This window comes from Xenopus tropicalis, chromosome 1 (genome assembly GCF_000004195.4).
Source record: "Xenopus tropicalis strain Nigerian chromosome 1, UCB_Xtro_10.0, whole genome shotgun sequence".
In the NCBI taxonomy this organism is placed as follows: Eukaryota; Metazoa; Chordata; class Amphibia; order Anura; family Pipidae; genus Xenopus; species Xenopus tropicalis.
In genome coordinates, this window is record NC_030677.2 from 104,666,297 (window position 1) to 104,720,794 (window position 54,498).

A 54,498-nucleotide genomic window follows, 5' to 3' on the forward strand; every position below is an offset into this window, starting at 1 on the left:
TCTTTACCAAGAAAAGCCAGAAAGCAGGCAGAAACTGGTCAGATGTATATGCTAAGCAAATAAAAATAAAAGTATGACTGCCACATGCATTACAAGAGGCATGATTTGTGATTTGGTTTTAATACTGGAACAGGTTCATCAAAGATTCATCACTATTTTCCAGTGTGGTTAGTATCAAGTGACTGTTTAAAAAATTTGACGAATGCCTAAAGGAAAATTTTTAACTGTCATATCTGTGAAACAAGGTGGCTCTTACCGTCACATGCAAGAAAATGACAGCCAGTTCAACTGGTTACTGGCAGAAAAAAAAGCCAAAAGATCACCTCTAAGAAGAAAATATTTTCTCTCCTTACAGCTGAGGTGACTTAAGTTTCTTCTCATGTGGTTTCAAAAAAAAAAAATTAAAATGAGACTGAAGGCTATTAAGGGGTAAAATGAAACCTTTCAGTCATCATAAAAATTTCAATATCGAATATGAATGGAAGAATGGAAGAGACACTTACTCCTTCTCTACCTCCCAACCCGCTCCTTCCATCTTCTCTCCTGTAACAATTATGGAAGAAAACATTAGAACATTTGTAGAAATAAACTATATTTGTATATTTTCTCAGGCCTCAATTTTTTTTTTTTAAAGGTTTATTTTTTTTTTAAATTTTACAGCAATAAAGCAAAATTTAAATGTTCTGCTAAAAACTAGATACCTAAGACCAGAGGCAGATGTGGCAGCTTCCAATTTTTTTTTTATTTATCCTGTTGTATATGTTAATAGTGGAAAAAGTTAAAATTGCAAAGAGGGGCACTTTTTATATTTTCATTCAATGAGAGCCCTTTCCTCATCAATCATGTAAAACAAACATTACAGTGAAAATATGTAATCCTAAAATTTTTTTATTTTTATAATTATAGTTCAGTATAAATGTAACCCCTCCCCCATTCACATTAACATGTTTAACAGTTCTACTTCAGCTTTTATTAATAACTCTTGGGAGCACATTGTAACAAGCCTTTTTTTCTCCATTATTTCATGACTGTAATATGCTTGTGAAGTGCAGAGTTGTAATTGAAAAAGAAAAAAAGCCCCATTTGTCAGTAAAAGGGTAAAATGACAGCTACCACTGACCTGTCTAAGTGCAAATGATCTGGATACCGCCCACGATCTCTGTCAAAATCATGAAAGCGGTCTTGCCAACCAAAATCTCTGTATCGGTCATCCAAAGCCATTCTCTTCGATTCAGACCAGTAGGATTCATCTCTCCTGTGGGAAAAACAAGGAACATGCAAAGGTAAAATTAAGTCATAAATGAAAAAATATCTACGTTACTAAACACAAACGTTAATCACTTAAACTTGTTATACACTTATTTAATTTTACATGCAGTACCTTCCATCAAAATCATATGGCCTTCTTACTCCTGGCCTACGGTCTTGTTCATAGCGTAAGCGATCTTGCTGACGACGGAGCTCCTCCCTTTCTCTCTGAATGCGTTCCTGCTCTATTCGTCTCTCTTCTTCTATACGCATTCGCTCTCTTTCAAGTCTCTCACGCTCCATTCGTTCTCGGTCAAGACGTTCTCTTTCAAACTCAAGTCTGGCGCGCTCCCTTCGTAATCTCTCCCGTTCTTCTCTTTCGCGTATCATAAGAACTCGCTCACGTGCTCTTCGGTCTCGTTCCCTATTTAATAGAAATTAAGTTCTTGATGTGCCAGCTTATATGCCATATACAATTGTTTGTACCCATGAAAGGTGAAAAACATCAATTTGAATTTACAGAAATATCCAAAGATGGCTGAGACAAAGTTACACAATTTAGCTCTGAATAAAACCATAAGTTTAACAAACCCCTGTAGAAAAAGTGCCCTATTTAGATAGATTTAGAATCTACCTTTGTCTCTCCATTTCTCTGATCTCTCGTTCTCTTTGCCTCTGCCGCTCACGTTCTCTTTGTTCTTTAATTTTATCAAAGGAGAGAATCTCTCTCTTTTCTTTGCTCTCAGACTTGCGCTCCTGACTTTTAGAGCTCTGAAAGAAAAACCCAGAAAATTTATAAAAAGCCACCAAAGCATGCGTTATTAAACAGAGCATTTAAGCTGACAATTTATTTAATCGAGATTGATATTATTACAAAATCTTTGATAGATAAAACAGTATAAATAAATTATAGACCAGCTGGGCAAGGATTTTGCTGGCACTGCAGTGGCAGTTTTACTTCAGCCTGTGCCCATCAACATGTAACCAGTAGGAGCAATCAGCAGTCAACCAGTCTGTTTTTAAGGTTAGCCTCAAATTATGGGGTTTAATCTTCCAAACAGGGTTAAAATTAAGAAAAAAAAAATAGATTGAAAATCGCAATAGCTTACCCTTTCTTTTGAATCAGATGAGGTTTTTACACTTATAACTGGCTCTCCTTTTGATTTATCCATTACGACAGTTCTTTCAGTTCCTCTGCTGCCTAAAAATCGATTAAAATACTTAATATATTTGCCTGTATTAATATGCAGATATAAAGATTAAAGTACAGGTATAGAACCTGTTATCTGGAAACCCTTTATTCAGAAAGTTCAGAATTATGGGAAACCCATTTCCCATAGACTCCATTTTAAAGAAACAGTACTAATTCATAAAAATGATTTCCCTTTTCTACGTAATACCCCAGGCCCCAAGCAATCTGGATAACAGATCTCATACTGGTACCAGGCTGCAGAACTAGAACCAGTGAAACAAGTTGTGATGCATATTGACAGTGAGCTACAAAAGGTCTTTTTGCCTCCTGCTACTTGAAGCCTTCTGAATATCACTGGCCAATCTGATGCTTTTGTAGGGACAGAACCTCCATATTCAGCAACTGTTTACCCCTTCTAACAGCCAGCAACCTCTGTTCTGCACACATACTTTTACTATGCTAACTAAAGTTATGTCACCATATAACAGTAATGATCCATGCGAGTTCTGGGCTATTGAAAAGTTAAAATAAAGGGTGAACAGAAATACTCAAACCAAGTGAGACAAGGTTCTGGACCAGTTCTTATGAAGAATTCACTAGTTTCTTTGCTGCCATGTAATGTAAATCCTAATTAATATTTATCTGCCTTTTATCTAACATATATAAACTGTATACTGCCCCCTAAGATCAGGCAACTGACAGTGCACGCTGTGAATAAGCAGAAAAGAAAATGGGGCACATTGCTTGCAGGCACAGAGTTTCACTGTTAAATGCTCTAGTGTAGCACTGGCCTGGTATGTACAGAAATGTAAAACATGGGGTATAGCAACTTTTAGCCTAGTTTTATTTATTTTTATTTTTTTTTTAAGACGAGCCTTAACAAAATCTTACAGTTCAAAAGTATGGAATAGGTTAAATAAACACTTTATTTATAACATTACCAGATTTGCTGCTTCTTGACCGATCTGATGTTCCAGATTTGTTCTCCTCCTTTTCTTTTTCCTTATCATCTGCAGGCTTTTCATCATCTTTTTTGTCAGATTCTTCATCTTCTTTCTTGGTGGGAGAAGTTCTATATACAAATAGTTAAGTTATACTTTGCTATCTTTCTAAGTTAAAGGACAAGGAAAGGCTAAGTCACTTGGGGGTGCCAAAATGTTAGGCACCCTCAAGTGACTTGAATCGCTTACCTTGTACCCCGGGCACCTGTCGAGAACACTTTCTCCTTCCTATCCATTTGCTAGCCAATTGTCCCAGACAAACGCATGTGCAGTAGAGTGAAAAGCCGACTTCTCTGTTAAAGTTCGGCTTTTCAGCAATCTCCCATTAACCCTGTTAGGCCGTATTAACCTATTCAAAATGATTCTCCTCCCCAAATTTACATATTTATTCCGCCAAGCACCGGTTATGATACCACGTAGCTTTTTCCATAAACTTAAAACCTTACTATCTACAATGTATTGGGCCTCAACCCCCCCCCCAGAACAGCCCTAACAACCACTACAACATCCCTCCGACTCAGGCGGGCTGGCCGCTCCCAACATGTTTCTTTATTATATCTAAACTAAACTTGTAAATGCCTGGTAGTGGGGCTCCCCAACCCTGGATAATGCAGCCACTATACTGGAAGCTCAACTAGTCAATTCACTAGAAACACTCAAAAACCTACTCTATCGGGGCATTAGTAACAATGTAACACTTCCTCCCCTAATGAGAGCTACTGTAAAAACCTGGAAAACAGCACTGGTATACTTCCCTAGAAAGGAAAGTTGGTGTTCCAAAAATACACCTCTCTGGCACAACCCTCACCTCCCCCACCTATTAATAATCCCTGATCCAAACATCTGGGCCAAACACCAAATAAAATACCTAGGAGAAATCATAGAACAAGGTGAAATACCCACCTTTGACACCCTTAAAGGGAAATTTAACCTACCCAACAAAATGTACTTTAGATTTCTACAATTGCGCCATGCTCTGCAAGCCCAATTTGGGAAAAACAAAATAGACACTACCCCCAGAAGAATTGAAGAAATGGTCCTAGAACCAAATCTACTTAAACCAGTATCTCAATTCTACTCACTGCTTAATAAACCCGAAAAACCCATACTTCCCAAACTCTATGAAAAATGGAAAAGAGACATCCCCCACCTAACACCCGAAATGTGGACAGAGACCTTAGAAACCTATAACTCAACCCTAATTAACTCCAAAGATAAAATGATCCAGTTTAGATTCCTACACAGAACCTACCTCACCCCTCACAGACTCCACCTAATCAACCCTGAAATTCCTGACATTTGCCCAAAATGCTCTCAATCCCCAGCCGACTATATACACATGATGTGGGCCTGCCCTACAATTAAAAGGTTTTGGACCAAAATAACTGAAGAAACTAGCCGCCTATTGGCACTCATAAAACCTTTAGAGATACCCCTACTACTACTAAACCAAGTGGAAGACATAACCCCGGCCCCAGCTGAAAGAACATTACTATGTTTTCTCTTTATACAAGCCAAAAGACTAATAACCCTCAAATGGAAATCAGAACACCCACCAAAAAAAAACAAAAAAAAACAATGGATAGACCTCATTAACAGCTCAGTCCCCCTATACCACTTGACATACCTTAGCAGAGGATGCCCCCAAAAGTTCCACAAAGTGTGGACCCCATGGATAACTGAACATCTACCTGCATTATTACCATAAAGGAGAGTCAGCCCGCCTCCCTTAACCCTACACCCACCCCCCCCACCCTTCCCCCCCCCCCCCCTCGGAAACAACAGTAAACAATATAAGTTGGGAAACAGTTTATTAACATAAATATAAGTTAACGGCAAAATACAGCTGTCTACACATCCACCTATGTTTAGGCTGTAAATGCCTTGTTTGAATTATTGTAAAGAAACTCAATGCCTGTACCAAATGCTACATAAGTAAGTCATTGTTCAGACTGCCTGTACCAAGAACCGTAACATGCTATTTTATTTATTTCCACTCTTTCCTATCCCCTCTCTCTTCTTCCTTTTCTTTCTTTATGTTAAATAAAACTCAATAAAAACAACTTTTTTTTTTAAAAAAAAAGTTCGGCTTTTCACTCTACTGCGCATGCGATCAATCAGGAAGGAGGAAGCGATCGCTGCTACCCCGGGCTGGTGCTGTTCTCTCTGTACAGGGGCACAAGCCCGGGGTAACCGTTTAAAGTCACTTGGGGGTGCCTAACATTTTGGCACCCCCAAGTGACTTTGCCTTTCCTTCTCCTTTAAAAAAGAGAAGCAATTTACCAAAACTTGCTGCCAAGTCAGGAATTCAAAAATAACTACCTGGTTTGAGGGCATTGAATGCAACATCCATGGGGTTGGTGAGCAACATGTTGCTCACGAGCCACTGGTTGGGGGGTGGATCACTGAGCCAAGGCCTAGAAAACCTTTTAAACTATTCACTTAGGAAATCAAAGGTTTATGTCAGACCCAGCATTTCTCCACAGAATATAATGGAAGCTGCCTGTAGCAGACAATTTTCATTACATTCAATGTGAAGCAACAATGTTTCTCTGCCAAGAAAAAATACGATCAAACTGGACGAATAGTTCTCTTTTAAAAAAACATGTTTAGTGTCACTTATTTTACATATACAGGTCAGAGATGTTCAACTGGACCTATGGGGACAGATATAACCATTGGGATTTTTCAGATACTCGCCAAAAGGCTGTAATGGTTGCTGGGAAAATATACCTAACTCCCGAACATTATGTAATTTCAAATGATATAAGATAAGATAAGATACAAAGAAAGAAGTGGGAAGCAATCATGGCCATTTCTACAAAAAGTAGTTGGACATCAAATGAAATTGGCTTGCCAACATCAGTTATGCAAATCAGTGACTATTGAAAACATATTCCAAGGACTCTAACCAGTGATAAGTCAAATCTATCAACAATACTTACTTCTCTGATTTATCAGTTGAATGACGTCTATCACTGCTTGTGGACTTCTCTCTTTTTGGCTCCATCTCCTTCTTGTCAGAAGGTTTCTTTCCAGCTGGTTCATTTTTTGCCTAGCAAACATATATACAGATTTAAAGAACTGCAATTAACTATATGAAGACTTTTGATTTAAATATGAAGAAAGTACTGATACACTTACTTTCTCCACCGATATCATTCTTCCATGTAGCTCTGTCCTGTGAAGATGACTAATGCACTTTGTTGCATCCTCAGAAGAGGACATTGTAACAAATCCATAACAACGTGCTCCAGGACTACGGGCATTTGTTACCACCTTTGCACCAACCACCTTAAAAAGAATTTGAAAAACTCAAACCATAACACCTGAAAATGTAACTATGCTTGAATTTTATATTAAAACCTGCAAGCCACTGATACAACCAGTCTAGCTCCATTTCAGTGGAATGCTATTTTATCCTTCCATTAGTTTTCACTAAATTCTCCGTCAACTGGCATCATACAGAATCATTGAAACATTTTTAAGACATGAAATTTGGATGGGATAAAATAAAACTAGGTAGTAAACAGTAACTAAGTAGTACAGACTTAACATATGTAATATTTAATAAATATTTTTGAAGTATTTAAAATTGGCCTAATAGCTTCAGTTAATTGGCATACTCCAGGGTTTTCTCTCCTTCCAATGTATTAAGAGAGCAGTACATTTTAGCCATGCAAGGCTTACTGAATGTGAAAATACATTAATGTTTAATTGCAATTTGATCAATATAAGTAATTACGTACATTCTGGCTTAAAATATCCAGTAATTCCAAAGTGACCTTTACAAAGGCTGTTAGGAACAATGGTTGCCCTTTGGTTCTGACAGAATAAACAGTGTAGCAGATATCAGTTTTTCTCTAGGTAAGTTGCCTTCTGCTACATTGTATCAGGAGTCAGATTCATAAGAAAGAAAGGAGTAAATAATGTTTTCAAATTAATGTAATTAAACAGTTTCAGTTATACTAATGTATACTGGAAAGTTGCTTAGAAACACAATTTCTTTCTTTGAGCAAAAAGCAGTTTTTTATTGGAGGGTCCATTCAAATTAAATGACCAAGTTTATAAATTATGTCAACAAATAGACCGTCTTCCTACATGCATTCTACCCAGTAGGACAGTCCTGCCCCAGGTACGTAACACAGTAAAAGGTCACAATATATAGATACAAAAGTTAAAAAGACTCTGCTTTAAAGAACAAGGAACTCCCCAAATCCAACTACATCGAACAATTGTCTACACATACCTATTTAAAAAAAAAAAAACTTTCTACTCAAAAAAAAAAGCTTTAATTCACATATCTGCTTTTTTAAAATTCTTATTGCTCTTACACTTTTGTGGGGGAAGGTGGTTTTAATTGTTTTCTGAGTGTCCTTTTGGATGTGTAAAATTCATATCAGGGCTTTTGTTCTTAAAGCAGGATAGCCTGTTTTAAAAATTGTGGTAAAAGATGTATTTGCTCTTATTTAGTAACATAAGTGTTAAATTGTATAAATGCAGTTACCAATAGAAACCAATCAGCAATTTGTTTTGTTTAATGTATTACAAGTTGGACAATAAAATGTCAGACTGGTTTCCACTGGCAACTGATGCACTTAAAAGAACAGTTCAGTATTAAAAAAATGGGCTAATGGCTAGGCTGAAAAATCTTTCTAATATAGACCGTCAAAAGTGTAATCTATAGTGATTGGATGTAATTGCGGATGTAATAGCCAGAATATTTCAGCTCTCTAACCTCTTAGTCAGTGACTTGAGGGGGCAACAAATTACATAAATGTTCCCTCAATTTGCTTTAAGTTCTGGATATTACGTTATCCATTTATAGATTACATCTTTGGCTAACTATATATTTTTTCTTATTTTGTGCAGCCTATTTATTTAGTTCAATTTTTACACTGAACAAGGTCTTTAAGTTAGCACATCAGCCCCTGTTTCTTTTGTCTTGTAATAACCTGTGTCCCAATGAGTTGTTATATTATACTAGTATCCCACAGTACTTAGAGACATGAATAAAACAGAGCATAAACCATTAAGAGAATGTTATAAGGTGTTTTTTTTGTCCTAATAAATATATTGAAACTGTCTCAATTAACAAAATGACTGGGACATATGGCATATTGGTTGAAGAGATATCAAATCACACAACCATTAAACAAAGCAATTCTAACTTCTTTGCATTAGTAATAGCTGGATTTTAATTAAGCTAAATTTTACCATATTTTATGGTAGCATGATAAAATCAAATAATAAGCTCTTTTTATCTTACCTTTCCATATTTGCTGAAGAGGTTCTTCAAATCTGTTGCTCTTGTGGTGGAGGAAAGGCCACTAACCCATAGATTTCTTCCAGAATTAGCATCAATTTGCCCTGGAACAACAAAGTCTGGCATTACAGACACTTATTTATAACCAAGTAAAATTCAAGACAAGACAACAATTGAAGATCAATGTAATATATGAAATCATCAGTATGGGTAATGCTTGATATGTTAAAAAGCACAAAAAGAATAATAAGGGCAACGGCACACGACAAGCTATCTTTTGCAGTTCGGTTCACTATCCTGCATATCTACATGCAGGTTCCAGAGGTAGAGGAGACGAACGGTGAACTGAGCTGCTCAAGACTGCTTTTCTAACTAAAGTATCTTGCAAATATGCTTATTTTTAGGTGGAGAAGCAGAAAATGCAATATGTATTTTTTGCCTCTACACCCCCTTTAATTTTGCCAGGTTTCAATTAGCAAATAGATATTCTGAGTATGGAATAGCCACTCATGTTTCCTATCAACCAATGCCCTTTCACTCATGCAAATAAGAGGCATTTGTCCTTACAGTAATGCAACTGTGAGACCAAGTATTTAGAGAACAAGACACTTAAAGGCCATTAAAGGTCTCTACTAGAATTGCCAGCTAACTTATATAAAAATAAACTTGGCCTCCCATCTCACTTATTAGAGAATCAACTTTAAATTAAGTCTGAATTCCTACAACTAACTTAGCTGACTAATGAAGTCCACAGAAAGATATGTAAATGCAGCACAAAATATTTGCACTGTGTGGACCAGCTGGTTACAAAAAAATATGAACCTCTGCATCTGTAACCAAAATTAAAATTCATATGTTGCAAATGGTATTTAAAGGGTTAACACACCCGGGCTCTATGTGCTATTATCCCGTCACAAGTTGGCTCTCTTATGTAACAGGGCTGGTATCATTTTGGAACTATAAAGGCAGTGCTGACAGTAAAACATTATCTTGTGCAAAAAGGCTATAGTACAGTGTTAGTTTTACTATTTAATAGCAACAGCCTAAGTACCAGATTACTGCAGTAAGTGAAAAACAACCCCTAGGCAATACTGCACTTTTTAGTCACCAATGCTTAGTAGAGAAAAAAAAATCATTATGTGCCATAGCAAATGTAGTAGGGAAAAGGTGGAAAGAGAATACACCATACCTTTGTCATCGTTTGAAATATTTTTCTCAATTTCGTCTTCAACAGAGCTAAAGAAAAACAAATATTAGTCAGTAAAGCATACAATGTGCATACTTATGAGGATATACCTACCAGTATGTCTTGCAGTTTGAGCCCGACTGGCAACACTCTAAGCACCAGATAGATACAAAGTATTACTGTGTCTTAAACTAAAACAACTACACTTTAGGATCTTTAAAAAATTCAGAGGAAAAAAAAAAATTCTAATGAGAATACATTTAAGATGGGTAATTGAAGATAAAAAAAAAAAACTGAAAGCATCTTTAAATGCCTATTTGTAAAAAAAAAATAAAAATAAAAATTAAAGATAGATCTGGTCTAGAACTGAAAAAATGACAAACCTCATCTTCTGATCATCCTCATTTGCAGAGGACTCTTTAGGGGCAGATGCTTCTTCCTCTCCGCATTCTTCATTTTTCTTTGGATCTTCAGTATCTTTTGCTTCATCAGCAGGTTTTTCCTCTGAATCCAAGTCTTTGTCAAGATTTTGTTGTGCTTGGCTACTCTGATCATTTGCTTTGTCTAAATCTACCATATCAATGTCCGCATTTTCCTTGCTTGTGTTTTGTTCATTAGATTCCCTGTCATCTGAATCTAAAGTTTTAATTTCTTCTGTTTCGCCCTCTTGATTTGACTCTCCATCTAAATCTAACGTGCTGTCAGCTGATTCAACAGTTACAAAAACATCTTCCTCTTTGCTCTTCTCTTTTTCCAATGAACCTTCATCCTTAACGGACTCCTCTACTTCTGGAGCATCTTCCTTAAGTGGCTCAGACTCATCATTTTCCCCCAATATGATGTGTACGCTCTCATTTTCTATAGAATTAATAGGAATAGAACGGCACAAGATTTAATGACCAGGGAAAAAAGCAATCACAATTGCGGAAGTGGCATTGCTGCCAAACTAATCTGAGATATTTACAGAGATTGGAAAATCCTACTTTGTGCACAAAGAGCCTACTTTTTTTAGTCTAAATACACTGACTGCAGCTTCAACTTCATAAATGTTCCCAGAAAATACCCCTTACTGCCTAAATAGCATGAGTCTTCAGTTTCTTCTACTCCAGTCACAAGATGATCTTCAAGTAAAGCCTTCTTTAGGTCCATGAAACTTTAATGCAATTTCTGCTCCAAAATTCTGAGAAATCCATTTAACAAAGCAGTCTGTTGTTGTGAATGTAAGTTCTCTTTGATAGGTCCATGAATGAAGTGCCATTGAAAGAATGTTCCAAAGTGAAACAATGTCCTTCAAGAATTATCATAGGTCTTCTGTGGTATCATTTTGCTTTCACTGTGGTGGTGTTCCTTCCCATCTTTCCTTAATCTAACTATTGCTACCAAAATAAAGCACATCCTTTGATCACCAGATATATGCAAATCTTATCACTTTAGAAACAATTTTGTAAAATTTCATATATCTGGTGATCTTTTTCCAATCTCTGTGGGTCATGCTTCAACAGAATTGCGCGCACATAAAAGAAAAACAAAAGAAAAATTAGGGAAAAAAAAAAAGACAACTGTAAGTTATAAGGGCAACCATATTACTACACTGTAAGGCAGTACCTTGCTCTGTGCCGGGGTCTTCATTTTCCTACAAAACAAAATATATTGTTGAAAGCATTGTCATCAAGCTTTTACCAAAAAACACCTGTTTGTTTGTATAAACTTGTATAAACTAAGTCTGCTGCTTTCATACATTTATACAATTTACAGAGGTGTCCCCCATGGGAAGCAATAGAACTTCTACTGATCTATATAGAATTATAGAAACTTTCTGTTGTGCTGAAAAGTAACAGTTTACTGTGTCAGGCAGGTATGGACAACTAGATGCCCTCCAAAATGTTGCTGAATAACACCACCCAATATACTGTCAAGAGCAACTGCTTGTTGCAGCACACCACAAGCTGCAGGTTTCACAATTACTAATGAATAAATAATGAATCCCGGTACATTGTATGCTGGAAACAAAAAAAAAACCCCTCTATACCAGAAGTTCATCTGTACAGGTTAAACAGTGTTCTTCTTAGACAAATCAAAACAGTCAGTTCTATTTTTGTCTTCAAAATACTGTAATCAGGTATACGAACAATACAAAGTTGTAATTAGAGACTGCAGTAAACTACATTAACCTGCACACAAAAAACTCCCATGTGTTAAAATTCCTTCTGCGCGAGTTAGATGATGCCCTCCAGAAAAAGGCTGTTTACATTTTTTGAAAAAAAAAAACAAATACAGCGATAAGATGTAAGAGGGGTGTAAACTTCTAATACCAAGCTATACATTTCTCACTCTCTTTGAAAGCAGGTTTTAAAGAAGTCTGCTTCAAAAGTTTTATAAAGCACTCAAGAGGTTTAGTTGAAATTGTTTTGACTAAAATGAGTACTATACCTTAATTTCTATCTAAAGGAACCAAAATGATGAATTCATATTTAATGGACAGTTGGTTCCATATTTTCCTTGTTGTTGAGGTATTTATCAGATTTTTACAGCACTATGCCACCTTTCCAGTGTTTGATTACAGGGTAGTATCAGCAAGTTTCTGTAGGCGCTCTCTATTAGATAACAGCCAGATTGCTGATATAGCCTTAGTAGTAGTGTTTTTTTTATGGGATAGCCCATATGAATTTATACTTTGACAACCTGAGAAGTGCAACTGGAAAGCTTTATTGAAGGTCTGGTGACAATTTAAGTGGAAAATTACAAATTAGCAAGCCAGTGAAATGTTGACCCCTAGATTTTTGATTGTTAACTTACAATCTCTGCCCCTTCAGCACATACTGATATGCCATGTATGTATGTATGTATGTGTATATATATTTATTAGAAAAACCCATAAAAATCCAGATGATAAAAATCAAACTCTCTCGGATATCCAGCTCTTCATCTGTATCATTTGGCTTGTCACTGATTTGTTAGCAATAGCAAAAATTACCTGGTTATCCCCAGAATCATCTTCCAACCCATTATCTTCTCCTTCTTCTATTTTACGCACTGCATTAAAGTGAAGAAAAAAAAAATGTAAGCCTTCGTAACACATTTGAAGTGCACTAATACAGGTATAGGACTTGTTATCCAGACGGAAAGACCCCTTATTCAGGTATTCCGGATAAGGGGTCTTTCCGTAATTTGGATCTCCATACCTTAAGTCGACTAAAAAAAAAATCAATAAAACATTCATTAAACCCAATAGGACTGTTTTGCATCCAATACAAATTATTTTTATCTTAGTTGGGATCAATTACAAGGTACTGTTTTAATATTACAGAGAAAAAAAGGAAATCAGTTTTAAAATTCTGAACTATTTGATTAAAATGGAGTCTATGGGAGACAGGTTTTCCATAATTTGGCGCTTTCTGGATAAGGGATCCCATACCTGTATAACAAACTGATGTAAAGACATGATGCACACACAAAAAAAAGTATGAAGCTATAATGCCTGCATATTAAATTTGAGTTGCAAAGAATTAATATTTACATATTAAGTTAACACATATTTAGTTAAAAGAGGTAGTATATACCCCTCCTTTTTTAATGCTGACTCAATTAATAGGGTTTGCGTCGAACATACTTTGCGCCTGTTTAATCACAAAAAACTATGGTTTTTGTTATTTCTTGCACTAAACAGTTAAATTGAATCTATTCTATGTTTAGTCCTTGCACGGTAGAAGAATACCACTGCATAAAACACCCTTTTGCGCAATCCAGGGGAGGGTGCAGGTTGTGTACTGGTTAACTACTTATCTACCTTGCAAGGACTTGGAGTCGCTTCGATCTCTCTGTTTCACGCAAGAAAAAACATGATTAAAGGAACAGTGACACCCAAAAAATTAAAGTGTATAAAAATAATTAATATATTATGTACTATTGCTCTGCACTGGTAAAAGTTGTGTATTTGCTTCATAAACACTACTGCAGTTTATATAAATACCCTGCTGTGTAGCCATGGGGGCAGCCATTTAAATTGAAAAAAAGGAGAAAAGGCACAGGTTACTAAGCAGATAACAGATAAGTAGCATAGATTCCCATTGTATTCTACACAGTTTATCTGTTATCTTATGTAACCTGTGCCTTTTCTCCTTTTTTCAATTTAAATGGCTGCCCCCATGGCTACACAACAGCTATTTCTATTAACTACAGTAGTCTTTCTGAAGCAAACACACAACTTTTACCAGTGCAGGGCAACAGTACATTATATTTTAATTATTTTAAAACATTTTTATTTTTTACTGTTACTGTTCCTTTAAAGGGGACCGATTACCCAAACATAAAAAGCTGTATATAAATTATAATAAATAAAACAAACCCAAATGACTTTTCTATTACCATACCCATTATAAAGGCATCTGATTTTTCCCCTCCCCCCTAACCATTTAATTGTGTAGCCAGTACCTGGGCATGTGCATCAGGTCCCCCCCAACAAGACAAGATTTTGGCATGATGCAAAGCTTGCTTTAAGTGCCCACAAAATGGCACCTGCCTGCTTGCTGAGATTGTAAATTCCAGGACTGAATAAAGCAAGATTTAAATAATTTATATAGTGTAAGTAAAGTTTATTTTACTTGACAAACAATAGAAAACAATATGTAATTACTTCTTGGGGCAACAGGTCCCCTTTAAAAACAGGCTCAAAAAGTATGTTCAGCACAAGCCCTATTCAGAGAACTCATGTTGAACATGGGGTTTTCAACGATTTTCAAAGATGGCACTTTAAAGAACGGGACTGTATGTAGTAACAGATGCAGACAAGCAAAGCATTCACCAAGGGCACAGAAGCATCAGATTTTCTAAACAGATTGCAGTTAATATGTGATACTAGATTTGTAATATAAAACCGGTCATGGCGCCTTATTAATTGGGGGAGAGTTATACACACCTCTACCACTACGTTTTGGAGTCTTTTTGCTTGGTGTGTCTGATGATACTGGTATTTCATCTGGATTTCCTCCTTCATCTTCAATAGCCTGTGAAAAGAGTATATTGAAGCTTTACTTTCTAACAAACAAAACCCACAGAGTTCAAGAAAAATATTTTCAAGTAATGAGAATAAGAAATAAATAAGGAAATATTTCACATTTTAAAGGATATCTTACAAATGTGGAATAATCCACAGGAGTATTACCTGGTATTTCTATAAAATGTTAATGGTTCTTTTTATGGTTTTTGAATTATTTAATTTGTAGTTCGACAACTTTCCAGCATGGAGTGTGATTTTCCCACGCACTATTAGTCTGTACTTCAGCCACACCCTCAATCAAGCATATAGATCTGATCAAATGCATGTTATGGGATTGATCATTACAACACAGAATGTACCACTGCGAATTTGTGAGGGATAATGATACAAGCCCTATCATTGATAGAAAAGTATCAGTCTCACTTTAATCTTTCATAATATCACAGTATGAGCAAGCAGACAGTTAAAACATCTTCTAATGTTACACAACTCTAATTTATTGCCATTTTTGTGCTGATATCCACCCTGTGTGCGCACTGACAGGTAAATGCAACGCCACATGGCAAATTTTCTTACACTGTTGGAGAAAATGGCAAGTAAAAGTAGCTGCATATGGGTGTATACGGATTTGCTTTTCTGGAACAGTAGTTGGATGGCTATTAAGAGAACTAAAGCCTAATAAGAGAAAAGGGCTCCAATTCTGAATTTTATATACTTAACTTACTATACCAGTCCAGATGTTTATTAGCCTATAACAGTAATGATCAAGATTTTTTTTTTTAGAGTTGTTCACTGGAGCTTTCCATCTTATGATTTTACCTTGTTCGGCTAAATGAGTGTCAGTGACACTGCACATGCTCAGTGTACGTAGGCCTGCTGTTGAGAAGCTTAGCTTAAAAGTCTTCAAGAATTATGAAACAGAAAACAAGGTTCAACTCTGATGGACCTTAAGCCAGATAACTGACAGCAGCACAAAGAATGTGCAGTGGATCAGCAGAAAAGACGATGCTGAGCTATTAAGGCACATTTGGGGGCACAGACACTAACTGCTGTGGGCTGGTGCAGAAAGGCAGAAAATATTTTGCAGCAATTCTAGCCTTTGTTGGGTTCTTTTAAACACAGGTTATGAGGAAAAGGAAGAACGGGCTTAAATCAAATAATTAATTGCACAGGAGAAACTTTAAATGAGGGCAAAAGCAAAAATAATTTCCTAGTAGCACAAAAATACTGGCACAACAGGACTAAAGGTGCCCCTACACCTTCAGATCCACTCGCTTGGTGATGCCGCCAAGCGAGTGGAACTTCTCCCCATGTCCCGCACCTACGGGTGGGCGATATCGGGCGAATCCAGGCTAATTCGGTCGTTTGGCCCTGGGGCCAAACGATCGAATTAGAACAACAGGTATAGGAGAAGTCAGATCAGGGACCACATCAAAGAGCCGATGCGGTCCCCGATTCGATTTAATTTTTTAACCATGCCCGTTCAATATCTGGCCAATTTCAGGAAGCAGGGGAACATTATGCTGACCAATTCAAAGAGAAACTGCACACATTAACATACTGAGTAAAACAAGGGTACTGTTGGTAAGACACTGGTGTGCAGACCATGCATGGCATATTTACAGCTGGGCCCAAGTAACTACAGATAAAGTGGCCCTGTGTGTGACTGCTGTGGGGAAAGGGGGGTCGTTTCAATAAAAGAATTTGAAGAAAAATAATTTTCACAATTCCTAACAATAAGGTTTTGCTGTAAGAAATTCAATCATGGGCCAAACATGTTTTATTATTATTCATTTCATTTTGTTCAATTTAACAATGGGGTACAAATGATTGTCTGGCAGGAGCCCTGGAATATTCCAACACCGCGGGCAGAATGGACTCACCCACGCAGATTTGCACAGATTAGAATTCCCCGAACCAACTGCACGCAACTCACCTTGCGAAGCCTCTCCATCAGCACACTCTTATTCCCACCGGTGTCCACATTTCTCTTCTTAAGCTCGGCCTTTAGATCGATCACTCGCAGTTCGCTTAGCTTCTTCATCTCTGGTTCCGAACCTGGGGACAAGCCTGAGTCCCCGGGAGACTGACTGTCTGCCATGTTATCTCGTAGCAGACAGAAAAACTAGGCAAAAAATGAATGCTAAAGGAAAGAAAGATTCACTAGCAGCAGCGGTACAACCACCGCCTTACAATTGCATAAATAAAATGGCCGATACCCACTGCCCGCTTCCGATACGCATGCGTGAGACGGAACCAATCGCTTTACTGAAAACCTGCGCCTGCGTGCTTTGGGCTGGATCTAGTATGATTAGCGCGCTTGCTCTTTGTTTGCTGGGAAATGGTGTCTCGGCAGATTTTGTTTCTTGAAAGAATGTTTTACTGTTAGTTGATTTTAAGGAAAACCGCGCTTGGCTATAAACATATATGATGAAGTAAAGGACCTTATGGTTTTAGGCTTATCTCCCCCTCCCGCCTGTTACTCCATTGCTTGATAACAATGTAATTTAAAAAAAATAAGATATACTGAAAGGCTGGTATTTAATTTTTCCAGAAATGTGGCAAACTTTTATGGTTTTAGAGACATATTTCTCAATTCTGCATAGTTAATTGCTGGTATCTCTGAGCCAAGCCCACTTAGAGACCATCTTTTAGTCAGGGCTCTTCACATGGGTAAATCTGGGCCTCATTGAATTTATGCGCCTTCCGGACTCTTCCTTCACCCTGCGCCTTTTTCTGTGTTTGGGGGGTGGCCACATGCTAGTGCAAAGAGTGCAGTTGCCTTAGAAGTCCTGAGTTTCCCATTAAATGAATGGAATAACTGAATTTAGGGGCCTGTTTATTATGCCGTGTAAAACTTAATTCACCAAAAAAAAAATTGTAAAATAAATGGTGAATTTCACTTTCGAATTGGCACATTTTAAAGGAGAAGGAAAGGCTAATAAAGAGTTGCTCTCAAGCTACAGGCATACCTTCAGTTCTCTCAATAGTGCCCTTAAAAGAGAAGGAAAGGCTAGTAAAGAGTTAATCTCAAGCTGCAGGCATACCTTCAGTTCTCTCAATAGTGCCCTTAAAGGAGAGGAAAGGCTAGTAAAGAGTTAATCTCAAGCTGCAGGCATACCTTCAGTTGTCTCAATCGTGCCCTTAAAGCAGTGGCGTAGCGTGGGCTTTCGTCGCCTGGGGCCGACCGGAAATTTGCCGCCCCTCTATTTAGTTATTCTTAAAAAAAATAGACAAAATAAAAAAAGCAGCATTACATTTTTTTATTGATTAAAAATTTACTTTTCGTATTTTTTTAATAGAAAAATCTTTTATACAATTGTCAATATCAATATGTATGTCATGTTCAATTGCCAGAATAGCTAAATTTGTTAGCCTTAACGTGGACATAGTTGATCTGAGATAATTTTTGATTAATTTGAGCTTAGAGAAGCTTCTCTCGCAACTAGCATTACTGATGGCAGATGTTAAAAAAATTCTCAACATTATGACAATGTTTGGTAAACCATCTTCAAGTTTGGACTCAATAATATATTTTAATAAACTCAGAGAGCCAGACCTAATGAGTTCTTCTTTTTTACAGTCTGAGTCTGTTGCAGCTACAAAAGCTTGTAGACGTACGCGCTCAAGTAGAAATTCTTCTTTATTAATGTCTTGAGGTGCTTGGTCTAAGTTAAGCTCGTCCCTGCTCAATATCACTTCAGGTCTTAAAAAATCGTATTTTTGCGCTAGATTTTGCAACTGTTGGAATCTTTCTCGAATTTCAGCAGATACTCTGTCTATTGAAGAAAAAAATGTTCGCTTCAAGTCATCTTCGTACGATAACTGAATATCTTTACTTCCGTCACCAAATATATGCTTCCTCCTGATTCGCCTTGGGGGTTCCAAAGAAATTTCAAGCTCTTCACATAATCTTTTAGTGTATTTGAAAGCGTCATTCACGAATTCCTCTCGTTTTGCTTCTAATACGGCCTGTAAAGCACGTATTTTTTGAGCACATTGATGGATATTTAGTCCCTCTGTTTGCAAATAATTTTGAGCATCATTGACTTCACACAGTATCGGTTGCCAGAAGCCTAAGTAACATAAAAAGGAATGCGATTGCATAGCGACTAATAAACTTCCTGCATCTGTGCGTGTATTAAAGCTTTCACTCGTTTCTGTCAGTTTTTCCAGTGCAGTTATAGTTTCTTTGTAATGGTGTCTAATATAATTTACAGCATCGCCTCTAGCGCTCCAACGTGTGTCCTGTATCCTCTTCAAACTTTTTCCTGTGGATTCAAGAAGAACTTCCCATCGGTGCGTTGATGTAGAAAAAAAAGAGTAGCAGCGTTCTAGTGTACCAAAGAAAGTAACCAAATTTACCTCAACTGAAGCTGCATGTACGCAAACTAGATTTAGCGAATGGTTTGAGCAAGGAACAAATTCGGCATTAGGATTGATATCTTTGATCCGCTGTTGGACACCTGTGTGGCATCCAGCCATGGTGACAGCATTATTGTAAGCTTGCCCTCTACAGTTCATAATGTCGAGACCATCAGCCTTAAGTTTGCTTACTATCATATCACTTATACCTTCCGCAGTTTTGTTTTTCGTTTCAATGAAATCTATAAAAGATTCCTCTACTCTTACTTCGTGGTTTTCAATCATCACATATCTCACTACTTGGCTTGTTTGATCTTTGTGGGAAGTATCTGGGGTGCTGTCAAAAATAATGGAATAATATTTAGCCTTTTGGATACGAGCTATAATTTTTTGGTGAACTTTGTTTCCTAAAATTTCTATAAACTCATTTTGAATTTGAGGTGACATATAAGTGAGAGAACTGTTTTGGCCCATTTTTATCCTTACTAAATGCTCTCTGAGAACAGGGTCGTACTTTGCCAGAAGATGTACCAATTCTAAAAAGTTGCCTCTATTAGTGCTGGTATCATCTTCCCGGTGACCACGCAACGCCAAATTTAGTTTTGCCAGAAATTGTATAATATCGAACATTCTTGTCAGAACTTCATGCCACTTCTTAGTTTCTTTTGCTAATACTTCTTGTTGTTTCTTATCAATTGTTTGTCCTTTCCGAAGTCTCTTTTCTAACTCCTTCCATTTGCAAAAGTTTTCGTTATGTTGAGTACTTAGTTCATGATTGGCAACCTTGGGATTCAATTTCCACCAAGTATTAAATCCGTCGGTGGAGTAAAATTTCGGCGTGTTAGATGAATTCGCGTTTTGGAATAAACGGCAACAGAAACAAAACAATGAAGCTTTCGAAGGAGAATATGCCAACCAAGAGGGCAAAACTTTTTCACCGTTTGGCAATGTCCGGTAAAACCAATCTCTAGTCAGCCTTCTTCGTGTTGTTGATTTTGTAAAGTCCATGTCTGACTGAACAATGCGTGTTACTGTCGACTTTTCAGAGAAATCAGTATTTATATTTTGAACGACTTCAGGGCCTCTCTGTACCAACAGCAATCTTGTATTCGAATCTATACTTTCAGGCCATTTCCCAATATCGTTGAAATCAATATCTTCTTTTTCTTTCGGTGATGGAATTTTGGCAATCACAGAACTATTTGAATTTGTGGAGGAGTTCGTATTAATCAAAAGTTGTGAGTCATCTGTGCCGGTCTTTTCTTTTATTTGAGCTACTTCTTCGGTTGAAGAAGATTCTGGCAAAGCAGGCGTGCACTCCTCCGAAAGTTTCAGAAACTTCAGTATCGCTCCTTCATTTTTTTTGATATTCTCTACTTTTGCTTTCTTCTTATTCCGGTAATACGCTCCACTTTCTTTTACTCTTTTCATATTTGAGATGTGCTATAAAAGAGAAAAAAGCTTTCCTATTGAATCCTATTGAGTAGATAGTAAAACATTTACTAAAGCTACAGAAAACATTGGAAACAAATGCATAGCAGGGCAAGGGTATTACAGAAAGCAAGCCTTTGCGTACAGCTTGTTTAATTATTGTATTTATTATTGTATTTTAGTTCAAAATCAAATGCATACTTGCAGAGATTATACTGTACTATATTGTACGGACCTATCCTATACTAACTGTAGATATTAATATCACAATAGCCTTGGATACTATGCTTGTTCAAGAACTCATCCAGGCCCCTCTAATAGGCATTAACAGAATCTGCCATTACAACATCACTAGGAAGGGCATTCCCCAACCTCACTGCCCTCACCGTGAAAAACCCCCTACTGTACGTTGCTGCAAATGAAAGTTAATGGTGATGGTGGCGCGGTGAGAAATATCCGTATAAGTATTTATTTGGCACCAAGGCAATTCCACATAATGTAAATAATTCAAATAGCATTAGCAAATAGCACATCTCCTGCCCCCTTACTGAGTAAATCTACCAGCTAACACCTATCACTGCAGCCCAGCGTAAAAGAGGGAATAACACTGGTAGGAATAGAATGTACAAGCTGAAGGTACAAGGTTATATTTGCTTTGTATCTATAGGTTTTCATCTCTGCAGAAGTTGCCATGTAACCTCCAGTATAAGACCCCTCTGTTCAGCTATACCAGCAGAATGGAAACCTGACTTCATTTTCTTTAACCTTCTCATCTGTGCAGTTGGCACTTTTACTGTGTTTGGTATAGATTATAAAACCTCCTCCAAGTGATTGATTGAATTTGAAATGCGGTGCGCATGTCATAATTGTCAAAAGTGGATTCAGCTGTGCGTCCGTGGCTGCCCATGGTGGCAGGGCCGCCATCAGAAATCACGGGGCCCCTCCCATCAGTACAGGACACACAGACATAAAAAGTATTAGGGTCACCCTACCACAGTGCCCCCTAACACTATGCTGCCCAGGCCCCCCTAACGCTATTCTGGCCACGGTCCCCCCATACAACTGCCCTATAGACAGTACCCCCATACACAGTGCCCCCAATTGCCCCATACACAGTGCCCCCCACACACTTTGCCTCCAATTGCCCATAGAAAGTGCCCCAATTTCCCCATAGACAGTGCCTCCAATTGCCCCATACACAGTGTCCCCATAGACAGCCCCCTCCACACAATGCCCCCAATTGCCCTTAGACAGTGCCCCCAATAGGAAGTGCCCCCATACACAGTGCCCCAATTTCCCCATACACAGTTCCCCCATAGACAGTACCCCCCAAAGACCTTGCCCCCCCACAGAAAGTGCCCCCATACACAGTGCCCCAATTGCCCCATACACAGTGTCCCCATAGACAATACCCCCCAAAGACCTTGCCCCCCAATAGAAAGTGCCCTCATACACAGAGCCCCAATTGCCCCATACACAGTGCCCCCAATAGGAAGTGCCCCCATACACAATACCCCACAAAGACCTGGCCCCCCCCATGGAAAGTGCCCCAATTTCCCCATAGACAGTAGCCCCCACACTGTGCCCCCAATTTCCCCCATAGTACATACCCCCAACAGACCATCGGCGGCGGCTCCTTCTCTCTTACAGGCAACAGGCGCTTCTATAAGGTTGCGCCTCGTCGCTGACGTGTGACGTCATACGCACGGGCGCAACCTTATAAAAGCGCCTGTTGCCTGTAAGAGAGAAGGAGCCGCCGCCGCCCCTTCTGATACGCCGCCCGGGGCCATGGCCCCCTCGGCACCCCCCTCGCTACGCCACTGCCTTAAAGGAGAGGAAAGGCTAATAAAGAGTTAATCTCAAGCTGCAGGCATACCTTCAGTTCTCTCAATAGTGCCCTTAAGTCTCCCCATATTTCACCTGTTCAGGTGCGTCCGTGACAGACTGCAAATACACCTAGTTACAAGCCAATTTTTAAAAAAATTAATTTGGCAATTTGCTATGGGCAAGGGGGCTCTACACTATATTAGGGGCTACAGTAGTAGCCTTTCCTTGCTCTTTAAGTCTCCCCATATTTCACCTGTTCACAAGATCTGAAGCCAAACAGGAAGAAAAAACTCTGAGCTGGGTAAAGAGGATTCCCATAATGCATCGCTCCTGCTCAGACCCTACGACCAGGACACTGTAGGCGGCGCATGTGCATTGCTCTTTTTCAGTGACAGAAGCAGGCGCGCTCCCCTCCTCTCCCCTACCATGGCCCCTGTGAACGCGCACACAGACGCAGAGGACACAGAAGCACAGAAGGACCAGGCAATTGATGTGGCCAAGCCTGGCAATGTGTGAAGTTACCAGGAGCTCTTCCAGCCATCTTGGCCAAGGTCACATGTAGCGTAGATCCGTTTATCTCAGCCCTGCATTTTTCTGTCTGGCTAAAAGAAGAGGATCTGCTTTCCTACACTGCTGCCTGTGTGCCTGCACTGAAAACAACAGTATCCACCTTTCTACTTCCGTGTTTATGTGACAAAAAAATCACAAGATTTTAAGGATTCGGGTTCGATTCGGCCAAGAGCGTGGATTCGACCAAATCCTGCTGAAAAAGGCTGAAACTTGGTCAAATCCTGAACCGAATCCTTGATTTGGTGCATCCCAAATTAGTAATTAAAAAGTAATTAAATTAAAGTAAGAGGTGGGTGAATTGCAGTAAGGATATAGGCCGGTATGGGCTGCTTACATAAAGTAGAAGTTTTGATGAACTGAGGATATTGCACGGTAGGTTAAGTTTAGTATATTGTTCTAGGTAGGAGGAAGCTGCATTTTTGAATACCAGCATATATTAAATTTGGTAACACCTCTCAGCCATACCACTTTCTAATTAGGAACTAGTATTTTATAAGGCCTGTACAGAATAGTGACATCTCCCAGCCTAGTTCTTCTACAATTGTGGATCTATAAACAACATCACCACCACAACAAGATAGCTGAGTTATGCTTTTCACCAAGAGTTTCTTTCTTTATTCAGTTCTTATTAGTTGGCTCCATCTATCTTTGTATATTTTCTATGAGAGTAAATCATTACATTAATCCTGTTGATTTGAGAAACTGCTGCTTCGAGATTATCTTTGACCAGTCCCTATCCTTTTCTCATCATATTAATGTCATTGGCAAAACCTGCTGCATGTTCCTCTACAACAGGGCTGTCCAACCAGATGTGGCCCTCCAAAGGATTTTTATGGCCCCCCAGCCTGCTCATAGACTCCATAGGCATGACTGTATGACATCATCATTTTTGTTTAATTCAGCCCTCGAACTGCATGAGAAATAATCGGCTCACTACATGTAAATAGTTGGACAGCACTGTTCTATAATATTGCAAAGGTATACCCTTACTACTAAAACACTAATTCATGTCCTTATCCTATCCTGCTTGCTGCTCCTTACCTCTGGAATTCTGTCCCTGGAAAAATTCTCTCAACCCCTTTAAAAAGAAACTCAGATCCCTTTGGAGCACTAGAACATTAACTACCTAATCTTGGAACACAAAGGCCTTTGCCAAATAGTTGTGCACTTTGCCCTCCATATTTTGTGCCTGCATAGTATCCACTCACTTAGAATGTAAGCTCTACAGGACTGAGACTTCCTTCCTACTGTGTCTCCTGTGACATGACATGGGGACACCTAAAAGATGCTATACTTTTTATCATTTAAGCCAGGGGAAATATACCTCAATTAACAAGTTTCCTTTCCCAGAAAACCCTACATTAACTCATGTGGAGTTTCCTGTATAATTGCTTGAGCTGAAAGTAGTCTTGCCACGGGTTAGGCTGGTGACATACTGGCTGAGGGCAACCCTAGCCAAAAGTCTCAAGCAAACATAAATCTGCCTGTTTGTACTTTTCTATATTGTAACATTGTACAGCACTGTGTATGTTAGTAGCTCTTTATAAAGTTATAAATACATACTATAGGTCATATACTCAGGGGTGATTCTGTCCTTTCTGCTGCCTGAGGCGAAAGCATGGCAATGCGCCCCCCTCATGCCACACCCCTTGCCACATGACACACCCCCTTGTGACACGCCCCCTTTACACCATGTCTTTCTCATACAGGATATGTAAATTACCCTTAATGTGTTACCATTAATAAATAAAGTATATGGATACTATAGACAGATACTTTGTACTGTCTTTTTTAGCCTAGAGACATTAAAAAAGCTTTTAAATAATTATTCTACAGTATATTAGGCAGTCATTTCACAATAACTGTACAGGAAATAAAACTCTAGTCATTACCAACAATAAAAATAGAGAACACTTACCAGTAAACAATTCAAAAGTTAATGTCATTTGTAACCTCATAAACCTCTTTCCCACTTGCTTGTAATTTAACAAACTTTAAGAGTGCTGTGAAATTTTCTTACATTGCAGGTTAAAAAATATAGCTTTATGCATGTTAAAAGTTCAAACTGGAAAATTAAAAACGTACTTACCAAAGCAAGAAATGCAACAGGATTTTTTGAAGGATGAAAGCATCAAATCTCAACTCTTAACTGGCTCACAACTGACTTTGAGTAAGAACACACTTCTCGAACTTGTCACATCTCTAATCTTGTGAAAACTCGGATAACTTTAACAAGAACATAATTCAAGTAGCCAGGGCTGTCAACTTTCTTTTAAATGATTGGTGCTCTCCTTGCCTTCTGAGTAGCAAATGCATGAATTGATTCCTCCAGGTCGAGTTTCTGGGCAAGCTCATGCTCAATTGATATAGTGGCAAGGCCAATAAGTCTCTCCTGTGTCATTGTTGCACGTAGGTATGTTTTGATGAGTTTTAACTTGGAGAAGCTGCGCTCACCACTAGCAACTGTTACCGGAAGTGTAAGTAATATTCGTAGAGCAATGCAGGTATTGGGAAAAATTGAGTATATTTTTCTGTTGCAGATATGCGCTAAAACTCCCTTCAGTGTGGTGCAGCTTGAAGGCAGATATCTGTTTAGAACTTTTAACTCGTAATGCAGGTCTGATGCATCAATGTCACGAAGTTCACCATCAGAGAGTGCTTTCTCAAGCCTTTCACACTGCTGTTTAAGTTCTTCATCTGTGAAATACTTAAGTTTTGGAATGTTGTAAAGCAACCCAAATACGCTGCTATGTTCCTTTAGCTGCTGGAATCTTTCATCAACCGACTGGATGGCACAATCTAGCACACAGTAAAAGAAATTCGCTTTGAACAGCTGCTTTGGGTCGACAATTTGTTCATCCTCTGCTTCATAATCAAAGTGTTTTTTCCTGTGGCAAGTTCTTTTATGCACAAGTGGAAAATTAGCATCAATTTTCAGCTCTTCTGCCAAGGTCTTTGCTGTTTTTAAGACATTCTCAAATTCTTCATCTGACCGGTACCTTTGCAGAAACACCTTTGTTCTTTCCAGCTGTTCCACTGCACCAGAAAGATCAACTTCAATTCCTTGCAGTCTTTTACTTGTGATATTTATTTCAAATAAGATATACCATAAAACTAAACCACACAAAAATTTAAAGTTGCATATATTTTTCTGAATACCTCTTACTTCTGCAAGGGTTTTAGAAAATGCAGCACCCATCAACGTGCCATCCTCTGTAATAGCAGTTAGGGCATCATCAATTTTTCCAATTTGGTTGCGAACAGCCTTCACAGCATCAATTCGGCTTTCCCAGCGGGTTGTGCTTAAGGGTTTTAGTGTAAGGTGTTTCTGTGGTTGACCCAAGTGATTTTTAAGAATAGTCCATCGATGTGTAGATGCAGAGAAGAAAACATAGAGGCTCTGAACTACATTTAAAAACTCCACAGCTTCAACAGATGCAGAAGCAGCATCACTAACAACTAAATTTAAGGAATGAGAACTGCAAGGAACGTAGAATGCACGAGTGCTAAGTGCCCTTACACGAGCCTGAACACCACTAACTTTGCCTTTCATATTTGATCCATTATCATAACCTTGGCCTTGCATATTTTTAATGTCAATGCCAAGTTCTTCCAAGCGTTGAATGAGGACATTTGTCATGCCAGCTCCTGTGGTATCACTGACTTCAATAAATCCCAAAAGTGTTCTTTTATATTAATCACAGCAGGGTCATTTCCGGTATTCACATTAACAAACCGCACCAATAAAGTCATCTGTTCTTTATGGCTCATGTCAGGAGTACAGTCTAGAATGACTGAGTAGTATTTTGCTGTGAATAAATAAGCTAAGATCTTCTGCTTGATTTGAAGAGCTAGTAACTGAATAATCTCATTTTGTGTTATGCTCCCAAGATAATGGTTGTGAGTTTCATTGGTGGTTCCAAAACACCATCAAATTCACTTATTGCCTCCACAAATTTAAGAAAGTTGCCATTGTTTGGTGCAAAAAGTTTATTTGACTTCCCACGAAAGGCAAGGTTTTGAATAGTCAGTGTTCTAACAAGCACAATCAACCTTCTAAGGACATTTTTCCAGCGCTGAGTTTCAGCTTCAATGTGTTCTTTATTTATGTTCTCAATTGTAAAATTCTTCCTTAGTCTTGACTCGAGTTCTTTCAATTTGCTGAAAGCCCTGTTATGATATGTTGCCTTATCATGACTGGCTAAATTTCTAGCAAGGTTCTTCCAGTCATTTGTTCCAGTAGAACAAAGTACAGATACAGCACATTTAGGTGGAAAGATCTTGCAGCAAAAACAAAAAACAGCATCCTTACTTTCCGAATACATAAGCCACTCTCGCTCTGTGGTCTCTAAGTTTGGGAGATGACGCCAATAATGCTGCCGGTGAAAACTACGTTTGCTTTGATCTTTTGGATAATGAAAGCACTTTATTTGCTGCGGCCCATGCAGTATAAGAAAATCCCTTAATCCTGTGCTAATATCCATCCACAATCCAGGGTCTCTTAGTAGTGATGTACTTAATGCTATACTGGCATCAGACTGTGTCTGAGACTCTTTCAAAACATCCTCTCTTGTTTCCTCTGATTTTTCCTCCACAACTATTTCTGGTGAAACAATACCTAATGGCACAACATAATCACTTTGGCTTTGATCTTTAGGGACATCTTGTGAAACTGAAGATAACATATTAGGATCAGGCACTTCAATTATAATTTGGCTGGTAGACGGGATAGCTGGACTTTTTGATGGTGATGAAGTATCTAACACCAAAGTGGCATCTTCAGTTACTTCATGTAAAACAGCTGAAGATGGGGAAGCAGGATAAGGCATTTCAGATAGAATTTGGCTGGTATCCATTCCTGTACTTTTTTCAGCATCAGGCTGGTTGGTTGCACATTCACTTTTCCCTGCAGAAGATTCTCCTTCTGAGAGAAATTTTATAATGGCGCCTCTCTGTTTAGAAAAAGCTGCTTCCTTGGCTTCCCGCTTTTTTTTTATAGTGTGCCCCAGAAAATCTTTTCCTTCCAGACATCCTTCTGCTTCTTAATTTTAAATTATATGGAGTGTTTGCTGTGTTTTCTTTCTGCAAATCCTGTACAAGTAATATGTATTTTGTACACCAAAATCAGCACTGCCCTATAAAGGTAAGAACAGCATTGGCATATGTTAATTAGCTTAGCACTATACCAGCATCACCCTATATTTTTTAAGCCATCAGTGCCCTATAACATTTATATCACTATTACTGTTTATATTATATATAAAGTAATATATAATATAATATATATAAAGTAAAAAGAGTATAACAGCATTGCCATATAAATAACTGTATGAGGGGTTGGGTATGGGATCATATATTCTGATACCCAATATACTGAAAACTATGAATTAGGCTTAGCATTTCATATAGAGTCCATTATAAGAAAATAATTCAAATAATTGCCCTTTTCTGTGTAATAATAAAACAGAACCTTCGTAAGTACGCTACATGAATCCATACTTTAAACAAAACAATCCTATAAGGTTTATTTTAAAGTGATACTGACACTAAAAAATATCTTTTCAGAATATTAATCTAATTTAAAAGTTACCTATAGGTCATGTTGATCATTTTTTGCTGATAGTTCTGCTTTTGTAAGTAATTATTACATGAAGTTCCTGTCCTTTCTCAGCCTGTAGACTTTCTAATGCTAACAGACTACTGCTGTACAAATATGGCAGCCCCCTCATAGAGGAACAGGGGGGTAAGAAAGGCATTGTAAAAGCATGAGGCAAATACTCTTATGGCAAAATCATAAATAGCATTCAAACATAATGTTGATTGATTTATTATTATTTTAAAATAAGAAAATGGAATTCCAATAATAATTCCACAATTAATTCATTATGTGCAAAAATACATGTTTAAAGTGATGTGTGCTTCACATCAGATGAGTAACGTTAGTTCATAAATGTGTTTAAAAGATAAACCAGATTCCATGAAATTAATTCATATACAAGATACAACTAGTATATGTGCATATTGATGATAATCACAATTAATTTATTAAGTACATACAAATAAAGTGACATGTGCCTATATACAAATGTGACTGGGATTAGGGATAAAAAATTAATTCCTTAGGCTAATTAATACCACCAAAATTTTATTATGGTATGGTAATATACATTATACATATATTTTACACACACTGGAGAAATAACAGGCCGTGTCAGTAAATCAGTAAGTATAAAACGATAACGATTCATTCACCAACTCCAAATTGGAGTCTCCAATGAAACGGTTTATTCAGTAGTTGACTCTGTACCAACCTGAACATTTGTTAGCTGCTAAAAAAACTTTCTGCCCTGAGGTTTGTTAGGACTGCGATGCGCCGCGCGGGTGTGGATAGATCGGCTGCCTGGCTTCCAGCGGCGCGCCCAGCTTGATGAAGTACACGTACACGTGCGACTGGCTGCGATCCAGGCCAGAGCAGGCAAGAGTAGATGACTTAAGCAGCACAGCCGAGCGCTGCGCGGGTACCTACGCAACGCAGTCCGAACACGAACAGCTCCGATTGGCTCAGTGTTCTTATCTAAGCAGCTAAGAGCCAACCAGTGATCAGGTCTGGCCGGGCAACAAGTAAGGGCGGCGCAAGTCACACAATTTAAATTCTGAACACTTAACAGTAACAAGCAGCTTTTTTTTAGATATATTTCAGGCGGCTAAATTGCCGCCCCTCGTTTTGACCCAAATTTTGCCGCCTGAGGCGAGATTCTCAGGCGGCCTCATTATAGAAGCGCCCCTGCATATACTGCACACTTTTATGGTTTGTATTCCTCATTATGTAGCAAATCATAGTCATTATATTCAGGGTCCCAGTGGGCCCCGGCGGCCCAGACCCGACCCTTGTGTCGTGTCCCCTGCCCGACTGCTCCTGCCCTGACGCAGTAATTTTACGCGCTTGGGGGAGGACGACGGGTGGAGGGCCCTGGGAGGGGGGGTTAGGGGGGCCTCTCCGGGGGGGGCTATGGACGCGGGCACCAGCAGAGTCCCTGGGAAGGGAGCCCCGGCGGGCCCTTCACCCTCCAGTCTGACTGTAAAGTGCTGTGTAAATTCAAATAGAATCATAGGGGAAATTGAGTGCTCTTCAAAACTCTTTAGTCCTGGTATAACAAGCACACTAGAAAAAGAGAAAATGTATGTATTCCCAGTTATCATTTAGGGGGAAATGCAGTGCATTGGTTTCATTGAAGCTTTGTGGATGGTATAATATGCTACTTTCTGATTCACACTATTAAACCTTTGAATTGTTTACCAGTTTACTGAAATAATGGTTGTGCTTTTCACACTGGGTCATTTTTTAGGTAAAGGTATTGGTCATGGGTGTATGCACAAATAATATAAAACTGTTGCAGCACAGCAAGCAAAAAAAAAACAAAAAAAACATGCAAGACAAAAGATCTTTGCATTTTCTCTACTAGGCAGAAAAAGTACTTTCTGCAGACAGCAGCAATACAGGACATATATAAAGCCTGTCTCATTCACATTTTAACTGCAGTGAAAACGTCAGTCCATTCAAAATGGGAAAGGTACGGCAAAACCTTTAAATAATCTTGTTTTTTAATGACAAACACACATTTAAGTTATCATTTGAAACTTTTTAATAGAGGTTTATATTCACTTTATCTAATATAACACTCCATAAAACATATTTGCTAATTTATTTTACACACAGGCCTGTTTTTTTTTCATATGTGGATGACCAGCCACTATTACAAGCATATAGCCTGAATTGTGATGAAATATTGACCTTCGCTGGCCATATAGTTTTAAATTTGGATACTATGCATTTTTTATTGTGGGGAGAGGTTGCCTTCCGCCTTCCAACTTATATTTTACTCGACCCAACTGAATATGTGAAATATAACTTTTCAGATCTTTTTCTATACAGAAACTTGCCACATTATAAATATGTGCAAATAAGATATTAAATACACTTTTAATTTCCAGATGTGTAAAAATATTTTAAACCACAATTTTTTTGTTTAGATCTTTTTCTACGAGGACAGGAACTTCCAAGGCCGCCACTATGAGTGCGGCTCAGACTGTTCTGACCTGTCCTCATACTTCAATCGCTGCAACTCCATCAGGGTAGAGGGTGGTAACTGGATCCTCTATGAGCACCCCAGTTACAGGGGACACCAGTATTACCTCTGGCAAGGAGAATACCCAGACTTTCAGAGATGGATGGGCTTCAATGACTCCATCAGGTCCTGTCGCTTTATTCCCCATGTAAGAATTTTTTTTTCTTTAAGTATGGGTGAAAACCTGTTCTTGACTTTTAAAAGAATTTCACTGAACTGTTACATATAAAACATTAAGCTATATGTATATATATATATACTGTATATAATATTCAAAATATTGAATTTGAGTTATGTGTTATAAAAATAAATATTATTCATAATAAATAGCCAGGGTCAATCATAATGAATAGTTTAACATGCTGGGTAAATATTCAGCTTGACCTACCTGTCAACAAGTACAATTTTAAATGCTCAGTGTTATACTGGTATTTAAGCTGAATATTGACTTCAAAATGAAATCATACTTATTATAAATAAATAGAGATTTCAATTTGATTTTTGGCATCTCTTAAATATTTATTAATGTCCAACATCACACAGTGGTACTCATATTGCTACTTCTACTGAATTATACTTGATGAGAACCCATATGGAAATATTATATTGCTGAAAACAGAACACAGTGAAAAAATAGGCAAGAGGTAAGCACCTTAAGCAGGAGTTGCTGGTCCTTCTACCACAACTCATCTCCTATAGACTCCATTTTAATCAAATAATTAGAAATTTAAAAAATGATTTATTTTTTGTATGTAAAAATTAAACAGTACCTTGTACCTGATACCCACCTAAGAAATAAATAATCCTTATTAGTGGCAAAACAGTCCTATTGGGTTTAATGTTTAAAGGACTTTTTAGCAGACTTAAGGTATCGCAATCTAAATTATGGAAAGATCCCTTATCTAGAAAACCCATTCTCCAGAGCATTCTGGATAACATGTCACATACCTGTATTATTATTATTATTCATTACTGGATGCCTAAGGGACTCCTCTAATTGTCAAGGCATATAACCATGGGGAATAATTTGGGCACCACCTACACCCTACCTTCCACCCTCCCAGTGCAGTGTAATCCAATGGGCTTATTCACCAATTTTCGAGTTTGTGAATTCGAGTTTGTTTTGCTAAATGGAATAAACTCGCATATCAAATGGTCGCTTGTTAATTAATAAGAAAAACTATTTTTTTTTTAACTTTGTTTTTATTTTCATATTAATATGAAATTTCTGAATACAATGTTATTGTTGATTCATTCTTTTACAACTTTTATGATGATACATTGTCATTTATATTTTTCATTTTGTAAGTACTGTATTAGGTTAATAAAGAAACAGTATAAAAACCTTTGAATTTAACATGTTTAACTAAAAATTTTAACTTTTTGCTCATACCTATTCATCCTGGGCTTTGTGGGATTGATTCTTGCTGCTGATACGTTGCCAACATTTTATTTATTTGTTGACTCCTGGGGGGTTCGTTGTTTTGTTGGTTCACTTCTTGATTTTGCAGGTTTTGAAGGTACTGGGATGTTTCAATCAGGAGTGGATGTTCCTTAAGTAGAAAAACTTGTTTTAATAAAAAACTTGAATGCCTCAAATTTTTCGAGTTTACAAACTCATGCTTTAAATATTCAAGTTTAAATATATGACTTCTTTAGAAACTCGCAAGCTTTTAGATGGCAAATTTTTACATTTGAGTTTTCGGGTATTTTGTACTAAATAAATACTAGACATTCGAGTTTTTGAAACACAATTCGAATTTGAGGTTTTTTTTAGAACAAAAAACTCGAAACCCGAAAAAAAAATCAATAATCTTTTTATATGATGTTACACATGCAAATCAAACTTTTAAATTGGGAAAGCTATATTTTAAGAAAATATGGTCAGATAATTATAATGAATAATCGCAGTAGGTGATTTATTATAGTTATGTTTAATATCTATTTTTATTTATTTTAAGTATCATGGCCAATACAAATTAAGAATCTATGAGAGAGGAGACTACCAAGGGCAAATGATGGAGTTCTTTGATGACTGCCCCAATACTTATGATCGATTCCGTTTCCATGACATTCACTCCTGCAATGTGTTTGATGGCCACTGGATGTTCTATGAGGAACCCAACTACAGGGGACGTCAGTACTACCTGAGACCTGGAGAATACAGGAGATACAGCGACTGGGGAGCCTCAAGTGCCAGAATTGGCTCATTCAGAAGAGTTCATCACATGATGTAAACAATTTCAATAAAAGTAATAAAAAGTAATCACAAATCTCTGTGTAATTCTCATTTTCTGGACTGGGTTGATTTGTGAACACTGCTGAGAGGGAAGTTTTTGCTGTTATATAAAAGTACCCTAAACTGTAGTGGGTGCTAAATAAATCTCACAAATTTTTTTTTTGTTTATTTTATTCATAATCTGCAACCAAGACATTCACTTACAGTATCTGACTAGATGTTTCCAACATGCACAATACACTAATGAGAAACATAATGGCTGGGTTTTTGCAGTACAATAAAAATGGATATGAAATATACAAATTTTTCCAAAAATAAAGCATTCAAGTTTGGAACTTGATTGTTTAAGCCTGTTATTTTAAAAAAATAAAAACCTCCCCATTTTTAAGGAGCCATGTTATTTATTTTTGGAACAAAACACCAATAGAAAAATAATTGTGCACAATTACAAAAATTCAATCATTGAAACAAAACACTAACCCAAACACTATCTATGTGCCACCACTATAGCTGCAAGCCTAATTTTGTAGAACTACTTTTGTAGAAGTTATTTTTTCTAACTTCTATCTTTAACTAAAGGTTATTTTGTGTCTGTAGGTCTTACATAATAAAGGTGTTCCAAAATATCTCAGCCAATGTATTCATACTTACATTGTGAAGAGACCTGTGAAGTATAGAAGATGTTTTCCAAGTTTGCTTTTGTATTTGTGTAATATGTAGCTTCTATGTTTTAGCCACATTGAATTAGTGGAAGGTTCTGCTTATTTTCAAAGCAGGTTATACATCTATGAGCCTCAGGTTTATTGTATATTTTAAAAATTATGGATTAATTTTACTCATTGCTACAATACCCTTTTCCCCTCTGTATTTTAGCTTGTCTTGTGTTTTGCATGCTTTCATCCTTGTACCTGATAAAAGTCTCAGCAGTCCCAGCTACTTAAAATCAGTTTTTCACTTTGCAATTTCTTACCTTGTATACAAGGGGAATATACTGACATGTATATTTATAACATTTTTCTTCTGTGTTTAAACCCGTGAAAAGCCTTTCCCAGTTAATACATTGCAGTGATGCCCTTATAAGGCCAAGTTTGCATCTTAAATTTGGTGTTTTAGTTACTTCGTTATAGAGTTGTCTCTGCAACATCATTTCAAAAGAGGCCATGTTATGATCACTATTGCTTAAATGCTCACCCTTATGTTATTATGCTATCATATACCCATAGCATATGTATAAAAGTTTCCTAGGCAATTTCATATCTGCTACAATTTGGGAATAATTGACAATTCATCCTGTAAAGGCTTAGAGGGGTATTATATGCTCTGGGACCTATTTAGCATGCTGTGTAAAATGGTGTTAATGCTGTTACATGAGTAACTAAAACACAAAATTTTAGACGTGCTAACTTTGCCTGTATAAGGGCATCTTTAACTGTGAAAGGCTTTTCATAGGGAAATACACAGAAGGAAAATGGAATATGTAATAGAATGTTGCTTAACAAGTATACATGTCAGTATATTCCCCTTGTAAGCAAGGAAAGGCATCACAAAGCAAAACCTTTATGGTTTGATAAAAGTGTTAGTGCCGAAGTTGGTATGAAAAAACATGCTTTTATAGCATTCAAGTTGGCTAGGAGAGCTTAAACATTCATCAGGTACAAGGAAGCAAATAAACATGCAAAAAAAGCTAAAAATAAAAGGCTAGCTAAAAAAGAAATGGAAAAGGGTATTGCAGCAAGGAGTAAAAGGGTATCCATTTTTTAAAAATATGTAAATATTAAAAAATTAAGCAAAAAGGGGGTTATCACAGGGAGTCAGTTGCTTAATAAGAACAGGGAAAAAGCAGAAATTCTGAACAGTTATTTTTTTGTCTGTCTACACAACTGAGGAACCAGCTAATGAAGGCTTTCTTTTGTAATAGACCCAATTCTAGTAATATAACTACTGATGCATGGGTCAGAGAGACTTGAACATATAAAGGTAAACAAAGGTCTGCCATGGTGACTGGTGAATTGCTTTTCAAAAAGGGATCCCTGTAAGATGATTAAAAATTGTTAATTAAAAAAAAAGGGGGATCCTGTTCTTGGCCCGAAAACTATAGGCCTGTATGTCTGACATCAATGGTAGGAAAGCTTTTGGAAGGGTTAATAAGGGATAAGATACATGAATACATTACAAATCACAATACTGTGAGTTTGACAGGTTGTTGGGGAGCTGAACCCTCTGATTATACACCCAAGGTTGTCAGGTGCAGGTACTGAGAGAGTCCCACCTTGTATGGGGATCAATGTACAATTGCAAAAAAATCCAGTAGCACACTGTAAGATATAATCCTTACAAAAGTGTTTATTTAGCCCAAGTACATATAGAACAAAGCAACGTTTCGGGCCCCTCCGGGCCCTTCAACGCAGCATTTAGTGCCCCTCTGGGCCCTTTCTCAAGCTTGAGAATATTAAGAAATATACTGCAGAGGTAATATATATTTCTGTATAATTTTATGATCTGCATTGGGAGACATGTTTTGATGCTTCTATGGCTATAAGCTATTTGTCATCACTCCAAATTAGGATTATCATCTCGCCAACAGTTGCCAACAGAGCTGGATTTATCTTTTCAAATTTACAGAACCTGATAATGCCATTGAGATTAGATATTAAGTCTTGATTGTCTTGAAGCCCTAGCATTCATCAGAATGGTTGCCAATCTTAAAGGGTTGTAGGTATGGTGTATCTGCATGTAAAAAACTGGATTTTTCTGTTTAATCATATTGAAGAGCATTCCACGTGTATTTTACAAATTACACGTACAGTTAGTTATTTCAGATGTGTGACAGGGATGGTTTAGGATGTGTGCATGAGCAGTAACGTCAACACCCCTTGCAACCCTTAGGCCTTGCCCCCTTTTTTACTGGCATGCGCGATAACTCCAAGCTTCCAAGTGCTCTGGGTGCTAATACACCAATTATATATTCACACAAATGCACACAGTTTTCAGCTGATCTAAGCTACTTTTTCACAAAGAGGGACATGCAGTGCTAGCCTTTTTGTGGTGGGTGTTCCTAACTGTAACACAACAGCAAACAAAAAAAAAACACACACAAAAGATCTTTGCATTTTCCTTACTGTGCAAAAAAAAAACTTGTTGACTCAATGTATGCAGATAGCAGCAATACAGCACATATATAAAGGCTGCCTCTTTTCACCTTTTTGTGCATTGAAACTTCCATCCATTCAAAATGGGAAAGGTACATTGAAACTATTCATTATTTTTTATGCTTTCTAATAAGCCTGTGACTGCTATAGATTTCAAAACGTACATAGAGCAATCAAAATGGTGCAAAGTAACAGATGTCTTTCTGCTAACGACTTTCTCTATATTTTGAATTTTTTAATAAAAAAACAGAATAGGTTTTTTTGCCCCCAGTAGAAATGTATACAGGTTAGTGACAATCAAACGCAAAGAACTGTATTTTTTTTTTTTATTACAGAGAAAAAGAAAATAATAAAAAAAAGAAGTATAATTGTTTGCTTAGAATAAACTTTATGGAAGATAGCCTTCCCGTAATTTGGAACTGGAATTTGGGTTTACCAATAAGAGATCCCATACCTGTACTGACCTATTGTGGATTTTTAAAAAACAATGCATTTATATGACATTTCACTAGGAATTATAAAAAAAAAAATTAAGCCTATATTGTATTCCTTCAGATAATTTTCTATGAGGAGAGAAACTTCCAGGGCCGTTACTATGAGTGCAGCTCAGAATGTTCAGATATGTCCTCATACTTCAATCGCTGCAACTCCATTAGGGTAGAGGGTGGTAACTGGATCCTCTATGAGCACCCCAGTTACAGGGGACACCAGTATTACCTCTGGCAAGGAGAATACCCAGACTTTCAGAGATGGATGGGCTTCAATGACTCCATCAGGTCCTGTCGTATGATTCCACATGTAAGTGTTTACAAAGGTTTGTTCAAAATACCTAGATATTTGTGTTTTCTTATAATTTTAAAAGAAATAAGAAATTCCTTCCATTGCCTACTGCTTATTTGAAGTACCTAAAGTTTTGTTAAACTTTTCATGCTTCCATACTTGCCATCTTGGTGGCCCCTTGCATAATATAGCATAACTAAATATGGCTCCAATGCAGCTTTTTGCTGTTTTGTATATGACTAACAATTTTGAGAAACCCTAATAGTCAAAAATATACTGAAGTGAGAATCAAGCCAGGTAATTTATAAAAACTAAAATAAGAACCTTATAGGAAACGTATTTCTTAAATTGTTTTCAAGATTATTATATGTTCTATAACAATTGCTATGTTTACATTTCACTTTGGATAAAGTACCAAGGTCAATATAAAATGAGAATCTACGAAAGAGGAGATTTCCAAGGGCAGATGATGGAGTTCATTGATGACTGCCCCAATACTTATGATCGATTCCGTTTCCATGACATTCACTCCTGCAATGTGTTTGATGGCCACTGGATGTTCTATGAGGAACCCAACTACAGGGGACGTCAGTACTACCTGAGACCTGGAGAATACAGGCGATACAGTGACTGGGGAGCCTCAAGCGCCAGAATTGGCTCATTCAGAAGTGTTTATAACAGATTTTAAATCATTTTTAAATGTCAACAAAAGGTAATAAGTTAAAATAAAACTGTCAAAACACATATTGCTGTGTATTTTCTAAGGCTAAATTTATGATGCTTTTCTAGGCATGCAGGCTTTAATTTTTATAGTATGTGTTGAGGGGTAAAGGAGATGACATATTTAGATAATTTTTCAAAATCTTGTGGTACTGAAGGACTGAACATGGATTCCTTCTAAGTATGTCAAGGTCCTTTGCTTAACATGCAGTCATGCTAGAGAGGTTAAATGAGACTGAACAGGTTCCCTCTTAGGAGAGAGCAGGAGGATCCTGGCAGCAGAGTTTAAGATTCATTGCAGGGGAGAGAGGTGGGAGTCTGGGAGGCAGGTTAGTAGGAGATTGCAGTAATCTATGCGGGAAAGGATTAGTGTTTTAGCAGTAACTTGTGATAGAAAGGGACGTATCTTGGCAATATTGCAGTGAAAAAAAGCGGCAGGTTTTGGCAGTGTTATTAATATGGTTAGAGAAGGAGAGGGACTGGTCAAAGATAACCCCAAGTCAGTGTGCTGAATTAACAGAGTTAATGGTCATGCCGTCAATAGCAATGGTAAAAGGGGGAGAAGGGCTCGGTTTGGGCAGGAAGACCATGAGCTCTGTTTTAGCTAGGTTAAGTTTGAGGTGGCGTTGGTTCATCCATGAGGAGATAGCAAGGAGGCAGTTAGCAAGCTGGGTTTGAACATCAGTGGTTAGTGAAGGGGTGTCTAAATATATCTGGATGTCATCTGCATATAAGTGATATTTAAGACCAAACGAAGAGATAAGGTTTCATAAAGAGAAAGTGTACAGGGAGAACAGCAAAGGACCAAGTACAGAACCTTAAGGCATTTACACACTACGATGAACCAGGGTAGAGGATTTGTTAGCAAGAGCAACAGAGAAGGAGCAGTTAGAAAGATAGGAAACGAACCAAGATGCAGCTTGATCCCGGATACCCAGAGAATAGAAAATTTGCATAAGGACAGAATGGTCAACAGTATCAAAATCAGAGGATAGGTCCAGGAGAATGGGAAATGAGTTGTGTCCTTTGGCCTTGGCTGTCTGGAGAACGTTTACGACTCTACATAAGGCTGTCTCAGTGGAGTTTGCAGGCCGAAAACCACACTGCATAGGGTCCAGCAGATTATGGGTGCAGACCCCTCCCAAAACCATGGTGTAGTAACTAATTTTTCTATTTATGTTGAAACTGGACATCATTCATTATGATGACCTTGTTGTTTCTTTCAAATTAGTTACAGAGTTTAATGAGATCCCATAATACCTAAAGAGGAACATAGAAGGGGTTACTACCTGGTTTGTAAAATGTCATAATTTTGAAACAAAACACTGGTGGGAAAAAATTTAATCGATGAAACAAAATACACGCAAGGTTAAGTTCCCAAACACTATATCTGTGCCACTGCAATAGCTGTCATCCTCATTGTGTAGAACTGAAGTTATTTCTTCTAACTTCCTTACATCTTCAACTAAGTAAATAAATCCACCCAGATAGAGTTTTGGGGTTTGGGGATTTCGATTTCTTTGGTATAAGGGCTTTTACAGCCTAGAGAAGATAGAGAGGGGGTTATTATTGCTTTCTTTAAGGTTATAATATTTAATTTGCTTGGTATTACACAGAAAAAATTAGGTATTATAGTATTGACATAGAAAAACAACAAACAGAAAGGGGGAAACAAAAACATTGTGTTCTGTGTAAGGACATTGTGTTCTGCTATGTGTATACTGCTATATGGTTGTGGCAAATTAAATATGTTGCAGTGCATTTATACAATGTAAAAAGCAAATGTAATTTTTAAAATTAGAAGAAACAATATATATGTTTGAACCTGTGTGGGTGTGGTTTATGATGGTGTGACTAAATGTGGGTGTGGCCTATGAATATTCTCTTCGGCATGTAAAGTACACCGCACGATACCTTTGCTGAGATTTTACTTTAAAATCTAGTAGCTTGATTTAAGATGTTCTAATGTGTCTCAGCCAATGTATTTAAAAATATATTATGAAGAGATCTGTGAAGTACAAAAAATTGGCAAAACATGGATACCATGGACTTGCAGAGAAGGTAGACTGGCTGTGATCATATATGGCAAGAGGTCTGGGCCATCAATAAGTAAGAAGAAGAGTCCAATAAACAGAATGAGGCCTGGGCAGGCTGAAGACAAGGAGAAATCCGAAGAGCATGCCGAGGTCAATACCAGGAGATCAAAACACAAAGTAGGCAGGGAACAGGACAAGGACTCAGGAACAGAGCAGGAACTAGGGAACTCAGAAACTAGGAACAGAGCAAGGAAAACTATAAACCAGCAGGATCAGGCTAGAAGGCTCAATGATCAAGCAATGAACCATTGCAAGGAGCAGGCTTATAAAGTTCCTTATTTACATGATCATTGGCACATGTTATCAACGAGGTAGGTGGAGGAAAGAGAGATGCAGGGAAGGATAAGTGAAGTACCACAGCAGGAGAGAGCAACACTAACTCCAACAGCCCCCAGTGGCTCAAGAGGTTAGTGCAGGTAATGTTTATCACAGTCCAGAGTTTGATCTTGGATGGTTTCTGACAGTTAGATATACATGCCTTACATATAAAACATAATGTTCGATATATATATATCTATATGTACATATATATATGTCTTTCATAAATTGTGGGAAAGGAGATGATGAAAATATTTGATTTCTAAAAAAGTTTTTTTTAAACAATTTTTTTGTTTGGGTTTTTTTCTGTTTTGGGCCATATTTACTTATTATTAGATTTTCAACCTTATATTGTTATATTCCACCACAAATGCATTTACATAAACAACTTGCATTTTTGGGTTACTGTAATTTAAAGGTATAATTGCTTAATTTAAAAAAACCAGCTCAGAGACAGAGTTGTCTGTCATTAACTTTATCTGTAAGCACCTCAATTAGAGGTGAGAATATACTTCATGTCTAATGTAAGAAACACAAATTGTTTAGACCTGACCCCTGAGGACCTGTAAACAACCATGATGCTTTTCAGCATTTTATCATGGCTAAAAATGGAACTACAGCTGAATTCCCATGTGTTTCCATGTTTGCCAGGTAATGTTATTGTGAAGAACAGTAGGTAGGTTACATGCATTTATAGTCTAATATTCTGCATCTACAAAAGAACAAACCAGACAACAGAAAGATAGGAAATACTGTAAGACCATATTGGATTATGTTATTAAGGACAGAATCTATAACATAAAAAAATAAAAGAAATACAATACTAGCTTTTGGAAAGATATTGTTAGGTGCTACACTGAACATTTTTGGTGTGATTTTCTATGTAGTCCATAATGAATCATTGTAATGCAATATGCAGATATCAGACATACTAATTTTGCCTTGTTTCATATAACATTTTCAGATTCAAATTAGTTACTGTGTTGCCTTGGTAGTTCCCAGTTGGGCACGGTTAAGGCAGATATATAAATACTGGCAACACAACATTCTCACCACCAGTATAATATTTATTTTAAACATACTAAAAATATGGTACAGCCTAAACTATCGCTACATAGACGAATGCAAGGTCCATGCATTTAGAGGAATGCAATTTTGAATTGGAAACCATCAAAATAAAGTCTATATCAAAAGCATTTGTCATATGGCGGTCTAATGTGTTATAGTTAAAAGTATTTTTAAAGTTATTTTTGGCCTTCTTTAGATCTATTAGTGGTCATGTGAATGATGTAGAATTTTTGAAAAGCAATGTGGAATATGTCAGCACAACATAACTAAAAGGAATAGTACAATTTTAGTTTCTATGTGGTCCATAAATACTATGTAATTGTATTTATGTAAACTACACATATAAGCAACACTGACTAAGAAAGCAAACTTACAACTAAATAGCTAAGCATTTGTTTTTTTGGTGTTCACATGTTTTATAGTTTTTCTAATTTGGAATTTTACGTTTCATATTTAATCATTTGTTTAATATAAATATAAAATGAGAATCTGTGAAAGAGGAGACTACCAAGGGCAGATGATGGAGTTCTTTGATGACTGCCCCAATACTTATGATCGATTCCGTTTCCATGACATTCACTCCTGCAATGTGTTTGATGGCCACTGGATGTTCTATGAGGAACCCAACTACAGGGGACATCAGTACTTACTGAGACCTGGAGAATACAGGAGATACAGTGATTGGGGAGCCTCAAGTCCCAGGACTGGTTCTTTTAGAAGAGCTTGTTATAGATATTAAATCATTTGTAAACTTTAATAATGCAAATTTATTATAATAAAAATAACAATTGAAGTGTATTTTATGAGTCTATATTTTTGAAAGATCTGGCACTTTTCTGGTAATTTTGGGAGGGTCAGATGTGAAATTTACATAGTTGACTTTTTCATTATCTGGAGATAATTAAGGACTAAACAATGATTCATGCTATGTATGTCAAGGTCCCATTGCCTAGTTTTTAATGGATTGTCAAACACTTATTGTAAAACAAAAAGGGAAGACAATTTCCAAACCTAAATATCAACTTCTTTATAAAAACTAGAAACACGTGAAAATATTCAGATGCTATTCCATAAAAATGTAAGAACCTTAAAGGCTGTCATATTATACTGTTGTTTACAAGAGTATATGAAAGTAGACAAAATATTATGCAGTGCAGAAATAAGGACATCTAGCTCTAGTTTTGGGCCTGGTTTGTAGGCCTAGTAGATCTTATGCCTCAGCTGTAACAATATGAAAAGCAATAAAACAAAGATGCATATTTATGGCATAGATGGTTACATGTGTTTTAGTTCTTCAGAGGAAAAGTATTTGTGGTGATGCATTCAAACAACTGGGACAACCTTGGAACTATACATTCTACAGCATTCTACAACAGCCAAAAAGTACATTGAACACTGATAAATTTGTAAACCTTTACAAACACCCATGGTATAATACATCATAGTATCAATGCCCCTGCATCATCAGTGAAGAGTCAGGCAATGGTGCTTGAAACATGTATAAAACAGGAAAAAAAATAATACTAAATTAGTGTGAGGGATACTACTCTAAATCTACAATCTAAATCTGTATTTCTGTGTAACTAATGAGGAAAAAATACAGTTATAAATATATTATGCATGAAAACATCCCCATCTTACTTGTCTCAAAACAGTATACTGTATATAATTTATTACATTGCACCTTGCTAGATTGGGTAGCCCCACAATTTGACAACATATGTTCTCAAGTAAAAGAGATATAAAGTAACAGAATATGTAAATGGTAAGATTACAGGGCTACATGCTATAGGAAACCAGGTGGGCACATGCGAGCGTGTTGACAGGGGGAGGTAAACTTGGTGCAGGTGGTGGAGGGACAAGGACTGGACTATGGGTGGACAACAGAAGAGGTACATGTCTAGCACCCTTTTGCCATTGCTTTTTCCCTGGCACCTTTATTTTACTATTTCACCTGAATGTGCCCTATAGAAACTTCTACAGAACCACAGAAATTCATTCACAAAGACAGTGGCAGTATGCTGAGTAGCTCTTTAGGTGAAGCTATGGAATACAGGTTCCAGTAAGCACAGTGAAATGACTGTCACAGCAGGACAACAGAATATCAGATAAAGAGGTTTTTATTTTCCTTACTTGACAGAAAAGCACTACAGGGCATATATAAAGGATGTCCATTCTTGCTCTTTAGCTGTGCTCTCACTCTTTAACTTGAATCCATTCAAAATGGGAAAGGTAAGTTTGAACTATGAAATTATCTTGAGATTTCCTAATAATGACACATTTGGTTGAGCCAAATGACATAGCACTAGTTGTGGCATGTTTAGAAAACCGTGTTGAATATTTAACCAAAATATAAAACTCCTTTATAGCCCTCAAGGTTTTTTTAATACCTTGGTGGTCCCATGTTAAATATCCTGTTGAAAATTTCAATCAATGTTTTACTGGTTTATGATTTTTTGTTCATATATATTTAAGGTAGAAATGTTGCAAGAAACACGTCATTAAATCTGACTATACAGTGATTATGTTTCCATTTTCTAGGATAAATAATGAATTTCTAGTCTGCAGGTGTTGTGGGTCCATAGGGGATTATATAGGGTCCAAACCCCTGGTGCAAATTTAGTTACTGGGACAAATTCAGACTGAGAACAATTTCTGGCATGAAAAGTAATATAAAATGTTATGCACTTTTTAATGCAGAATGTTTACATACTGCTACACATTTGCATTAACTCATTCACAGCTTTATTACAATCATAAATAAGTAAACATAATTATACATGCCATGTTCTAAGACCCTTTATTTTGGTTTAAGACTATGCATTGAATTAAAAGGCTAGTAGAATATACATACATTATTATCAAACGTAAAAAAGGGTAACAGTTGGAATCATCACCCCATCTTCATATTTCAAATAACTGGTTTCATATAGGAACTCCACCAGTAAAATACAAGGTGCTTATATTTTGCATGTAAAATGTATCTATGTCTATGGATTCTTTTGGCACTGTCTAACACTCATTCAAGAAAGGAGGGTACAGAAGGCAGTCATTCCCCAGGGCAATGCTGTGTGAATGAGCTCTAAGGGGCTCTTGTATTTCTGTCTGAGGAATTTTAAATGTAAAGAATGTAAGAAGCTGCCATTAAATTAATCCGCAAAAATCTCAATTTTATCTTTATTTATTTTGTAATATCTTTCTTTAGATTATCTTCTATGAAGAAAGGAACTTCCAAGGCCGCCACTATGAGTGCGGCTCAGACTGTTCTGACATGTCCTCATACTTCAATCGCTGCAACTCCATCAGGGTAGAGGGTGGTAACTGGATCCTCTATGAGCACCCCAGTTACAGGGGACACCAGTATTACCTCTGGCAAGGAGAATACCCAGACTTTCAGAGATGGATGGGCTTCAATGACTACATCAGGTCCTGCCGTATGATCCCACATGTAAGTATTTTCATAGTTGTTTTCAGTCTTCCTTAGATCCTTTAGTTGCCATGTGAATGATGTAGAACCTTTGTAAAGCAATGTTGAATATGTCACCACTATATATCTAAAAGAAATCGTAAGATTTTATTTTCCATGCGATCCATAAATAGTAATTTATGTATATTGCACATATGAGCAACACTGACTAAGGCTCTTTGATTTATTTGTAAAAAGAAAGCAAATTTATAAAGAAATGGTTAAAGCATTAGTTAAATGGTGGTCACAGGTTTTATAGTTTATGTCATTTGGAATTACACATTTAAGATTTGTTTATTTGTTTACAGCACCATGGTCAATACAAAATGAGAATCTATGAAAGAGGAGACTACCAAGGGCAGATGATGGAGTTCTTTGATGACTGCCCCAATACTTATGATCGATTCCGTTTCCATGACATTCACTCCTGCAATGTGTTTGATGGCCACTGGATGTTCTATGAGGAACCCAAGTACAGGGGACGTCAGTACTACCTGAGACCTGGACAATACAGGAGATACAGTGACTGGGGAGCCTCTAGTCCCAGAATTGGTTCTTTTAGAAGGATTTATCACAGATTCTAAATCATTTGGAATGTTAACAATACAAATCTGTTAAAATAAAAATGATTAAAGATAAATTAATTGTATTTTATGAGGTCGTATTTTTGAAAGTTCTTGAACTTTTCTGGTTATCTTGGATTTCATTTTTTTAAGCATTTGTGTTGAGGGTGAAGGCAATATTCACCTAGTTGACCTCTTCATAATCTAGTTATACGTGTATAATATGTGGGGGCATACAATTACACAGACCTTTGCTAAAACAGTTTACAGGTGTATATTTTAGATCTTCAGAAGTAAAATATTTGCAGTGACAGCTAGGACAACTTTTAAACTCAATAGCCCGGGGAAAACAAGCATGCCTACTTACTTCTCAGCATGGGGGTCCCTGGGATCATCTGTGCCTATGATAGACAGAGCCAGACCCTGTGACATTTGTATTTGTGTGTATTGCTATTTTATGTTCTAGAACTGATTGCTACATTTTTCCTCTAGGCTTATGGTATTTGGGTTATTATGAAATTTTCTATATTTTTGTTGAGTTGAAAAACCCAACATACTGTTTTTCGACTTCAGCTTATTCTTCTGCTTTTTCTTCTTCTTAGCGCCCCCCATTTTTTAAACATACTCCTCATACAGTTTTAGGGGTACAACACCCAAAATCTGAACACTCCTTCGCCCTATAGCGGAGCAGGTTGCTTGTGCTTTTCTAAGCGATCTCACCCCCTGTATTTTTGTGGCGCCACTCAAGCACCCCAATTTTCCCATTGACTTTACAGCTTTGAAGCTACACCCCCCAAACTTGAATAACATAGTCACGGGGTCGACCTGTATGAAAATATGATGATTGTTGGATGCCCAAAAGTGGGCGGGGCTGTGAACAGCCAATAAGATTTTACCTATTGACTTGGCGATAATTCAACCTGCTGCCATTCTCACAGTATTAACACCAGGGTCCCCAAACTTTTCATAGTTGGTCAATTGGGGACTGCAGTTTTTGTTTTGAAAAAGTGGGCAGAGCCTCCAACAGCCAATCAGATTTCACCTATTGAATTTTATTGGCTTGATGCCAGGGTTCCCAAACTTTCCACAGTCAGTCACTGTGTGACTTTGTACTCAAGATTAAAAAAAAGTGGACGGGGCCGCCAAAAGCCAATCACATTTCTTTCATTGTTTTCAGTGGGGAAATTTTAACTGCTACCAATCTCACATGTTTAATGCCAGGGTCCTCAAACTTTGCACAGTTTGTCACCTGGTGACTATGTTCCAAGTTTAGAAAAGTGGGCGGGCCCAAAAACAGCTAATCAGATTTCAACGATAGACTTCATACATTTAAATTTAAACTGCTGCCATTCTTTAAATATTAATACTAAGGTCCCCATACTTTGCAGCGCTAGTCACCAGGTAACTGCGGTTCAGAGTTAGAAAAAGTGGGTGGAACCACTAACAGCCAATCAGATTTCAATTATTGATTTTTAATGGGGAAATTCAACCTGCTGCCATTCTCACAGTATTAACACAGGGGTCACTAGGGAACTGCATTTTTAGGTTTTAAATAGTGGGTGGAATCACCAACAGCCAATCAGACTTCACCTATTGATTTTTTTTTGGTTTAATGTAAAATGCTGCCTTTCTCACACTATTTATGTCAGGGTTCCCAAACTTTGCACAGTCAGTCACTGGCTGACTATGTATTCAGGGTCAGGAAAAGTGGGTGGAGCCACCAACAGCCAATCAATTTCCACCCATTAAAATTCCTTGCTTTGAACTGATGCCATTTTAAAGTATTAATTCTAACTTTCCAAAGTTAGTCACTGGGTATTTGCTGTTCAAAGTTATAAAAAGTGGGCAGAGCCACCAACAGCCAATCACATTTAACCTATTTACTTTCAATGGTGAAGTGTAAAATGCTGTCAGTCCCACAATTTTTATGCAAACTGGTGTCTGCAGTTCAAAAATTGGAAAAGTGGGTTGGGCCACTAACAGCCAATCAGATTTGATCCATTGAATTTTATTGGTTCAAATTTACAATGCTGTCATTCTCACACTATTTGTGCCAGGGGGCCCACTGTTCGTCACTGGGTGACTTGACTCAAGGTTAGAAAAAGTGGGCACACCCATCAACCACCAATCACAATTTATCTATTGACTTTTATTGACTTAAATGTAAACTGCTTCCGTTCTTTAACTATTAATCCTAGGGTCCCTAAACTTTGCAAAGTTAGTCACTGGGTAACTGCAGTTCCAGGTTAAAAAAAGTGGGCAGAGTCACCAATCGCCAATAAGATGTCACTCATTGACTTTCGGTGGGGAAATTTAAATTGCTGCCATTCAGACACTATTAAAACCAGGGTCCCCAAACTTTGCACAGTGGTTTTTACTATAACTTTATACTTTTACTGTGGTCCAAGGTTAGAAAACGTGGGTCGGAGTCAACAACAACCAATCGGATTTCATTCAGTGACTTCACATTTTTCAAACCCACATGAAGTTTGTTCTCAAACTTCCCTTTCTAGTTTCAAGATATTATTGCATTCTACAAAAACCAAAGTACCTTGCCACTGATACATTTGTTAACCTGTACAAGCACCCACAACATAGTACATCATAATACCAATGTCCTACAGCATCAATGCTGGCAATTAATCCCCTGCTATATGGCACCCACTCTACCTTATTCCGACCAAGAAAATGCAGTACTGATATTTCTTTTAATGTTTTGGAATATGGAAATTACACAATTAGAGAAGAGTAAGATAAAATACAACAGGTATAGATTTACTGTATCTAGCTTAGGTAGGCAATAAAAGGTGATTAATACAGAAGATGTTAATACAGCTAAAAAGTATACGGAGAAAAATTAAATTAAAAAAGATAACTTAAAATATTTGCTTCAGATGGCCTCTAAGTAAGATTTCCCTCCTGTAATTTAGAGCTTTCTGGATATTTGGTTACCAGGTAAGAGAGCCCATACTTGTATATAAACATACTGAGAATTAGAGGGGGCTATATCATACCTCCAAATATTTGACATAATAAAACACAATTTGAGTAACACTCTTATTCACCCTGACAATGCCCACTTACACAGAGACAGGTCTCCAATAAAGGCTAAAACCTTGCCCACTTTTTGTAATTAAAAAAAATAGAAACAACAAAATCACAAAACAACATTCAGCCCTGGATGGATGGGAAAGATTTAAATGCAGATTGGTGGCAACTAGTGATGAATTAATCTGTCCTGTTTTGCTTCCCTGAAAAATTTGCAAAATGGTGAAAGATTTGCCAACTGAGACTTTTTTGATGCACGCAACTTTTTTTGACATGACCACAACATTTTTTGACACGACTTGTGAATCCATACCTGGCAAAAAAATTTGCTCATCACCAGTGACAACCCTACATGTAGACCATTTCCCTTGTCACAAAAGCAACTGAAACTACAGAATTTTGTGCCAGCATTGATAGCTATCCCACCAATCAATGAGTCCTACAATTTAGCATGGGATTAAAGCTCTGCAGACAGTTTGCCAAGTTTTTACCAGCACAGCTAACCAGTCATTATTATTATGAACCATTAACATACCAACAACAAGAGGTCCTCTGCACTCACCTATTATCAATATATATATATATATATATATATATATATATATATATACACACAGATATATAGACATTCTGTGCATTAAAGGAGATGTAAATGTTAAAAACCAAAATCATATATTTAGCTTTAGATCACTATTCTGTACACTTTACACTATTCTTAATTTTTAATATGACTACCTTACTACCACCGCGTTCTGCTCTAGCCCTGGTGTTTCCCCGTTGTGTGCGCTTTAGAAGTCCTTTCCCAGGAGCGGAAGCCCCCACCCTCCTGTGAAGCCGGTCCCTGAGATCACGCACAAGATCTCACAAGCTTTTATTTGAAGATCAGGCGCGCTCCCTCTGCCACCAAGCGCCTACCTACAACCTGCCTCAAGCCTGCAAGCTTCAGCGGACAGTGAAAGTAACAGGAACTATTGGTAATATTGATTGATAATAATCATACTATTGTCTAATAATTTTTTTTAATAAATGTTCATTTATATTAACAAATCAAGAAAGTTGTCTTTTTTTTGGGGGGTGGGAGGAATTATTAAAAAATAGTGATACACACAAATTTGTGATCTTAATTATTGAGCAGTAATTAAAAGCACCCAAAGTCATTTGATACTGTATCTTTTCAACAAAATATATGCTTGTGCAGAATATTTGCCAATTAGTGATAAAATTAAAATTTAGATTGGGATTAATTCATTGTATTGATGGATTGATTGCACCTGCAATTAATTGAACTATAACTCACTACACTGTCAAGCTGCAAACTTTTTGTACATTTTTATTAAAATGTATAGGTATTATTAAATGGGTTGTTCCTTTTAGTATGTAACAGAATGGCCAATTCAAAGCAACTTTTCAATTGGTCTTCATTATTTCTTTTTGAGAGTTTTTGATTTATTTTCCATCTTCTTCTGGCTCTTTCTAGATTTCAAATGGGGGTCATTGACCCCAGCAGCCCAAAAAAATATTGTTCTATGGGGCTACAGTTTTATTGTGTTGAAAACCCTAACATACTGTTCTTCGACTTATTCTTCTGCTTCTTCTTCTTATTATTATTCTTAGCGCCCCCCATTTTCTAAACGCTACTCCTCCTACACTTTTAGGGGTACAACACCCAAACTCTCAACACTTCTTCACCCTATAGCGGAGCAGGTTGCCCGAACACCCCAATTTTCCCATTGACTTTGACAGGGAAGATTTTCAAACTGCTGCCACTCTTACAGCTTTGAAAGCTACACCCCCCAAACTTGAATAACATAATCATGGGGTCACCCCGAATGAAACAGCGACATTTGTTGGATGACCCAAAGTGGGAGGGGCCAACAACAGCCAATCAAATTTTACCCTTTGACTATTATGGGGAAATTAAAACTGCTGCCAATCTTACAGCTTTGAGGCTACACTCCCCAAACTTGAATCACATAGTCATGGGGTCAGCCTGACTGAATATATGATGATTGTTGGATGCCCAAAAGTAGGCGGAGCTTTGAACAGCCAATCAGATTTTACCTATTGACTTGGAGGAAATCCAACCTGCTGCCATTCTCACAGTAATAACACCAGGGTCCCCAAACTTTGCAGAGTTAGGCACCAGGTAACTGCGGTTCAAGGATAGAAAAAGTGGGTGGAGCCACCAACAGCCAATCAGATTTCCCAAACTTTCACTCACTCAATTTTCAGTCACTGGGTGACTTCGTAGTCAAGGTTAGAAGTGGGCGGGCCGCCAAAAGCCAATCACATTTCTTTCATTGTTTTTAGTGGGGAAATTTTAACTGCAGCCATTCTCATATGTTTAATGTCAGGGTCCCCAAACTTTGCACAGTTTGTCACTGGGTCACTGCTGCCATTCTTTAAATATTAATACTAAGGTCCCCAAACTTTACCAGGTCACCAGGTAACTGCGGTTCAGAGTTAGAAAAAGTGGGTGGAGCCACCAACAGCCAATCAGATTTTAACTATTGATTTTCAATGGGGAAATTCAACCTGCTGCCATTCTCACAGTATTAACAGCAGGGCCACTAGGGACTAGATTTTTTTTTTAATTAAATTTAAAATGCTGCCTTTCTCACATTATTTATGCCAGGGTGCCCACTGTTTGTCACTGGGTGACTTCGACTCAAGGTTAGAAAAGTGGGCACACCCACCAACCACCAATCACAATTTACCTATTGACTTTTATTGGTTTGAATTTAAACTGTTGCCGTTCTAACTATTAGTCCTAGGGTCCCTAAACTTTGCAGAGTTAGTCACTGGGTAACTGCAGTTCCAGGTTAGAAAAAGGGGGCGGAGCCACCAACCTCCCATCAGATGTCACTCGTTGACTTTCAATGGGGAAATTTAAATTGCTGCCATTCAGACACTATTAAAACCAGGGTCCCCAAACTTTGCACAGTTGTTTTTACTATTTAACTGTGGTCAAAGGTTAGAAAAAGTGGGCAGAGCCAACAACAGATCAGATTTCATTCAGTGACTTTACGTTTTTCAACCCAACGTGAAGTTTGTTCTCAAACTTCTCTTTCTAGTTGTAATTGTAAACTTTTTTTAACTTATCTTTCTATTCAGCCCCTCTCCTATTCATATTTCAGTCACTCTCTCAAGCCACTCCCTAGTTACTAATTTAAATTGGACCCTAGCAACCAGATAGCTGCTAAACTAATTAAGCTAACTTCCAAACTGGAGAGCTGCGTAACAAAAATAAAAATAATTACAAAACTACTAATAATACAAAATGAAGACCAACTGCAAATTGTCTCAGAATTTCACTCGCTACATCATACTAAAAGTTAACATGGAACCCTGGTATATACACTTTCTGTCGATGAAGCCTTTTATTATAACTACATATGCTGTGCATTTATCAAGCAGTGCCCTGCTATGTGGTTTTCATCACACACAATTTGTCTCTACCCAGGACAACAGAGATAAGGGTTAAATGCAATACTCATTAGTGATGTGCAGGTGGAGAAATACTCAACCCACACCCGAGCCTAACCTGCCTGCTCCCAACCCTAACCCCACCTGACTGAGGGTGATGTATCAGCCGCAAGCCTATAAATTCAGAAGCTGGAACCGAAAAAACTGCAGTGTTAGGTCGCGCCCAGGTAGGGTGAGCGGAAGAGTTCAACCTGCACCCGCCCATGACCCGAAGAACATGTGCCGAGGTCACCAAAAGCCGCCTAACCCATGGGTCCTGCAGGTATCGGGCCGGCCCTCACATCACTAATACTCATGCATCTTAGATTAACCTCCACTGTCATTGGTACAGGCATATTTTCTAAAATTAATATCAGTTTCTATATGTCTGTAATATGCATATAACCTTGTTATGCACTCTGGGCATTGGCACAAGGCAGGGTCTGTCAGTTTCTCTCAGCCCTGTGCTTTTCAGTCAGGCTGAAAGAAACAGATCTCCTTTAATTTTTCATGCACGGGTAATATATAATGAAAAATTTTAAATGTATTCATCCATAGCAAGAGAATATAAGTCTCTTATTGGCCTGAGGATAAGCACAGGCCGACATTCTTCACCTACGCTATGGAAGTACTTATTTGGTCTGGGTGAAGGCACACATGGTGTAATTCTGCCCCAAATGGAATACTTGAGCAGGTTCAGAAATTCGCTGCATGTACTTTCACCTGGGTGGATTACATGTTTGCAGGTGCAGGCACATTTCTTAGCGACAGATTGGATTCTCAGCCTGCACTTATCTGCAAGATGAGAATCCTCTCCAAGAGACAGTAGTCTAAAAGGCAGGAACAGACAAAACATACAGGTCCTTTTCAAAAAATTAGCATATTGTGATAAAGTTCATTATTTTCTGTAATGTACTGATAAACATTAGACTTTCATATATTTTAGATTCATTACACACAACTGAAGTAGTTCAAGCCTTTTCTTGTTTTAATATTGATGATTGTGGAATACAGCTCATGAAAACCCAAAATTCCTATCTCAAAAAATTAGCATATTTCATCCGCCCAATAAAAAAAAAGTGTTTTTAATACAAAAAAAGTCAACCTTCAAATAATTATGTTCAGTTATGCACTCAATACTTGGTCGGGAATCCTTTTGCAGAAATGACTGCTTCAATGTGGCGTGGCATGGAGGCAATCAGCCTGTGGCACTGCTCAGGTGTTATGGAGGCCCAGGATGCTTCAATAGCGGCCTTAAGCTCATCCAGAGTGTTGGGTCTTGTGTCTCTCAACTTTCTCTTCACAATATCCCACAGATTCTCTATGGGGTTCAGGTCAGGAGAGTTGGCAGGCCAATTGAGCACAGTAATACCATGGTCAGTAAACCATTTACCAGTGGTTTTGGCACTGTGAGCAGGTGCCAGGTCGTGCTGAAAAATGAAATCTTCATCTCCATAAAGCTTTTCAGCAGATGGAAGCATGAAGTGCTCCAAAATCTCCTGATAGCTAGCTGCATTGACCCTGCCCTTGATAAAACACAGTGGACCAACACCAGCAGCTGACATGGCACCCCAGACCATCACTGACTGTGGGTACTTGACACTGGACTTCAGGCATTTTGGCATTTCCCTCTCCCCAGTCTTCCTCCAGACTCTGGCACCTTGATTTCCGAATGACATACTTTGGACCACTGAGCAACAGTCCAGTGCTGCTTCTCTGTAGCCCAGGTCAGGCGCTTCTGCCGCTGTTTCTGGTTCAAAAGTGGCTTGACCTGGGGAATGCAGCACCTGTAGCCCATTTCCTGCACACGCCTGTACACGGTGGCTCTGGATGTTTCTACTCCAGACTCAGTCCACTGCTTCCGCAGGTCCCCCAAGGTCAGGAATCGGTCCTTCTCCACAATCTTCCTCAGGGCCCAGTCACCTCTTCTCGTTGTGCAGCATTTTCTGCCACACTTTTTCCTTCCCACAGACTTCCCACTGAGGTGCCTTGATACAGCACTCTGGGAACAGCCTATTCGTTCAGAAATTTCTTTCTGTGTCTTACCCTCTTGCTTGAGGGTGTCAATGATGGCCTTCTGGACAGCAGTCAGGTCGGCAGTCTTACCCATGATTGCGGTTTTGAGTAATGAACCAGGCTGGGAGTTTTTAAAAGCCTCAGGAATCTTTTGCAGGTTTTTAGAGTTAATTTGTTGATTCAGATGATTAGGTTAATAGCTCATTTAGAGAACCTTTTCATGATATGCTAATTTTTTGAGATAGGAATTTTGGGTTTTCATGAGCTGTATGCCACAATCATCAATATTAAAACAAGAAAAGGCTTGAACTACTTCAGTTGTGTGTAATGAATCTAAAATACAGGTCCTTTTCAAAAAATTA

The 54,498-nt window shown here is 37.7% G+C and overlaps 4 protein-coding genes across 4 annotated transcripts; 3 read left to right on the forward strand and 1 right to left on the reverse strand.

Annotated features, from left to right (window-relative positions):
* Positions 1–10,498: 10,498 nt before the first annotated feature.
* Positions 10,499–17,027, reverse strand: safb (scaffold attachment factor B). The gene is made up of 4 exons (NM_001016713.2): positions 16,826–17,027; positions 14,809–14,896; positions 12,868–12,926; positions 10,499–11,526 (listed from the first exon to the last, which is right to left on the reverse strand). The coding sequence occupies exons 1-4, from the start codon at positions 16,988–16,990 to the stop codon at positions 11,431–11,433; spliced, it is 408 nt and encodes a 135-aa protein (NP_001016713.1). The 5' UTR covers positions 16,991–17,027; the 3' UTR covers positions 10,499–11,430.
* Positions 17,028–30,615: 13,588 nt separating this feature from the next.
* On the forward strand, positions 30,616–33,481 carry crygdl.1 (crystallin gamma D like gene 1). Its single transcript, XM_002934790.3, has 3 exons — positions 30,616–30,653; positions 31,114–31,356; positions 33,170–33,481. Exons 1-3 carry the CDS (start codon positions 30,645–30,647, stop codon positions 33,443–33,445), a joined length of 528 nt encoding a protein of 175 aa, XP_002934836.2. The 5' UTR covers positions 30,616–30,644; the 3' UTR covers positions 33,446–33,481.
* A 3,157-nt stretch (positions 33,482–36,638) lies between these two features.
* crygdl.2 (crystallin gamma D like gene 2) lies at positions 36,639–38,129 on the forward strand. Its single transcript, XM_002934791.4, has 3 exons — positions 36,639–36,688; positions 37,152–37,394; positions 37,789–38,129. Exons 1-3 carry the CDS (start codon positions 36,680–36,682, stop codon positions 38,062–38,064), a joined length of 528 nt encoding a protein of 175 aa, XP_002934837.1. The 5' UTR covers positions 36,639–36,679; the 3' UTR covers positions 38,065–38,129.
* A 5,624-nt stretch (positions 38,130–43,753) lies between these two features.
* Positions 43,754–45,698, forward strand: crygdl.4 (crystallin gamma D like gene 4). The gene is made up of 3 exons (XM_002934789.3): positions 43,754–43,810; positions 44,784–45,026; positions 45,353–45,698. The coding sequence occupies exons 1-3, from the start codon at positions 43,802–43,804 to the stop codon at positions 45,626–45,628; spliced, it is 528 nt and encodes a 175-aa protein (XP_002934835.1). The 5' UTR covers positions 43,754–43,801; the 3' UTR covers positions 45,629–45,698.
* Positions 45,699–54,498: the final 8,800 nt, after the last annotated feature.

Coding starts and splice junctions, on each gene's coding strand:
- safb (NM_001016713.2), bottom strand. CDS start 16,990: ATGGCAGACAGTCAGTCTCCCGGGGACTCAGGCTTGTCCCCAGGTTCG. Junction 14,897..16,825: donor TGATGGAGAGGCTTCGCAAG/GTGAGTTGCGTG, acceptor CTCTTTTCACAG/GCTATTGAAGATGAAGGAGG. Junction 11,527..12,867: donor ATGATTCTGGGGATAACCAG/GTAATTTTTGCT, acceptor TTTGTTTTGTAG/GAAAATGAAGACCCCGGCAC.
- crygdl.1 (XM_002934790.3), top strand. Junction 31,357..33,169: donor CCTGTCGCTTTATTCCCCAT/GTAAGAATTTTT, acceptor ATTTATTTTAAG/TATCATGGCCAATACAAATT.
- crygdl.2 (XM_002934791.4), top strand. Junction 37,395..37,788: donor CCTGTCGTATGATTCCACAT/GTAAGTGTTTAC, acceptor CTTTGGATAAAG/TACCAAGGTCAATATAAAAT.
- crygdl.4 (XM_002934789.3), top strand. Junction 45,027..45,352: donor CCTGCCGTATGATCCCACAT/GTAAGTATTTTC, acceptor ATTTGTTTACAG/CACCATGGTCAATACAAAAT.